We start from the raw sequence: 72,089 nt of genomic DNA, 5'->3' as shown, positions 1-72,089 counted from the left end.
GGAAGATTGTAAAATTGTGTTTCCAGTGATATTGTTGCATTTACTCATAAACCATTAAACCAAAGCTTTTCAAATTTTAATATGATACTACGGATGACAAAATGGAGGTCAAATTTGATATTGACGATTTTCACTTTCACCGTTCAGCAGTTATGGTTCTTGTGATATTGAAAAATGCCAGGACACAAACAAATGTTAATAAATCCGGTTTGCTGTAGCTCTGCCAGCCTCTTGTTTCGATCTAACATAACAACGTTTCTATCAAATTGGCATTTTATTGGTTCTCATACTGGTAATTGTTTTTGACCGTTTGAAATGACAATGTTATTTTTCGCCGTATGAGTTTAAATGGTCTTTTTGAACCAAATCAACAAAACATGTACTAGTACTACTGAACATCAAATTCCAGACGGGTAATTGCAGACGAACTAAAAGTTCTAATGGTACCAAGTCTTCACCCTTATATGACACAACAGTGTCACATCCCAACAAAAAAAGACACACTGTAAAATATCATTTGAAATGGCTTTACTCAATCAAAAGACATTAATATGTAGGTGAACATACACTGATACAATGTAAATACAAATATATATGACAAAAAGAATTTCAGGGAGTATTTGACACTATATATCGTTAGCATGACCGAGTTTTTTTTTCTATTGTCTTGTATGTTATATTATATAAAGTATTAATGAGCTGTGTGATGCATAATGACTACATATAACTTAATGACGTATTGCATAGGAATAACATGACTTGATTTTACCCTTTCGCAATAAAAATTTACAAAATCTCCATCGATATATCTCACGTAAAACAAAATGATAAAGACATATTATATCAATCAATTTAAACGATTTCTTGATCTGGTATGTCAGCAGCTGCTAGTTGAACAGATGTTTTCATAAAAGGGTTTTCTTTCTTGGTCTGCCGTATTTTATAACAAGCTTGTGTATAAATGCCTTTTTTGGCTTTCACACAATCGAACTGCACAATATATTATTTCATATATTTCATTTATTAAGTATTGGAGGTGGGTTTTTTAAGGGCCGACCCCTCATCCCCTCATTACAGATATGACTTGTCAATATTTATAACAATGACGATTAGAAGGGTTAAGAATACCACATGCATATGCCTTTGATATAGACTGATTTGCCCCTTCGTCCTCTAATTACAGAGAAGCCTAATACACAATCAAATGCTTATTTAACTGGGAAATCTGTGTAATTCATTGCAACCAATGTAATAATCTTTTATAATATTGAAAATAATTTGAACGACAATTTTTGTGTCTTTTACTGTGTGACGTAACATTCAGTTACCTTCAGTAACATCAAACACGCGACTCTCTACTCGAGTTGATGTGAACCTCGCCATACAGTCATTTGGGTTGATTTTGATAACATATGTATGTAGCAATGCATGTGGTTGTTAAATTTTATATTTCCTTTTGTGCTTCTTTGTTAAATATTTGTTTGGTTTTGTTCTGATTGAGATTGTGACATGGTGATGATGGCTGTATCCCTATTTTGACAATTTTACCTATTGTAGCGATTTTAGTTTGACTGTATAAATTATTATTATGTAAGATGTCTTTATTTTAAATACGTTTGGGTTAAATTACATTTCTACAGGGCAACGCCCAGTATTTTTATTTATTTGAACGGTTTCTATATCATTTAAATTCACCGCCCGGTATATATAGAACCGCCCGGTAGCCCATCTTTGGAACCGTCGGGGTACTGTCCGGTAACCTCATCTTTGAAAGTGTCAGAGTACCGCCCGGTAGCCAATCTTTAGAACCGTTGAGGTACCGCCCGGTATCTATAGAACCGCCCGGTACCCCATCTTTGGAACCGTCGGGGTACCGCCTGTAAATAGGTATATAAGGGGATGCGAGAGAGATCAGGGAGGAATAGAAAGAGAATAGATAGAATTGAGATTGTTAGTTAGAAGTGGAGGGTAATATTGTTTTAGTGAATTAGGATTATTGTTCAACTGTTTTATTATGTCAAACTGATATACATTTAACAGATTACATAGTTATTTGATTTGGAACTTTGTGTTGTGGTTTGTTTTCATTGTGCCATTTGAGTATGGATTTTACGTAATTTACGCTACCAAAATAACACATCGACAAACACGAATCCATACAAAAAACGATCAACGCTACAAATGGCGGCAGCGGTGGGATAGCCGTACACGAAGTTTTAGATTCATAATGAAAATAATTGTTGGAATATCAGTGAGACTTAAACTATTTGGATACATGTTACAATTTTCAGTTCAAGTTGTGTTTTTTTATTAACGGAGATGGATCGAATTGAACTGACTATAATACTTATCCAATGGATTTTACGAACATTGGAGAAGAACAAACTGTTTCTGGAGAACACAAATTTAGGAACAGAAGTCAGTATTCACCAGGATTATTTTCACCTTCGCAAGAATTCCAAGGGGTACCTGATTCCATTCCAAGGACACCGGGAGATGCCAGAACCGCACACCGGACGGTCCCTGGAACCCCATTGCCGACGGTGCCGACAGCTAACAGGTGGGGTGGTTTCGACGGTAGCAGTAATTGGAAGGATGAATCTTTTATTTCGAGCACACCAATGTCTGATATGAACCAGAGACAACAAAATGCTAATACAGCCGGAATTGATCATAAATGGAAGAAATTTGTTCTAAGATGGATTTGGTTTATCCTAAGTTTGATACTTGTGATCGGATTCTTTTCTGTAACATTTCCATTTCATGACATTGTTTGTTGGCTGAAGCAAAATGTTATATTATTGGTGGTTACTCTACTGATAACATTTCGAGTTTCGGTAATTGTAAAGTTATTCATAAATGAAACCACAAAACGTCTGGAACACTTTGAGAACCAAAATGAGTACAGAAGAAGACCAACAGATTACGTGCGTAAGCAGTATAACTTTGACCAGAACATTCCACATAGTCGAGACAATGCAAGGAATGTACTGATGAACTCATCATCATCTCTGCAAGTTAACCGATCCGAAGTTCAGGTAAAGCGGACATTTAGTGACAGTAACGATGATGTTAGCAGACTTTCTACGTTACTTTGAAAACATTGCGACACTAAATGCGTGGAATGAAGAGAGGAAAAGGTTAGTGTTCTTTACAACCTTGCGAGGACAGGCAAAAACATTTGTGCACGGATTGCCTTTAGATATCCAAATGAGATGGGAGAGTTTGATAGATAAGATGGAGTTACGATTTGGACATTCAAACATGAAAGAAAGCTACCTTGCAGAGGCAAAACTAAGGAGAAGGAAACCTGGGGAAATGTTTAGAGATTTGGGGCAATCTATTGAAGATTTGTACAGGCGTGCATACCCATCTCATCCAGAACTTTTCTTGACGCTTGCGGTGAGTCGGAGGAGTTCCGCATGTTTATAAGGCGAAGTAAGCATAGGACTCTCCAGGAAGCTGTTGCAAGTGCCATGCAAGAAGAATGTATTCGAATGAATGAAGGAAATGTGAACAAGGTTAACAAGAGAAATAATGTTTATACAGGGGAAAAAGAAAGGGATGTTTATGAACCGAGTTCAAAGAAGAACAATTATTCAGAAAGTCCGATAAACAACAGTAGATTTCAAAATAAGATATATAAACAGTGTACCAATTGTGGAAAAAGAGGACACACAAGAGAGTACTGTTGGAGTAAGACACATTCAAACAATCAGAACATTTCAAATCAGACGGTACCAGAGAAAGACACCGCCCAGATTAGCGGTGGTACCGTCCAGCAGTTAAACAACAACCGGTCGGAGCAATAGGCCCTGCTCCGACCGACGGTACCTGGTGGCCTAGCAGAAGTTTAAAGGAGTGTTCCTTGGATAAACATAGGAGGACACGTTCCATTCAAACTGAAAGGGGTGATATGGAGATTGACTTGGATCACTTATTAGACCAAGATTTAACTCCAGAGTATCACATAACACCTAAGCGGTTGAGTGGTGGTGCGTTTGTTTATCTACGAGGGGAACACATAGACAATGAATTGTTGTCAGATAATATTGGGCAAAACAACGTAACTATGTTAACGAAAATACCTGGAAAAGTTGGTATGATGGTGGATGGTCAAATAGAAGGATCATCAATTAGTTGGAAGATTGATACCGGTGCAAGATGTACTTTCATAACAGAATAATGCTACAGCAATATTTTGCCTGATAGTAGACCTATGCTAAGCCCAGTAGATACCAGATTCATCACAGCTAGTGGTGGTGATTTAAAAGTTTTAGGAACTGCTGTGATGACATTATCATTTGATGAGTTTTGTGTTCAATTTCCAATTATTGTTGGAGGAGTCAGAAATAATTTACTTGGTGAAAATTTTCTCCAAACCTTTCGATGTGAATGGGATTGGGATTCCTTATCTCTGGAAATAAGTGGTAGAAATATTCCGTTTCACGAACAAAATGAATGCGTTCGTTCTAGTAGAGTTGTATCACTAGAAACAATGACAGAACCAGCTAAACATGAAATAGTTGTAAGATCGGGATTAACGAGGAAAGTTAGTACAAGTTTTGCAAATATAAATGGTGTCTTATCTCCTGATAGAAATTTCATGACGAAATATGGACTAGCGCTAGCAAGAGTACTAGTGAATGCATCACAAGGCATGGTGTATGCAAGATTGTTTAACCCAACCAGTACAGACATTATATTGTACAAAGGAACACATATTGCTGTGTTTGTACCAGTTGTGAATATCGGCAATTCTGTTGAGGTGGAAGATGAAAATGAAGATGTTTGTGAGATTGTTGAGCATCGTAATTCGTCTAATAGTTTGTTGCCTCAATATATGGAAAAGATGTACCAAAGCGGTATACAGCATCTTTCAATTAAAGAAGCCGATGAATTTAAAAGGGTATTGCTGCAAAATTGTTGTGTGTTTGCTGACCCTGATGGAGAAACTGGACATACATTATTGGGAAAGCATGAGATTAAACTGGAAAAGAGATACCGATCAAGGAACCCCCAAGAAGAGTCCCGTTATTTAAGAGGAATATATTAGAAGAAGAGATTGAAAAGCTGGAAAAGAAAGGAATTATTGAAAAATCGTGCAGTCCTTGGTCAGCACCAATTGTTTTAGTACAGAAAAAGGATTCATCATGGAGACTATGTGTTGACTATCGAAAGTTGAATGATAGAACAATTAAAGATGCATATCCGATTCCGAGAATAGAGGACAATTTAGATGCACTGAACGGCTCGAAGTGGTTTTCGTCTTTAGACTTAGACATGGCGTACCATCAAATTCCAATGAAACTGTGTGATAAAGAAAATACTGCGTTTGCCACACCAATGGGAGGATTGTACCAATATACTGCCATGCCCTTCGGGTTGTGCAATGCTGCTTCAACGTTTCAAAGGATAATAGAATCTGCCTTACATGGGTTACAATGGCATATAGCAGTATTGTACCTGTACGATATAATTGTGATAGGGAAAATATTTAAAGAACATTTGGATAATATATGTAAAATTATAGACAGACTTAAACTGGCTGTGCTGAAGTTGAAACCAAAGAAATGTACGTTCTTCAGGCATGAAATACAGTTTTTGGGCCATATAGTGTCGTCCAATGGGGTTAAAACAGATCCAAAGAAAGTAGAAGCAGTTAGTAAGATGGAGAAACCTGAAAATGTGAAAGAACTTCGTTCATTTCTAGGATTGGTTTCGTACTATAGAAAATTTATCAAGAATTTCTCATTGATAGCGAAGAGTCTATTTGAATTAACAAAGCCTAGTGTGACATGGAACTGGTCTAAAGAATGTGATATGGCGTTCCATACATTGAAGGATAAATAAGTGACATCACCGATTCTGTCTTACCCTGATGTTAACGGCGGGGAATTTATTTTAGACACTGACGCGAGTAACTTTTCTATTGGTTGCGTTTTATCACAAATTCAACAAGGACAAGAACACGTTATAGCGTAAGGAAGTAGAACTTTGAAAAAACCGGAAATAAACTATTGTGTTACTAGAAAGGAATTACTAGCAGTTGTGTATTTTATGAAGTACTTTGAGCATTACCTATTGGGACGTAAATTTACAATCAGGACGGACCATGGATCCTTAACATGGCTTTACCGATTTCGAGAACCAGACGGTCAGATAAGTCGCTGGATACAACAAATAAGCGCATATGACTTTAAGATAGTGCACAGACCTGGCAAGAAACATAGTAACGCTGACGCTCTATCAAGAATCAAGATAAAAGAGCAGGACTTTTGTACTCAGTGTAAATTGCCATGGGACTATGAGTTTGAGGCACCGCCTAAACAAGATGAAACTGAAGAACCAGTGGTTATTGCACCAGTAAATAGAATGAATACAGAAGTTGACAATTCATTTAATGTGCCAATAAAGAGGGGTCGTAAGCCAAATGTTCCTAAACGTGCACAAGCCAAGAAGCAACCAGATATTACTTTGACGCCATCATTGATACACGAAATGCAACGCCAAGATACAGAACTAGGTAATGTACTGAAATTAAAGTTGGACAGTGCAGATAAACCTACATTCGATAATTTTACAAGTAAAAGTACGTTATTTAAAAATTGGATTCAAAAATGGGAACTCTTATCTGTTCAGGATGACATATTATGTTACTTAAAAGCTAAAAGATGGAAAATCTGTACACCTAAAGCTTTACAGGGATATGTGCTTTGGCATCTACATGATTCCCCAACTGGTGGGCACCAAGGTATCGACAGAACTAAAAAGCGAGCTGCCCTATGCCCATTTTTCTGGCCACATATATAAATCGAAATATTCAAGATTACGTTACAACCTGTGATATCTGTGAAGAAAGAAAACAACCTGCACGATCAAAAAGACATAAAATGAAAAGTTATGTTATGGGTACAAGATTTCAGAGACTAGCAAGCGATGTTGCAGGCCCACTTCCCACTACTGAACAAGGGAATCGATACATATTGGTTATTCAAGACTATTTTACAAAGTTTACGGAAGTTTATCCGTTGTGTGACATAAATGCAGAAACCGTAGCTAATGTGTTTCTAAAAGGATGGATTAAAAGATACGGATGTCCAGTGGAGATCCATTCAGATCACGGTACTCAATATGAGAGTCAGTTGTTTCATGGTATTTGCAAACTTTTTGCATATTTCAAAGACGCGGACTACAGCTATGCATCCAAGATATGATGGTATGGTGGAGAGAGGAAATAGAACAATAAAAGAAATGTTATCTAAGTACATTGACCGAAATCAGTCCGATTGGGATAAATACATCGACTATATGGTGATGGCATATAACTCAACACCCCATGACAGTACTGGTATTACGCCGTATATAATGATGTTTGGTGACGAAATGAAAATTCCGTTAGATTTGATTGTAGGATCACCGTCAGATGATGACGAGGAGACTCATTTTAAGAATGAACATAGTTTTGTAGCTAAAATAAGAGAGGAGTTAGAAAAAGCTCACGAGATAGCCCGTGAAAAATTGAAAAGGACTGCAATCCGCCAAAAGGATTATTATGACAGAAATGTGAAAGAAATAAATTATGCTAATGGCGATTTGGTGAGAAGATGGCAGCCTCAAGTAGTGAAAGGAGGAAAGAAAAAGTTGTATAGAAACTGGACTGGCCTATGGGTAATTATCGAAAAATTAACGGATGTCCTGTTTAAAATTAAACATTCAAAGAATTCGCCTAATGTGGTTGTGCATGCAGACAATTTGAAAAAGTATACAGGAGGGAAGTATGTTTCGTGGTTTAAACAAGAGAAGACAATCTTACACGCCCAACCACCATTAATAAATTATTTCGACAGTGACCATGAACTACGGAGTAATGGTGCATCGGAAAATACGCAAAACACCGAGCCGACCCTCATACAATCCGATGAATATCAAACAGATGAAACATTGGAACCGCCGGAAGATTGTGTGTATAAAACATTGGAACCGTCGGACAGTTACCCAAATATAATATTGGAACCCCCAAACGGTTCTTTAAATAAAACATTGGAACCCCCGGAACCCCTCATACACCCGAAACCCCCGGACGGTACCGGGAACCGTTCAAAAACAGTGACACCATCTATAATAACGACAAAGCGCGGGAGAATGGTCAGAAAACCTTTGTGCTATCGATAAGACAATTCTTCAAAATAAAACATTGGAAAGTCTTGGAAATAATTTTCATAAAACATTGAATACAAGGTTAGTCACAGCTAATGTTGGTGATTTGAAAGTGAAGCTATGAACTGCTATCATAACTTTATAATGCATGTTGAAGTGAACATATAACATTGACTTGAGTTGAACTATATTGATTGTGTTTTTGGATATATATATATGTAATTCTACAGTGATTAGACTAGTTTGGTTTAATACGACATCGAAATGGGAATTTCAATTGCTAGTTGGGGGGATTGTAGCGATTTTAGTTTGACTGTATAAATTATTATTATGTAAGATGTCTTTATTTTAAATACGTTTGGTTTAAATTTTTATTTATTTGAACGGTTTCTATATCATTTAAATTCACCGCCCGGTATCTATAGAACCGCCCGGTACACCATCTTTGGAACCGTCGGGGTACCGTCCGGTAACCTCATCTTTGAAAGTGTCAGAGTACCGCCCGGTAGCCAATCTTTAGAACCGTTGAGGTACCGCCCGGTATCTATAGAACCGCCCGGTACCCTATCTTTGGAACCGTCGGGGTACAGCCTGTAAATAGGTATATAAGGTGATGCGAGAGAGATCAGGGAGGAATAGAAAGAGAATAGATAGAATTGAGATTGTTAGTTAGAAGTGGAGAGTAATATTGTTTTAGTGAATTATGATTATTGTTCAACTGTTTTATTATGTCAAACTGATATACATTTAACAGATTACATAGTTATTTGATTTGGAACTTTGTGTTGTGGTTTGTTTTCTTTGTGCCATTTGAGTATGGATTTTACGTAATTTACGCTACCAAAATAACACATCGACAAACACGAATCCATACAAAAAACGACAACGCTACACTATTATGTTTGTTTTGTTCACGCTTCGTTATAAATATTGCTGAATTTGATGCGACTGTAATACAAGTGAGAGGTTTTACGTTATTAAACCAGGTTCAATCCACCATTTTTTACATTTGAGAATGCTTGTACCAAGTCAGGAATTTGACAGTCGTTGTCAATTCGTTTGATTTGTTTTATCATTTGATTTTTCCATATGATTAGGGAATTTCTGTTTCGAATTTTCCTCGGAGTTCAGTGTTTTTGTTATTTTACTTTTTACCATGCTATCGTGCTTATAGCTAACTTCCTAATGCATGTAGAGACAGACTAGGTTAACTTGCTTTTATGATAGATATAAAAAAGATGTGGTGTGAGTGCCTATGAGACAACTATTCATTCAAGACACAAGTTGCTTAGTTTTTTTTAGTGTACAATTATAATTGGGATAACATCCAATCAAATTTAGATAATTTAAACAATATATATTGCTTGAGGATGTCAATTTTAGTTACAAAGCTTAATTAAACGTTTATACAAACAAACTAAGCAAACCTTAGAATTGAGAAAGGAAATGGAGATTGTGTCAAAGCGATAACAACCCGACCATAGAGCAGACAACAGCCGAAGGCCACCAATGGGTCTTTAATGTAGCGAGATCTCCTGCAGCCGGAGGCAGAATTAGGGAAATTTTCATTTCTTTCCAAAGAAGTCAATATTGACAATATACATCACTGAAACTGCATATGTTCATTTTCTTCAAATATCCGTTTAAGACAATGAAATAAACAACTTATTAAATTTTAATATCTTTGATTTTCTCTATTGTTTGGGTGTGATGTTGGTGTATATTAGGTGTATTAACGGAGATGTGTATAGCAAGCCGCTTTTCTATTTATTCGAATTTCAAGATATCTCATATGATACATAAGATATCTCATGTAATATAAATTATATACTTTATAAGAAATCTTCTACATAAGATATCTTATATATTATATAAGATATCATATCTTATAAAGTATATAAGATATCTTATAAATTTATTGTTTATAATATATCTTATTAATTTATTGTATATAATATATCTTATACATTTATTGTATATAATATATCTTATATAATTTATACAATTACAACTATATAAGATATCTGATGAACCATATAAGATATCTTATCATATAAGCCATGCGTCTCTTGGGCTGATGTTGAACCTAGGGCTGATAATGCATACGATATGCAAAATACCATGTAATAATCTGATATTATTAAATATATAAGATATCTTATATAAGTGAACTCATCATAGGTACCAGGACTAAATTTAGTATATACGCCAGACGCGCGTTTCGTCTACAAAAGACTCATCAGTGACGCTCGAATCCCAAAAAGTTAAAAGGGATAAAAAAAAAAGTACGAAGTTAAAGAGCATTGAGGACCAAAATTCCTAAAAGTTTGCCAAATACAGCTAAGGTAATGTATGCCTGAATTAGAAAAGCCTTAGTATTTCAAAATAAATCAAAACTTTGTAAATAGTAAATTTATAAATATAACCATATCAATGACAACTCATGTCAGCACAAAAAGTGCTGACTTCTGGGTTAGTGATACCCTCGGGAAATAAATCTCCACCAGCACTGGCATCGACACAGTGGTTATAAATAAATTCATAATATATATACTAAACAAGTAGGTCCGGTCCGATAAGCTCCGATTTTGGTCTCAAATTTCAGGTTCATCTAACGAAAGATTTTGGACACTTTTTAACATCTTCAGTGTCTATTTCAATTGATTCAAATAGTTTACGTGGAAAATTTTAACTGATTTAGTCATATAAATCGCTCCGATTCCAGCATAAATATAAAAAATCTATCTGATATGCAAAAAAGGTCACTTTTCAGATGGTTTTTGTCAAAAATGAAAGTGGCCGCATCCGTGTTCATCTTCAATCTTAATATATGTTTTGTGTTATCATCAAATACAACTTACATTTCAATATTATGAATAAACACGAATGCGGCCACTCTCATTCAAGACGGGAACCATCTAAAATTTATCTAAAATGCTTCAATTGTGGGGTGTTGGTAAACGGCGGAAACGGAAAACGGAACGGAAACGGATACGAAAAGAAATATTTATATGGACGGAATATAAGGGGAGAAACTACGGAAATGAATAACGACTGAAGTATAAATAAAATCACGCAACAATTATGTCGATAATGAAATAAAAGACATCGATATCTAAAAAAATAAGATGCTGGAAAGAGCACGTACCATTTATCTAGGTCTATGTGCATCTTAAACAATAGGAACTCTAGAACATTATAGACTTGGATAGTTCATGATAAATATCTCTGTCTTCTTCAGTTTTACCCCAAATCCAAGAGAGGATGAAAGTTGTCCGTCATTTATGGTCAATCATTACTTTAAAAAAAAGTCTACTTGATATAACGGAAATATCAACTTGTTTGTAGAATTAGTCTTGTTGATATTTTTTGTTTCATTAGTTTCTAGCTAACATTCATGTTTTCAAGATAGTTGGTAACAACATCAAAGATTGGTAAAATCATTAAGAGCGAAGACTAGATAATAACGAGTCGACTAACGATTTTGCCGGACATTTTTACCACCTTGTAAATCTTGTGTTGCTGGTAACTTTTGCAATTTTTAGTTTTTAACTATTTTTATATTCTTATATATACTATAGGCAAACATGGCAAGTGGTAAAATAATGTGTCATATAAGGGCGATTATTCCTATAAGAAATCATTTTTACGTGAAAGGACATTAGGTAGAGCTCAACATTCTAAACAGGTTTTTTTTTCGCATCAGGTTTTTGCTATTCATAGAGGTTTTCAATAGACAGCACTTGCATTTCATTCCTATTTTAATTTCAGCCATGACGGTTATCTTGGCTGGCAAACAGGGTCATCCAGCCTACGTTTTAAACAAGATACCGGCACCAATGTTGATTGTTGTCAAGATAAACTTAAACTGTCAAACGACTTCCATTAAGACATGTGCTTGGTAACATTTGGCCCAGTAGGTTCAGAGAAGATTTTTCGAAAGGATATCAAAGCCGAGAACGGACGACGGATATATCTGATCATTTTTTTTTTTTCATTTTTTTTTCGTGTTACGGACGAAAATTTCGGCCTTTAAGAATACTTACCCCAAAAATTCTTTACCCTTACGTTGTAGTACTGTCCAATAGCTATCCATTAGAGTAGCTGTTATAATGCCTAGCCATAAAGAATTACCGCGACAGTGGGTCGGAAAGTGGGCGCCCCCAATGCGTATTGTATCGAATTAAGGCTAATTTCCACGTTTCGGACGCAATTTCCGTCCACTAGTAATGCTTACCCCAGAAATTCTTTGCCCCCTCGTTGAAGTACCCCCCAATAGCTATTGATTAGAGCAGAGTCTATAACCCCTAGCCATACAGAATTGCCGGGACATTGATCAAGTGAGGTGACCCCAGTGCATATCTGATCATTTTTTTTTTTTCATTTTTTTTTCGTGTTACGGACGAAAATTTCGGCCTTTAAGAATACTTACCCCAAAAATTCTTTACCCTTACGTTGTAGTACTGTCCAATAGCTATCCATTAGAGTAGCTGTTATAATGCCTAGCCATAAAGAATTACCGCGACAGTGGGTCGGAAAGTGGGCGCCCCCAATGCGTATTGTATCGAATTAAGGCTAATTTCCACGTTTCGGACGCAATTTCCGTCCACTAGTAATGCTTACCCCAGAAATTCTTTGCCCCCTCGTTGAAGTACCCCCCAATAGCTATTCATTAGAGCAGAGTCTATAACCCCTAGCCATACAGAATTGCCGGGACATTGATCAAGTGAGGTGACCCCAGTGCATATCTGATCATTTTTTTTTTTTCATTTTTTTTTCGTGTTACGGACGAAAATTTCGGCCTTTAAGAATACTTACCCCAAAAATTCTTTACCCTTACGTTGTAGTACTGTCCAATAGCTATCCATTAGAGTAGCTGTTATAATGCCTAGCCATAAAGAATTACCGCGACAGTGGGTCGGAAAGTGGGCGCCCCCAATGCGTATTGTATCGAATTAAGGCTAATTTCCACGTTTCGGACGCAATTTCCGTCCACTAGTAATGCTTACCCCAGAAATTCTTTGCCCCCTCGTTGAAGTACCCCCCAATAGCTATTGATTAGAGCAGAGTCTATAACCCCTAGCCATACAGAATTGCCGGGACATTGATCAAGTGAGGTGACCCCAGTGCATATCTGATCATTTTTTTTTTTTCATTTTTTTTTCGTGTTACGGACGAAAATTTCGGCCTTTAAGAATACTTACCCCAAAAATTCTTTACCCTTACGTTGTAGTACTGTCCAATAGCTATCCATTAGAGTAGCTGTTATAATGCCTAGCCATAAAGAATTACCGCGACAGTGGGTCGGAAAGTGGGCGCCCCCAATGCGTATTGTATCGAATTAAGGCTAATTTCCACGTTTCGGACGCAATTTCCGTCCACTAGTAATGCTTACCCCAGAAATTCTTTGCCCCCTCGTTGAAGTACCCACAATAGCTATTCATTAGAGCAGAGTCTATAACCCCTAGCCATACAGAATTGCCGGGACATTGATCAAGTGAGGTGACCCCAGTGCATATCTGATCATTTTTTTTTTTTCATTTTTTTTTCGTGTTACGGACGAAAATTTCGGCCTTTAAGAATACTTACCCCAAAAATTCTTTACCCTTACGTTGTAGTACTGTCCAATAGCTATCCATTAGAGTAGCTGTTATAATGCCTAGCCATAAAGAATTACCGCGACAGTGGGTCGGAAAGTGGGCGCCCCCAATGCGTATTGTATCGAATTAAGGCTAATTTCCACGTTTCGGACGCAATTTCCGTCCACTAGTAATGCTTACCCCAGAAATTCTTTGCCCCCTCGTTGAAGTACCCCCCAATAGCTATTGATTAGAGCAGAGTCTATAACCCCTAGCCATACAGAATTGCCGGGACATTGATCAAGTGAGGTGACCCCAGTGCATATCTGATCATTTTTTTTTTTTCATTTTTTTTTCGTGTTACGGACGAAAATTTCGGCCTTTAAGAATACTTACCCCAAAAATTCTTTACCCTTACGTTGTAGTACTGTCCAATAGCTATCCATTAGAGTAGCTGTTATAATGCCTAGCCATAAAGAATTACCGCGACAGTGGGTCGGAAAGTGGGCGCCCCCAATGCGTATTGTATCGAATTAAGGCTAATTTCCACGTTTCGGACGCAATTTCCGTCCACTAGTAATGCTTACCCCAGAAATTCTTTGCCCCCTCGTTGAAGTACCCCCCAATAGCTATTGATTAGAGCAGAGTCTATAACCCCTAGCCATACAGAATTGCCGGGACATTGATCAAGTGAGGTGACCCCAGTGCATATCTGATCATTTTTTTTTTTTCATTTTTTTTTCGTGTTACGGACGAAAATTTCGGCCTTTAAGAATACTTACCCCAAAAATTCTTTACCCTTACGTTGTAGTACTGTCCAATAGCTATCCATTAGAGTAGCTGTTATAATGCCTAGCCATAAAGAATTACCGCGACAGTGGGTCGGAAAGTGGGCGCCCCCAATGCGTATTGTATCGAATTAAGGCTAATTTCCACGTTTCGGACGCAATTTCCGTCCACTAGTAATGCTTACCCCAGAAATTCTTTGCCCCCTCGTTGAAGTACCCCCCAATAGCTATTGATTAGAGCAGAGTCTATAACCCCTAGCCATACAGAATTGCCGGGACATTGATCAAGTGAGGTGACCCCAGTGCATATCTGATCATTTTTTTTTTTTCATTTTTTTTTCGTGTTACGGACGAAAATTTCGGCCTTTAAGAATACTTACCCCAAAAATTCTTTACCCTTACGTTGTAGTACTGTCCAATAGCTATCCATTAGAGTAGCTGTTATAATGCCTAGCCATAAAGAATTACCGCGACAGTGGGTCGGAAAGTGGGCGCCCCCAATGCGTATTGTATAGAATTAAGGCTAATTTCCACGTTTCGGACGCAATTTCCGTCCACTAGTAATGCTTACCCCAGAAATTCTTTGCCCCCTCGTTGAAGTACCCCCCAATAGCTATTGATTAGAGCAGAGTCTATAACCCCTAGCCATACAGAATTGCCGGGACATTGATCAAGTGAGGTGACCCCAGTGCATATCTGATCATTTTTTTTTTTTCATTTTTTTTTCGTGTTACGGACGAAAATTTCGGCCTTTAAGAATACTTACCCCAAAAATTCTTTACCCTTACGTTGTAGTACTGTCCAATAGCTATCCATTAGAGTAGCTGTTATAATGCCTAGCCATAAAGAATTACCGCGACAGTGGGTCGGAAAGTGGGCGCCCCCAATGCGTATTGTATCGAATTAAGGCTAATTTCCATCTTTCGGACGCAATTTTCGTCCTCTACGAATGCTTACCCCAGAAATTCTTTGCCCTCACGTTGTAGTACTGTTTAATAGCTATTCAAAAGAGTAGCGTCTATAATGCCTAGCCATAAAGAACTACCCAGACAATGGGTCGGAAAGTGGGCTCCCCCAATGCGTATTTTCTCGAATTCGGGCTTATTTCCATCTTTCGGACGCAATTTTCGTCCTCTACGAATGCTTACCCCAGAAATTCTTTGCCCTCACGTTGTAGTACTGTTTAATAGCTATTCAAAAGAGTAGCGTCTATAATGCCTAGCCATAAAGAACTACCCAGACAATGGGTCGGAAAGTGGGCTCCCCCAATGCGTATTTTCTCGAATTCGGGCTTATTTCCATCTTTCGGACGCAATTTTCGTCCTCTACGAATGCTTACCCCAGAAATTCTTTGCCCTCACGTTGTAGTACTGTTCAATAGCTATTCAAAAGAGTAGCGTCTATAATGCCTAGCCATAAAGAACTACCCAGACAATGGGTCGGAAAGTGGGCTCCCCCAATGCGTATTTTCTCGAATTCGGGCTTATTTCCATCTTTCGGACGCAATTTTCGTCCTCTACGAATGCTTACCCCAGAAATTCTTTGCCCTCACGTTGTAGTACTGTTTAATAGCTATTCAAAAGAGTAGCGTCTATAATGCCTAGCCATAAAGAACTACCCAGACAATGGGTCGGAAAGTGGGCTCCCCCAATGCGTATTTTCTCGAATTCGGGCTTATTTCCATCTTTCGGACGCAATTTTCGTCCTCTACGAATGCTTACCCCAGAAATTCTTTGCCCTCACGTTGTAGTACTGTTTAATAGCTATTCAAAAGAGTAGCGTCTATAATGCCTAGCCATAAAGAACTACCCAGACAATGGGTCGGAAAGTGGGCTCCCCCAATGCGTATTTTCTCGAATTCGGGCTTATTTCCATCTTTCGGACGCAATTTTCGTCCTCTACGAATGCTTACCCCAGAAATTCTTTGCCCTCACGTTGTAGTACTGTTTAATAGCTATTCAAAAGAGTAGCGTCTATAATGCCTAGCCATAAAGAACTACCCAGACAATGGGTCGGAAAGTGGGCTCCCCCAATGCGTATTTTCTCGAATTCGGGCTTATTTCCATCTTTCGGACGCAATTTTCGTCCTCTACGAATGCTTACCCCAGAAATTCTTTGCCCTCACGTTGTAGTACTGTTTAATAGCTATTCAAAAGAGTAGCGTCTATAATGCCTAGCCATAAAGAACTACCCAGACAATGGGTCGGAAAGTGGGCTCCCCCAATGCGTATTTTCTCGAATTCGGGCTTATTTCCATCTTTCGGACGCAATTTTCGTCCTCTACGAATGCTTACCCCAGAAATTCTTTGCCCCTTCGTTGTAGAACTACCCAATAGCTATTTATTAGAGCAGAGTCTATAATCCCTAGCCATACAGAATAGCCGGGGCAATGGGTTTGAACAAGTGGGGTAACCCTGTTTGAAAAAAAAGTTTTGTTGTAGGTATATTAATATATTATCATTACAAATTTATTTTACATCAATTTTATTTTTGTTCGTTAATATGAGTTTTGAAAATCGCAATTGTGGATTAAACATGCGTTAATCACATCCTGGACGTTATAGATAATACTTTGTTCGAATCGTCTTCATGATATTGTTGTAAATGCTAATTACAAAACTGTAAATATGAGTTACAAATTTGCAAACTTAATTCAAAATTTTGTTAATGGAATATAAAACATTTTGAATTTCTATGTAAATCTTGTTGTCGAACAAAAGTCAAAAACAAGAATTTCAAAGAAAAATAAAATTGTCGCTCAAGTAGTTTACCAAACGCAATTGCAGGATGACGAATTGCAGGATAGATTTTTATAAACAGAATTGCAGGATGAGAATTGCTGGATAGCTTGACACTAGTACAGGAACATACAGAATGTGTCGAGGTTAAACACGTTTAACCTGGGGCATAAACTTGATCCCTGTTGTGTTCACTTATCGCTTAACTAACGCTGCGAAGCTTAAGATGGAATGGCGGACCAGTTTAACATGGGACAGTGGTGTAATTTTACAACATAAGAATAAGAAATCAGTTAAAAAGGCTTAACTCATCAGATGGATATAAATAGAATACATCTAACAAAAACAGAGTGGACATGGAAAGGTACTTATACATGCACATCCTAACAACCAAAATACTTTAAGTACAGATCTTAGACTACTCGCAGTTACTGACAATTAGTTGAAAGCTAATAACAACTAATACAAAAAGCATGCATCTTAGATGCATGGATTCAGTATACAATCCTGGATATTACGTTAGTTTTTAGTCTTTCTTATCCGTATATAAGAACAAAGCCATCTTTTGAAAAATAAAAAAAAAACTCTTGGTATGGCTCATTTATATTTTAAGGGAAAACATGTCAGACATGGAAAAGCATATTCCTGAAAATTTTCAACATTAAAACTACACAGTGGTCTGATTATTAAGGGATACTATACTGCATTGTGGAACCAACAGCTAGATATACATAAAGATGGTAAACTACGAACTTATGTAACATTCTAGTGCAACTTCGGTTTTGAAAATTATTTGTCAATAATGCGACATTTTGAGCAAAGGAACTTGTATTACTAGATTAAGAATATCTGCTCACAAATTGCAAATTGCATCTGGTAGATACAAGGGTACTCTTCGACAAAACCGAATTTGTCTCAGGTGCACCTCAGGTGAGGTTGAGGATGAAGTTCATTTTTTTATTTAAATGTGACACGCATTTATTAAAAAAAAGAGAAATTGAGGCAAAATATATTTAAATCATGTCCAAACTTTCAAAATTTAAATATTAATAACAAATTAATTTGGATAATGAATAATTAGGATCCCAATGTACTATTTGCACATATAGAAGATACTAAGAATTGAAGGACAACATAATCTGCAATAACTAATCTCAATATAACTCTTTAATCTGAATTTGGATACCCTGTTAAGCCTGCACAGATCATAAGAAGAATTTCAAATTCTCTGGCACCGTCTCTTGATGATCCTTGCTGACTGGACCCAGAATCTATAACCCTAAAAATATGTATTTTAAAATATATTTTAAATGATTTAGGACTTTGACTCATCTGCATTAAGTACAAGTAGGGACTTCCCTTTAAGCACCGACGCTTGGTGCTTTCCGCAGATAAGTCATATTAAATATCCTTTGTGAGATAATACTTGTTATTTGCAGTATACCTCATAGTCAAATGTGCAAGTGCTTAAATTGTGTTTTTTTTTGCATTTTCTTTATATTTTCTCCCCACAAACTACTCATGCCTCTTCTTTGTCTTTTCAAATTGAAAATACACTTACCGGGTGCACTTGAGTCACTGATGTCAACAATAATAATAATAATACATTGCTACTTTTATCATTTTATTAATTTTATAACACTAGTTACATATCTTTTATTGTCAGTGTTCTACATATGTTGTTGTTTATAATATTATTGTCTGTATGATATGCCCTCCTGGGGCCCTAATTTGGTAAATAAAAATATTCTATATTTTATTCTATTCTATATTATAAGTATATGATTGACCAATGTGGACCTTATTTTCGCAATTCCATAGATTGCTTTATATACATGTAGTTTACAACACTAGACTTTGTTAGTCTTGTATTATTTTAATTTTAGTTTCTTGTGTACAATTTGGAAATTAGTATGGCGTTCATTATCACTGAACTAATATATACATGTATTTGTTGAGGGGCCAGCTGAAGGACGCCCCCGGGTGCGGAAATTTCTCGCAACATTGTAGACCTGTTGGTGACCTTCTGCTGTTGGGTTTTCTATGGTCAGGTTGTTGTCTCTTTGACACATTTCCAATTTCCATTCTCAATTTTAAATATATTTTTCATTCCGATGTAACTCGATTAAAAGTAAAAGTGTGTTAATTTATAAATCGGGAGAAATGCCATTCGGTATCGTGTTTCTTGATATTAGTACACACTTTTGCAAAGGTCTGATTCCATTAGGATTTGGCTATACTTTTTGGACCTTTTGGATTATAGCTCTTCATCTTTTATATAAGCTTTGGATTTCAAATATTTTGGCCACGAGCATCACTGAAAAGACATGTATTGTCGAAATGCGCATCTGGTGCAAGAAAATTGGTACCGTTAATTTTATTTGGAATACGAAGAAAAATTGCCCACTTGCAGGGGAACACGAAACTGCATTGAAAATTAAAAAAAAATAAAGAATAGAAAGAGAAAAAGATAGGCTAACAGTTTAAGAATAAAGAATAGTGGGCCTCTAGAATATAAAGAATAGAGAATAACATGCAAAATTTGTATAGAATACAGAAAACTATGGCGTAAATAATATTAAGAATAAAAGAACACTCACCTCCCTCCTTTTCTAGACCCTCTTTTATCATATATATTTTACTTTTGATCCTTCTCGGAACGCTCGGTTATTTTTTAAATTTGATCTACTTGAATCGTCTTTGAATTCTCATAGCATATGATGTGTGTCAACATTTTTTTTTACTGAAAAATTGTAATAGTGATCAGGGGCATCCCAATATTTATCTTAGTTGATGAAAATAGCGACTGCAGTTTTTTCGAGCGCATAACTTATCCTAACAAACTATACCCTAATAAGTTGATGTATCACAGGAAAGCAGTATTTTACAGCCCCCCCCCCCCCAAAAAAAAAAAAAAACGAACAAAAAACAACATCCCCCCCCACACACAGAATTACAATAAAAAAAAACCGCTATTGCTAGTACAAATGTATCTGGACAATGACATGCGATTCCCAATGCTAGTTAATACGGGTCTAGTACTAGTCCATAACTTGTGTGCATTGTTTAGTTGATACAATCGTGAAATGAGTGTGCGTCTCTTGCCAAAAGCAATTTATGTCAACATTTCTTTTTACATTTGATCCCATCATATTTTTGTAGCATTCTTTACAATGATTATTAATTTATGAATTAACACTTTGAATAGTTATTTGAATATACAGGCATTTGCATTGATAGATTCTGCCAGATTTGCAACTTGCATAATTAACGAATTAAAGATTATAGTAATTAAATTCTACAGGTCACGCTTGGTACCGAAAGTACTAAAACTTCCATAGATAAGCCTACCCGGTCACGTCCACTTGTATTTTTTCTATCTGATGAGTTAAGCCTTTTTCAACTGATTTTTATAGTTTGTTCTTATGTTATACTGTTATACCACTGTCCCAGGTTAGGGGAGGGTTGGGATCTCGCTAACATGTTTAACCGCGCCACCTTATGTATGTATGTGCCTGTCCCAAGTCAGGAGCCTGTAACTCAGTGATGGTGGTTTTCTTATGTGTTACATATTTGTTTTTCGTTCATTTTTTTTACATAAATAAGGCCGTTAGTTTTCAACATCGTTAACGGAGAAGTTGTATGTAAAAAAGGATGTAGTATGATAGCCAATGGGACGAATACTTTATATCCACCAGGTACCAAAGCATGATGCGAGTTAAAGATTGAAAAATCAGAAATGTGCCTTGATATATTCATAGACACAGAGGCTTGTCACTTTTTTGTTTATCTTTTTATTGGAAAATATTCTTTAATATTTCAACTTATTTAGAGTTTTAAACGTTTATCAATGCGATTTGAATATAACGATAGTTCATGTATTTTGCCCCTCTTTCCTTTTTCCCGCCTGTATGAAAAGCAAGTACAATGATACATGTTTCCGACTCCACTGTTAAAGTACAAATAATACATGTAGTTATTTTTCGACTTTGCGTAAAATATTTTGAAGAAAGAAGTGCAAGATATTCCATTGTTCAAACACGAATCATATAACTGTCATTTCCGCTAAAACTATAAGTCTAGACTTCGTCTTGTTGTACAGGGTACAATTGCCTTTTATCTTTTAAAGATATGTTTTCCATGGTGTTTTTTTTTATAAGATAGGTCTTTGTACCTTATGTTTGAGTAAGTTACATGTACTTGTATTGTGACTTTCATTTGTTTTTTGTGTTGTGTGTATAGTATATGTTGTGTAGACCCGTAAGTTTTTGAGATGCTGATCCAAGCCTAAAAAATGTTTTGATAACTTTTCTTTTGTTTGAAATTTTGCAAGAGAGAGAGTCAAAAGATTGAAGAGTAATTGTAATATGTATTTGTCGTTTACATATCTTCTTGAATAATGTTAATTTAAAACAAAATGACTTTGTCACATCAATTCTTGTTATTTCAATTAAAAAAGTGTACAAAGTATATGTTAAATGTAATTATTGCCAAAAAAAATAATAAAAAATAAAATAAAACTTATTTGATCATGACAGACAGAATACGATTCCTGTCAAAGTACATATGAAAGCTGTAAAATTTTAGGATAGAATAGGCGATAAATGAGATATCGAATGACTGATAGTTCGATAACTTATTTTAGTTTTGCGTATTTAAAAACAACACAATCAAATTACAACGGGAGCATTGTTTTAGGACAATGTATAATGTTATTAATCATACAGATATGATAATTATTTGTGCCTTATATTGATGGATATTGATACTAGCGGTGGTCTTCTATTGATCTTTTCGGACCAGATATTTCTGTAAAAGGTGATAATTGTCACATTTCACTGCTGATAAACCCCGTTGATCGGAGGAAGGGCGACATCTCGTCGATGGAATGATATTATCTATCGACTTTGTTTGATTTCATTGGTAAATTGTGTGTCAATTATGACACGTGACTCGCTGGTTCTTTGTTAGGAATGTTTAACGTTCATCCTCACACACAATACAGTTTTTGCAGAGAGAGCTTCATGTAGCACACGGAGTTCAACATCTCCTGACTGGACTTAACGGATAAGGAAAACAAATATTACAAAAGTGTAATATTCGTCAATAGATTTAACGTTTAAGTAGTTGTGCAAACTAGCCGATTCTTAAAAGACATTCTCTCAAGATGTGTTTTGTGTCAAATATTATGAAGGAATATTTCTATTTCAGAAACTTGGACTTTTTATAAAAACTTGATAAATCGATCGATAACCTTCCGAATGGTATCGATTTAAATTTGATACTGAGGCCGCATATGTAGTATTGTTAAGGCTTAATATGTATATAGTATATATACTCTGCAGTAACATATATAATACATATTGTAGTATTATATGTCTCTTTAAAAAATATATATGTTTTATAAACAGAGTGAATTATGACTCGTGCAATTCCAGAAGTTTCAAAGCGATACTCGAAGGAAACTATCGTTTTATGCGAATGAACCATCCTAACTTACCGAGTTACAAGATGTTGATGGATGAAGAAATTTACGCAGTACATCAAACATAGCTGCGAAAACGTAGCTCTTAAGGTCCTTTTGATTATTTTTGATATTTGCGGATGGCAAAAAAAAATTCAAAAGGACAATAGAGCTACGTTTTAGCAGCTACATCAAACAGAGCTCGAGAAGAGATCAAGAACCGATCATGAAGATCCGCCTTTTTTTTTTTTTTTTTTTTTTTATTAAAACGAAATTATTAAAATACATGTATAATAAATGATAGTAACAATATGCCAAAACCAATCCCAAATCAGCTATATTTGTCATATCATAGCTTGACCAGTAAAGCTATGGCAATATTTGTCAATATAATCTGCATCTTTCAAATATATCCGCAAATTAAAAGCAAATATATCTATTTACCATACATTTCTAGCTGTCTGAAATATCTTTCTTTATCATTTCTTTGCATATATATTCAAAGTTACATATGCCCAATATATTTACACATACATTTCTAGCTGTCTGAAATATCTTTCTTTATCATTTCTTTGCATATGTATTCAAAGTTACATATGCCCAATATATTTACACATACATTTCTAGCTGTCTGAAATATCTTTCTTTATCATTTCTTTGCATATGTATTCAAAGTTACATATGCCCAATATATTTACACATACATTTCTAGCTGTCTGAAATATCTTTCTTTATCATTTATTTGCATATGTATTCAAAGTTGCATATGCCCAATATATTTACACATGTCATTGATATTATCATTTGACCACATTTCTTAGTTAAACAAATTGTCTGCAAATCTATGTATTTACCATACATTTCGGAATATGTTCAAAGGCTTTTGATATGTTCTGATTTGACATACATTTCAGTCGACAATAAAGACTAACAAAATTAGTTCTTTACAATACATTTGACAGGTCTCTGCAGATTAAAGGAAATGATGCTTTACACTCCTCTATAAAGTTCTCGTTTTGAATTGGTTTACATACCAGGAAAATGTAGATGCACCTTACACTTTATAACCCCTATAAAATCATTTGAATGATGATACTTTGCTACCTGGACAAAGAAACACATTTGCGGATAAATTTACATCATAGAAAAATACATGACAAAGATTTCCATTTGCAGAGGTATACAAATACATAAGTTTGAAAAAGTTTTGCGACGGTCATAAATATATATAAATTCTAAACTTCAAAATGATTTTATTAGGTGTTAATATATTTTATAAACCGCGGTCTCTCATAACCGCCCATAGGAGGGTATAGTACAAGAAATATTGATATTTACAGCATGTAAAGACAAGATAAACTAAATGCAGCGGTTTGTAGATATATGTAAATGTCGGTCTCTAAAAACATTTACATAACATTTGCGTACCTCTTCAAATCCGGGATTTCTTCTAGTGATATAGTTGTCTAAAGGGCAATCGTATGATTCGTATCATATGTTTTTATTAACAAACAATATTGTACAAAACTTAAATTAAAATGAAAAATAAAAGAGCCTTGACGAAGGTGACTATGTTTTTTTTTTATAAACAAAATTAGTATGTTTTTTACTTGCGTCCTGAATCGACAAACATATTTACTTATATCTTTAATAATAGAGAATACAATTTAAACAGCATTTTGCGAACAATATTGTCATTCATTTTCTTCATAAGAGTCAACATTATATAAATAACACATAGCTGAGAAGGGGATATATCAGATTGTTAACCAGGTAAAAAAGTGTCAACCGCGGCGAAGCCAAGGTTGATAATGCCTTTTCGAGAGGTTCAAATCTGCTCTATTACCCTCTTAGCTATGTGTTATTTAATTTATTATACTGATTGTCTTATCAATGATTGTCCTTTACAGGTTAAAGTTAATTAGTATTTTATATGACGTCCCGTACACAACAACGTTACGGGTATTAGAAAAAAAAGTGAGGCAAGATGTTTCATCTTTTTATTTTGACAATCAAATAATAAAATCTGGGCCAAAACGTAGAACTTAAGCATTGGATTTAAGGGCACATCCACAATTTTATTTTTTACGGTGGATTTTTCAAACTCATAAATCGAAAATAAACTGACAACGCCATTGCTAAATACAAAACAGACAAACAGAAAAACAGAGGCACACACGACATAACACAGAAAGAACAAGCAAAACGAACCCCACCAAAAACAACACAGATGATCTGAGGTGCTTCGGAAGGGTAAGCAGTAGATATATAGAATATTTGTTTACCTGCTTAAATTGAATATGTAATAAAAATATATACCCTCATGTGCTTCTTTTTGAGTAAACTCAGGTCAACATTTCAGATACTTGCTCAAATTCGGATTTGTGGACGTATTTGTCCACCCGACAAAAACGCATATTTTTTTTGTTTTAAAAGATAAACACAAGCTGTCTTTTTAAAATTATTTATAAGTTCTCTATTATATAAGTATTATAGGAATTTATAAAACAATTTGTTTAGAAATAACCAAAATTCATCAAATATTCATGAATGGAGAAAAAACGTCATTTTTTGCTGTATATTTATCAAATTTGAAAAAATTGCATCATTGACTTTTTCATCAAATTTGGTACAAATAATCTTCATACGTAATCAAACCGTATATAATTTTAAAAAAGAAGGGTCCATGGACTCGTTTTAAAGTTAAATCAGTTTGAATGATAAAAATAAGTCGAAAAATGCAGCTCTTCCCGATATGTCACAGTTTGACGTCGCGAAAATAACATCTTCATTTGCAGCGTGCTTGAACATATATTTCATGGTTTCAGATTTCTAGTGTGTAGCTTGTAATTGAATTAAAAAGATAGACTGCAAGCTGTATTACGTTTGACCTCCGATTGTATTATGGCGCTTTAGCAAGATAATCGCATAATCATTCTATTTTTCTGGACTTTTTGTATGCTTTAACAGTGCGTGAACCGGTGACAAAATATTACCTCCCCTGTAAACAGTGCGCTCTTATGACTAGAGGTAATCGGTAAAGATCAGCGGAAAATGTTGTACATTGTTTACGAGCTTGAAATGAGCTAACACAGACGAACTAAGACGTGTCAACGTAATGTGAATATGATAATGCACCAGGTAAATTATTAATTGTTAAGTTTATCACATCATCGTATTTTCATATGATAGGTAAATAAGTGAATTTTCGATTTTACATCAGGGCTCAAACCTGCAATCTTGCCATCCTTTCATTATTTTTTTTTAATACTAACCTATAGTCGGAACATCTTGATTTTCTTCCAATTTGGAAAGTTAATTATGCTGCTTGACATATATTTTTTTTTGGGAAAAAAATTGATATGCAGTCAAATGTGGCAGTTTTTAATATTTGTTGCTATGTGAAATAAAGGGAAGTAAATTAAAGTAAAAGAAGGCGGGCTTTTTCAAATAGTAAACAATTTTATTCAGATGCATAGTATTTTGTCAAATGATAAAGAATATCGTAGAAGCTTGCTAGAAATTCATCTGATTTATAAAAATTTCAGTAAAAAAAAGGGGGGGGGGTAAATGCTACGAAATTTAGATTTTATTTATTTGTTGTCGATAGCCAAAAGATGATTTGACATGCAACTAACTACTTTTTCAATTTCATTGTATAGTAAAATTGGCTTTTTTTGGGGGGTCTGTTAATTGTGGTCTAATATTTTCAGGTTCTCTTTGGATTGCCAAATAATATTATAATCATCTAATTAAATGTTCAAATTATTTTGCAGCGATGGTCTGTATGGAAGGAAGACTGTCATAAAACCCAACAGTTCCGGAAGGCCCTTTAAATAATTGCTTAACATCAATAGCGATGCCTTCAAGTGGTTGATTTAGCACAAGTTTAGCCAGGTTTTCCTTGTAATTGTGGCAGAAAAACCACAAGACAGTGTCATGCATTGAAAGGATATCAAACGGATATTTTATAGAATTATTCTCATACATATAAAATCATATGCATAGGAATGTGGAGCTAGTGTCTTTCATGCAGCAATTTTTAATTTCCAAAATAAACTCAGAAAAGACAAGAGCATAGAAATGTATACCAATGAGAAACATTCTTACACTCATTATGAATAAAATCATTCCAAAACTTAAATGTGTCATAAGTGTTGCACTATTTATCAGTAGAGATAATCAGATTCCAGTAAGATTGTCCAACTGATGGTTTTTGTTTGTAATGTTTTGTAAATCTTAGTTGTTTTGACAAGCTGGGCTGTACAGGTTGCCCGGCTGTCCCTTTCAGTGTGAGACAATATTTTGTTTATGACAAACAAAATTAATGATTCAAGACTGGAGCGGACCCTTTTAGGCAGTTAGTGCGAATTCTTTAGGTTTCAACCTTTACATGCAATACGGGGGGGGGGGGGGGGGGGGGGGGGGGGGGGGTGATTTTTGTAACCGAGTCAAACATTTTTCCTAATAATAATACATTAAGATTTAATATATACTTTGCTATATGTAGTGTTTATATTAAAATATTGCCAAACAAAATTCATTTAATTTGGGATAATAATATTGTTTAAGAAAAACCCTTACCCCCTGTTCATACGGGGCGCCGAATGGGACTCTTGTGGTTTTGTACTAAAAATTCAATTTTGTACGGACAAAAGTGACTTTTGTTCAACAAAAATGAGTTCAGTTTAACAAAATTTGTATCATACTACAAATTTGAAATTTTGTCATACAAAATTATCTATCAGCGGACAAAAGTCACTTTTGTCATGACAAAATTCATTTTTGTTACACAGACTTGACTTTTGTTACCTAATTTGAAAATTGAGCGACAAAAGTCAATTTTGTATCCAAATTAGTTTAATTTGGTTTCTGTGAACTAATTTGCATACAAAATCGACTTTTGTTACACAAAATTGACTTTTGTTACACAAAATTGACTTTTGTTACACAAAATTGACTTTTGTTACACAAAATTGACTTTTGTTACACAAAATTGACTTTTGTTACACAAAAATTACTTTTGTTACACAAAATTGACTTTTGTTACACAAAATTGACTTTTGTCTCAACAAAATTGACAAAATTGAATTTTGTCTCAACAAAATTGACAAAATTGAATTTTGTCTCAACAAAATTGACAAAGTTGAATTTTGTCTCAACAAAATTAACAAAATTGAATTTTGTCTCAACCAAATTGAATTTTGTCTTAACAAAATTGATTTTTGTCTCACGAAAGTCAATTTTGTCTCACGAAAGTCAATTTTGTCTCATAAAAATCAATTTTGTTGTTACAAAATTGAATTTTGTCATCACAAAAATGAATTTTGTCGTCACAAAATTGACTTTTGTCTCAACAAAATTGACAAAATTGACTTTTGTCTCAACAAAATTAACAAAATTGACTTTTGTCAACAAAATTTACAAAATTGACTTTTGTCTCAACAAAATTAACAAAATTGACTTTTGTCTCAACAAAAATGACAAAATTGAATTTTGTCTCAACAAAAATGACAAAATTGAATTTTGTCACAACAAAAATGACAAAATTGAATTTTGTCTCACAAAAGTCAATTTTGTCTTACAAAAGTCAATTTTGTCTCACAAAAAGTCAATTTTGTCTCACAAAAGTCAATTTTGTCTCACAAAAGTTAATTTTGATTCACAAAAGTCAATTTTGTCTCACAAAATTGAATCTTACCGTACACAATTGACTTTTGTGATTTAATTTCCATATCAGGTAACAAAAGTCAATTTTGTATGCAAATATGTTTATATTGTCATGTTGTTCAAACATAATGTGTAAGTTGATCAATTATGTTATGATGATTTTGATAAACTTCACATTAGGTAATCGTATATTGATTACATTATATCGAGTTGTCCCAACGATATACTTGTCGGTGTGCTCGATCATACGATATTACCGACATTCATATAGACAAAATGACACAACTTTGAAAAATTCTTGTGACGAAACTACATTTCGGAACACGTTAAAAATTGGATACCCAGAGAGCTACATTATTAAGGTTTGATATATATTTTTTTCAAAAAAAAAGAAAAATATGCAGTCAAATGTGGCAGTTTTTTACACACCCCTATGTTGAACAATAGGTTGTTCAATTAACAGCATGTTTGGCAATTAAAAAATCATATAGTAACAAATTTAGCTTTAACATATACTTTATTTATAGTGGTTGTATAAAAGTTATATAATGGTTTTGTGTTTTAAGAGATATTCATCCCTATGCATATCGGGTTTTATGCGTAAATTGTCTCTCCTGTTTTTAGACCTTTTCTATCTCTTTCATAAGAAGAGTGACTTTTCTATTGTTCTGGTGTCACTGGAAATCCCACTGTTAAGACATTCAACAAATATACATGTACATCACATATTTCTTTGAAAAAGAAAAGGACAAACAACAGTACAAAAAAACTACAAAGAAAGACCAAAGACTGGGCAACACGAACCCAAACAAAAACTGGGGGATCTCAGGTGCTCCGGAAAAGTAAGCAGAACGTTTTCTTTTTCAGGCATGGCGTTTTAAGTTTATTTTCGACTTGTGAGTTTGAATGTCCTTTGTAATCCTTCGCATCTTTTTTTCTTTATTTTTTTTCTATATCACCCCAACAAAACTATTTTACGAAACTTGTCTGTCAGATAAACAATGATGAATATATTTGATGTCTTTCGTATTTTTTATAGTACGGATGTAGTTCAGTCTCATTTTTACATGCACCGAATATCCCATGGAATTAATATTCAACTTGACCTTCCTGTTGGTCTTGTAACATCAACGTATGACCTTGACTAAACTTTAAAGTCGATTGTACAAATGATCTCGGTGTACCTTTGTATATGTCGTGTACAAGTTGCTATTTTGTACAGGTTATAACATGTACAAAAATATTGTACATTATAGTTTGTACAATGCAAAAATACAAGTTATAACATATATATTATTATAAATAAAACACTTATCGCTTCAACTGCTGTTACATATCGAGTCGCGTTCTCTATTCAGCTGTTGCAATATAATGTGCGCTTCTTTTTAACTAGCTATCCATTTAATAGATCCCCCTTAAATCATTCCTCACAAGAATAGATACGTTCACGCACTTTAACGATGACAATTAGCAAATTATAGTGAAAGAGGAAAACATAAGGAACCTCATTCGATTTACAATACAAAATTATATTACAATATAAAAAGACATTAAGTATAAAACAAATTATAGCAGAAAATTATATCATTTGTCATACAGCGATTTACCCGAAGAACTGTTCATTCCGTTGATTTCACTTGTACAGTTAAACTTACAATTTAACACTTTACCCGGCAACATTGCAAAAGGTAGAACTGTGTCACCTCTTTTGAGTTAAGAAAGTCTGGAGATATATAGATATAAGTAGATGTGGTTTGAGTGCCAGCCAATGCGACAACTCTCCATCCAAGTCACAATTTATAAAAGTAAACCTTAATAGGTCAAAGTACGGTATTCAACACGGAGCCTTGGCGCACACCGAACAGCAAGCTATAAAGAACCTCAAATTTACTGATGTAAGACCATTCAAACGAGGAAACCAACGGTCTAATCTAAAAATCGAGAATCGAGAAACAGTTATGAATCACATCAATAAACGACAACTACTGAACATCAGATTCCTGACTTAGGATTGGTGCAAACAATTACAGAGGGATTTTCAATTTAATGGTACCAAACCTCACCCTTATCTAACACAATAGTGAAACATCATACCATATCTTCTTTTTGATAACTCAACCAAAAGATATATTAACACAAGTTAACATACATTGAACGAATACATTTGATTTATGATACATGTACAATGTGAATACAAAACAAATAAAACAATAGGCTTGTTTTGTACCTTGCAACATACGGGTATTAGAGACAAACATATAAAATACAATGAATCCAGCCTTCTCTGGATATTTTTAGGCCATTTTTTTCTATTCTGTCTACTTTTTTGTTGGCTTGGAAGTTGTCTTCAGTAACTGCAAGCACTCTGAGTTTTCATTTTGTGTCTTTTAAATTGATGTTTGTTGCTTGTTTTTTTGTGCTCCAAACAATCTTACGAGACAAGCAATTCCAGTCTGATTGTTACAGTTTGTTCTTTGTTGTTTATTTAAGTGCATAAATAGGGAGGGTTTAGTCACTCACAGGCATGACATATTCAACGTTATCACGTTCAATTTGTGCAGGTCCATAACACAGTCAGAAGCCTGTTATTCAGAAATTGTTACTTTTAAATCACTCTGCAATATGTGATTTCTTTCATCAGCTTGTTATAACTCAGGCTTTTTCGGGTAAACTGTTTTTAATTGTAACGACGAGGCATTTTATAACTATATCTGACTGTGCCTTATGGATTCAATTCGAAATTAAGGCCGTATGGTACCTTAAAGCTGCTTAAACCCACGTCATTCGGACATGCTGTGTCTTTGCAAACAACATCACATCTTCTTTTATTTATATTGAAATAGCTTTAGTTTCTGATATTTTTTCAATAAATCGTTACTAGGGGGACAGCGAGCGAAAGTTAAAAAATAACTTTGTACGACAAAAGGGATCAATTTCTCACTGTTCTTTTCTTTATGTATCCGTACATTCACAACCGAATTAGTTTGACTCATTATTGGTTGCAAGCGAATCTGTGGCAAATGTTTCATGCATGTTCAGGACGAAAACAATAAGTTGGTTCTGTAATAAAAGCCATCCGGATTGCAGGTCGGGGGAAATTTGGACTGCCATTGACAAAATGACGATAATTTGGATACGAACAGAAATGGTCAGTGTTCAACAGGCCAGTCCACATAATAAAGATTTTGTATTAGAAAACCTTTACTTTTAGCAATTAAAAAATCCCAACAGGTCTTCCCTATAAACACAAAAAAGGTCTTTGATTTTTGTTTCATTGCGGAGGCTTTCCTATTTATTTAATTGCAAATCATGACTTCTTTCTGTGATAACTAAAACTAATAATATGACCCCACTCTCCCATGCATCAGCAAACACAACAAAATTAAAAAAAGTAATTGATTGCAAAAAACTAAAACTAACAGGGTATACACAAAACAGTATCATGTTTACTATATATATAGAGACATTTAAATTTTTTATTATCAATATGTTGTTCAAAATTAATAACAAGATTTAATCATCTTTATTAAAACTAAAGGTGAAAGACTAAGTATTACCCGCCAAATTACTGTTAAAGTTCTCGCTATATATAAGAGGTGTGTACACATTCTTTATCTCAGGTTTGGTGTCTTATTAAAATTATACTGATAAAGGATCACACCCATCTATTAGATAGTCGTTTATTTTAACATAATGAAAATATTGGAATTTACGTCAAGCCTTTGTAAATTAGCTTACAAGGGGCACCTGTCAAGACGATAGAGGGACAATTTGATGGATTACTAAGCTAAACATATTACCTTGGCTAAATATATTTAAAACATATAACTTTTAAAGGAAGAAACTGATCATTTAGCTTTCCGATTTGATATTCTAGTAGATTGTCACAAAGATTATTTGAAATAGATATCCAGTCATCCCCCTCCCCCAATTTTTTTAACAAAAAAAAAAAAAAAATAATTTAAAACAGAATTAAAAATGTGAAAAAAACGTACAAAATATCCTTCTGAATTTCGACGACTTACATGTATTTCAATTTCCCATCAAAGCAAACTAGCTGACTGTTTTTTATATTTCAAGGCTTACTCTTGGAAAAGAAGACAGAAAGCAAACATTGAATTTATCTGGATCGATTGCGTATTCTATCTAAATGCTAAATTAACTAGACAAACACGGAACTAGTTGTATATATAGGTCTGGTACAAGTACAAATAGTAGAAATAAAACATTATAATCATTATAGATAAAATTGTAAACGAAATAAATTGTGGGTTCACGGAGGTCGTGTACTAAGTCACTATAGATGTTTACACGTGTGTTAATACGTTTGTGCTCCCATTTTGTTAGCATTTTCCAACCATATGTAATAAGTCACCTTTTTAAAAATTATTTTGTCAAATATCCTAGTTTGGTCCTCAATTGTATACGGATAAAATCTACCCTCATTCAATCCCTCAAAATAGAAATCCTATTTATCATAACTTTATTATCTATTTGATAACGAGGACATCAATTTTGTCTAAAATCAATGACATATTACACAGATCATGTAAGGTAAGGTGTTGTTTTTGTCCAAACTTATATAAATATACATTTTAAAATATGATTGATTGATGGTTGCTGAACGTCCAGTGGCAAATATTTCATGCATGTTCAGGACGAGAACAAGTTCACAAAAATATAATAGGTAGGATTTGTAACAACAGAGGTCATCTGGGATGATGGCAGGGGAAATTTGGAAATGAGCAAAGAGCTAAGCCCCTTCCCCATTCCTAAAACAAAAGATTTTTTTTTTTATCACATGTTTTAAAAAACAACAAATTGTGTCAAATCGTAACCACGGATATTTCACATTGTTACAACTGACGATAGCAACTAGTAGACATTGAATGTTTAACTGTTTAAAAATTGACATTAACATACAACGTATAACTGTTTACACTACATTTTTTTTTAATTTGTTTTCAATATAAACTAAGTATTTGGGACCCTTATCTTTAATATCCGTGATAAATACATTTTACATGGCATATAGTGTTAGCACACTGCTAAGCGACAAATTTTAATATGAGTCGATGATGTAGGTACATTTGCGTAAGCTACGAACGTAAGGCTATGTTTTACACCTTTATATTATAATGTAGCATTTCCATGTAGCGTACATGTCTCAATACAATATTCCAGCAGAGTTCTTGCCTCAATGCAATATTCAAGCAAAATATCTGTCTCAATACAATATATAATATATTGAGTGTCTTTCTCATTACAATATTCAAGCAAGAGTATCTGATTCAAAATAATATTCAAGTTGAATGTGTCTCAATACAATGTTCACGTATAGAGTATCTGTCTCGATACAACATTTAAGAAAAGTGTCTGTCTCGATTGAAAAGTCAAATAATATATGTCTCAATACACTATTCAAATAGAGTATCAGTCTCAATACAATATTCAAGTATAGAGTATCTGCCTCAATACATTATTCAAGATGTTTTAATTACTGATATGATTTCTGTCTTCTCCGTACGGCCTTCTACAATGAGAAAGTTCTTTTCTTTTTTTCATGGAAGTAGGTAGAACGATACAGACCTGCCGTCTATTTTGTGGTACTTAGCTTCTTTTCGAAACAGACTTTACAATTAAATAAAAAAAATCAATAACAGAATGAAACAACTCTTTTGTATATTACATACCATAAATTGTGTTTTAATATCTTTTTACGAGCCTTTAATTGAAACAAATTATATTCCCGTCCCCTCTATATTGATATTTTGTTTAAGAAATTTTATATAATAATAGAAGATAAGCCCTATCACAAAAGATGGATTTATTTCCTTTATAAGCCATGACGTATACGAAAATATTGATAAGTTAAAGGTCTCTAACTTTACGAAATATAAAAGAAAAGGAGCAAAACACCCTTCAACTCACATTTAGGCCAGAAGAACCATTTGAAAAAATAGTCGGAAAGTCGGAGATATTCGAGTTAAAAGAATGATAATAGAAATGGATTTTATTGACGCTGGAACTGCGTGTATTTATTTATCACTCACATTGTCTTAGACCAATAATTGAGCTTTATAATAAAGATCCTTGACATAAAATATGGAGATGTGGTATATAAATGCAGCAACATAACAGATGTAGTTTCAATTGAATACCGAAAACTATTGACATGTGTACAACACAAGAATCGAAAAACATATGACATACAGCAACTAGCAACAACAATCGAATCACATTGCGTTTTGGACAGGTATTCACAGAATTGAACAAGTTTAAGGACACTCATCTGTAATCCAAACAAAAATAAATAACTTCTGACCTATGTCTATGACATACAATTCTACAAATATTGGCCTGTGTACAACACAAGAAACAAAATAAAACATATGACATACAGCAACTAACGACAACCGCCGAAGCACATGCGTCTTAAGACACGTATTCACAGAATTAAACATGTTTGAGGACACTCATCTGTAATTCGAACAAAAAATAATAACTTTTGACCTATGTGTATGTCTTACAATTCTGAAAATATTCAATCTCTAGGTGAATCGGTGCAAGGATTGTAACGAGAATAAGATGATTACTTTATTTTCATGATTTGAACTAAACTGACCGGCTGATACCCAGAAGAAATATCTTGGAGATGTACAAGTGTAACTATTTCGATAAAGAAATCAGTATTTAAATAATGTCTTTCAATATCAAAACTACATATGATTGACAATGATAAAATTCGAACTGAGATAACCAATAAATGACTGTTTGTTTATGGGTGTAAGTCTGTCTAATTCAATGTAAACCGATAATCTTTAAGACCTTTATACAGAGATTGATAATTTATCTTTATTTACATAAACAATTTTGTAAAAAGGAATTTTGAATAAATGATATGCAAGTAATAGTCGTAATTCTTGCTCTTGTGTGATAGAAGTTTCTTATTACATAACTATTTCGACTGGACAAGGATTTCGTAAGTTTTAGTTAATTGTAAGTTAAATTATTGACATTGCTTTGTTATAGAAGCTGTTTTAACATTTTGTGTGTGTTTTGCTTATTTTGAATTTTCAGTTTTGGGAATAAATTTTAAATCTTTCAGTACAACAGGTGAATAAGTGTATCGGATATTTCTAAATCCAATTTATCAGTGGCGGATCCAAGGGGAGGGATTCTAGGGGTTGGAATCGACTTTTTGACTATCAATGTATTTGAAAGGGAACAAATGAATGGATCACCCCCGTTTTATTTTATAATTTATCCTGTTTATCTTCAACAAGATGCTCAAAGATTGGGTAGTTAAATTCAGTCTAAGTGTCATCTTTGTATGGTTGGTCATAGTTGACCTATTTGAAAATTTGATAAAAGATGACCTGAAAATTTGATAATATCGATCGCCACTGGGAGGTAATGGCTTCGTAAATAGGTTACGACAGAAAACACATAACATACAAAACATGCAGATATGTTTGAAATAATGACAATTCGAAAAAAAAATATTATTAGTTACATGTACATAGTGTGTTAGTGATCTAATACGATATATACGGGGTCAGTAAATTATATATGGGATGAGAATGACGCCCGAACCACATATGGAATTTACTGACCCCGTATATATCGTATTAGGTCACTAGCACACTATGTAACGACTTTATCTTACCAACTATCCTTATTTGTTGAATTTAGACTTGAGTTGTCTCATTTGCATTCATACCCCATCTTATTTTTATATTAGTGTTCACGTGTCCAATTTTAAGAACCTACTGCCATTGGTACAAAATAACTAATGTCAACAATAAAATTATTATGAACAACCTTGAAATAACAATGTAAAACAGAACTTTTAATACATGTAAAAAATCAAATAGCCCAAACCAAAGTCGTTACTCCACTACTAACCGTGTATTGAAATAAGCCCCGCCTCCCGTCTAACCTAATATTGAATATACACGGTCTCCACGCGAACGCTTTTAACCAATCATATTGCTAGAAATGTATAGGAGGTAAGGAGATAAGGTAAATATAGATACGTTATCTATTAAAGCGTAAGTCAGAACTATATTCGAATGTAGTTAATAGTATACGAGTGGTAGAAAATTACAGCCTCACTTCTTTAGTTACTGATTTTCAGAAACCATCGGGATAAAATACGCGCATTCATGTTTCTCAAACAAATGTAAACATATGGAGCTTTTCTTGACGTGTTAGTCCAAGTTCAATGTTTCAGGAAAAACAAACATTTGCATTTTAATTCCGTATTCCGATTTTAGATGTCTTAAAGACCAACAGGATAAAAAAAGAATCTTTCAAATATACCAAAGTCTTGTTGGTGATATCAGGTGCTCTGAAATGGTAATTGAGCAGATAAATAGTAATTAGAATTTAAAAACTTTTGCAACGAGAAGTCAATGATTCTATCATCTTTCAAATACTTGTAAAAAGCTTAACGAATGCTAGTGGCTTTAAAGTTAGAGACCCGTTCTTATGACAACTATGAGTTTTTTTTTAATTTTAACCATTCAATCTTACTTTAGAAATACTCGAATCTAGTTTAAATAATAGAATGCACATTTCCTTATAAACTTCTGAACTTTCAATAATCTATATTATGAGTATTGTTAATTTTTCTTTTACATTGTTGTCTGCCCCAACATACTACTACCACTACGCAGTATAGGCTTTGCTCTTTGTTGAAGGCCGTACGGTGACCTATAACTGTTATTTTCTGAGTCATTTGGTTTCTTGTGGAGATAAATCTCATTGCTAATCATACCACATCTTCTATTTTATATTCTCTTGTTCAAGAATTATTGTACAAAATATTTCAAGTTGTAAATTCTTCTTAATATACAAACCGCATCGTTTATTCACTAATGATAGTTTTTTTTCATAATTAAAAAAGAAAGAAAGTGGTGTATCAAGTCATAATACAAATACAGTGGAGATCACTTCTAACTTCTCATTAAATCTGTCAGGAGAACTGTTCTAGAACAGTAAGTAGAACTGTCAGTCTGACACCTTTTAGTCAGTTCAGTGTTTTATATCAAAATTATTCTTATTGCATTATAATTACAGCAATGGTTTCAAGTCTTCTTAATGTGGTAACAGTTTCATTTGTCATTTTGACAATTCAAATAAAAGGTAGGTAGATTACATTTTTGTAATTATAACAATTGTAAGATGTAAATATGATTGACATTGATTGATTTAAAGTTTTCGTTGTCAGCGTCCAGTGGGAAATATTGCATGCAAAATAACGAGAACGCATTAACAATACACTCAAAGAGAATAGATTCTGAAGTTTTGGTAGGTGAATACACGACAGCACAAAATCATTACCTAGGAATGTTATTGACTGTTCCGTACGCGACCGATTGAATGAGTAGCAGATTGTAATTATTAAAGGTCGCAAATTATAATCGCATAGATTAAGAAGAAAATCAGTTATTTGCATCTACAGGTCACAGTAGTTTACAAAGCATTAAACTGTTTCTAAATATATTAGAACAAGTATGAAGTTTTACAAGAGGATGTGGTATATAACTGTCATATTTAAAGCTTCAGACAAAGGGTTTAAAAATTTAAGGGTATTAAAAATTGACTCAAGAAAAGTGTTTCGGACGCACTAACTGTTTAGAGTTTGTTTTATTCACAAAGTTTACTGTTTGGAAGCACTCAACCCTAATAATAGTTCCTTTGATAGCTGATACATGTAACACTACTGTATAATTGTTGTGTCAAACATTATAATTTAATTTATTGCAGGTGACCCAACTTGCGAGAAATTTTGGTCAAGGCCGGGTATTATAACAAAAAAAAACAAAGCTGATTTTACAGGAAATATAACCGGAATTGAAAATAAATTACCAGTAAAAACTGTTGTAAAGCTAGGTTGTGTGAGTGGGTCATACAGGATTAATGGTTCCAGTATATCTAGATGTTTAACAAACGGAACATGGGATAATACACCAACATGTGTTCTAAGTACGTATTATTATCTTCTTTGCATTTTTGTTGTATTCTGAAGTGTTATAGTATAATAAATAGCGAATTCGCTATAATAAAGTTATAGACTATTTTCATATTACCGACTTTAAACACCGCGGAGTATATAATTTTTGAAAAAGTTGCCTATTATGTGATAAATAAATTCGAGTACAATGTCAAAAAAGAGCAACTAAAGAAAGTAAAAATAAACAGAAACGGTAGTTGTTAATTTCAGTGTCATTTGGTCTCTTGATGAGAGTTCATTTGTATGGTGGCAATCTTACCACATATTCTTTTTATACAATATTCAAGCAGAAACCATTCTTCAATCATTTTATAACTGATAATGGCTCTGAAGAACACTTAAATTTTGTAAAATTATAAAAAAAAAGAAGATAACAATAGACATACGACACTCGATTGGAGTGACAAACAATACCTCAGAAAACAAATAAAACAAAAAAAAAAACAAACCACTATTCAGAAACTAGTAATACAGATATTTCGATTTATACTGACTAAAATCTCAGATGTTCTAGAATGGTAAGATGGATAGATGGATATTTGAAATTCTAACATAATTTAAATTATCATTGCCTAATGAGTTGAGATAAAATTTAGCAGTTCTTGCATCACATCTTAATTTTGTTCATTGAGGATTTTTTTTATCATATTCGCATCTTTTTATTTATCTCACCAATAATAATAAAAAAAAATAATTAAAAAAAGTTACGAAACAAGAAATAATTTTAGAATGAATCAAATCCGTATTTTTATTCTATTTTTATTTTCATTGAGGATTTTTTTTATCATATTCGCATCTTTTTATTTATCTCACCAATAATAAAAAAAAAAAAATAATTAAAAAAAGTTACGAAACAAGAAATAATTTTAGAATGAATTAAATCCGTATTTTTATTCTATTTTTATTTTGAAGGTGAATTCCCTAGCAAAAAAGAACCGTTACCATGGTTAATTATTGGTGGATCGGCTGGAGGAGGCGTGATTTTCATTGTCATAGTTACTATCCTGGTTGTTTGTTTATGTAAAAGGAAAAAGAGCACATCCGGGTAATTCATCTATACATTTTGTACTTTCTGTTCAATTGGTTTTCTATTCTTTGGATTAACATTTATACAGGATGAAAAGCTACTTCAACTTTCTACTTTTAATTAAAAAAAATGTTGTCGTAAGTCTTAAATGTTTTAAGCATACAATGCGTTTTAAACCGTATTCTAGGGATATGATAAAATGCCAAAAAAAAAAATTGACATGCATTCAACTATAATATAAACATTTTAATTGAGTCATTTTTTTCCCTATTCTATGTGTTGATTTCTGTTAAATTGAGATTTTGTTTCACTGTTTCACAATAAGGACTGATTAAGATACCGTCAAAAAGGCCTACAATATGCCTAAACATCGCAATTGTAAGCTAATACCAGATGCCGCTTGCTTTCTGATGTCATAGGGCTGCTGTCTGTTGTTTACTGTTGTTACTCTATACTCCTTATTATAATTATTTATCCTATTGTGTTTGTTATTTCAAAAGTCTTCTGTAATTGTTGTAGTAGGAGTAAATCCAAATCATAATTTTTGTGGATTGTTGTCTCATTTTCAATCCTATCGCATCTTCCAATCTTTGGATAGCATCATTTCAACTATATAAAACAGCGTATTTTTTTTTTCTCTCGTTGTAAGATTGTACATTGTATATATATTCATTGAGGGATAACAAACCATATTGTCAGCCAAAAGATTTGTCATAAAAAACATTGTGATATTTTCTCATACCTATCTTTTCTGTAGGGAAGACAGACTCAAGAATTCACATGTGAGAGAAGATGACAGCGTACCATTCAAAGACATAAGAAACTCTGACTTAACCAATAACCATATAGGTAAAAGACGGTCAGACGGATCAATGTATTATAATGAAATGAATTATGGGAAGCATGGTTTTGGTAATCACGTCATTGATTCTCGCTATGCTTCTGCCGGAAGTATAGATATATACAGACACCATGACGGGATAAGCTTAGTAGGCAGCAATGGATCTATTATAGGAGCATCTAATATTCCGTAAGTCAATATTCTTATAGTTTTTGAAATTCATTGAAAAGTAATGGCAATTTTATTTTGTTTGATATGAATGTATTTTGGGTTAAGTAATTGATTTAAACTATAATTCACGTTTTCAATATTACTTTAATTACCGTAATTGATATTGATTTATGAGTTTTGTTTCTAAACTTAATTTGACATCTGTACTTTGTAGAATTTTTAAAGTCTGGACATGCAGACGCACAAGGCGGAAGTTTATCAAAGCTGAAAATCTGGCAGTTCTTCAGAGGAAAGGTAAACAAATAACAACGTTTTGAATTTATAAGAATAAGAAAATGTGAAATCAAATGTGGTATGACTGTCAATTAGACAAATCTCCACATGGCACCAAATGACACAGAAACAACTGTAGGTCAACGTAAGATCTTCAACAATGAGCAAAGCTAATATTGCATAGTTAGCTACATGTATTAACTCCCCGAAATGACATATGTTAAACAATTCAAACAAAAAACTCATAACGGCCTAATTCATGTAGAAACTCATGTGCGAAAATCAAATATGTTAAACAACAGCAAACGACAACCTCTTATTTAAAGATATATAGATCTCATTTTTTAATTATTATTTCATACCTTGTCATGGGTTCAAGTTGCTCAGTCATTCATTATCTGGGCAATGTTTTGTTAATTTTAGCTTGCTTGTTCTTCTTTTATCATTCGGCAATTATCTCGTTAGTCTTTCTTTAGTATTTTTATTTTATTTTGCATTATCTTATCTCGTTTAATTTAAACTTCAATATGTTTTATTTTGTGTTTTGTTTAAAAAAAATCCACTCCTTGATTTTGGTTGTCCAGTGGAACATATTTCAGTAAAAAATGACAATATTTGATTAACTGCTAGACTTTGAGAAGTTGATTAATTTAAATACAGTATTATCATTATATTAAGGTACATTGTATGTTTGGGAGGAGTCGCTATTAAACATGTGTTGATGGATACATTAAATAGCAATATAAAAATAAGGAGTATTATCGCTATTTTACGAAGTTCTCCTTTGATCTTGCTGACTGATAATTTCCTTTCTCAGCGGAGTCGAGTGAAATGAAAAATTATCGCTAGGAACTAAGGGGGCATGTGGCGTTGAAATTTTTTTTCTGAGATACCAAGCTTAAAATTATTTACACCAGAAGGACACATCATTGACTCTCGAATGAAAAAAAAAGTTTTAAGTACGAAGTTGAAATGCATTGACTAAGGTCCAAATGTTAGCAAAATACGATAATCAAATCACGAGTTGAAAAATCTTTTTTTAAAGATGATTTTTTAGAAAGAAAACAATTTTATATAAACAGTTTATTATGAATGGATGTTTTACAGCTGCCACTATATACCAGTACGACAATCCCGTACGTCTTACATTGGAGGAGGACGGAACTGACGTAGATAATGATGAGATCCTAGCGTCTTGTATGGAAAAGACATTGGTTGTTTTGGCTAGGAATGAACATTGGGTAGATCGGACAGGTGTTTCTAATCTTCCAATACAAAAGTGAGTTACGGGTGGGATGTTAAGAGGGGAGACAATGTGTTTTTATATTTTACTTATTTGTAAAAATATTCAATAGATGCATTGTTTATAAACTAAATTGTTATTTGCTACACAAATGTAACCTTATATCAGACTTTCTCTATAGTTTGTATACATCTAGGCAGAAATATGAAGAAAATGAGATAAAAGTTTGTGGAATACACCAATGGGCAAAAATAAAAATGACATATAGTTCACAATTTGAAATGTTGTCATTTGCCCTGTGTCTAGAAAAAAATATGAATACAATATCAATGATCTGTCATTGACACCAAATTCATTAAGATGAAAAACAATAAAAAAAACCAACAAAATTAATGAAAATAACACCTCATATGTGCGTTCAAAGAATTTCCCTATATTCATCTTTATCAGGAATAATCAAATCTAAAAATTGACGAATAAGTACTTGAATACGCGTACGTTTAGAGCCATATGTCAAAATGAATGGAGGGTTGATATCAAAGTTAAATTTGAAAGCAAACAAATCCTGTCCTCATTTTAAAGCCCAATTAAAAATTTAAGGGGTTCAGGCGCCAATATATCAAAATCTGTCAACAAATCAAAGGAATAAGATTTATTTTTCGTGCTTACTTGTCAATTTTAAAACATGTTTTTGAATTCTGGAATTAAGTTTTTTATCATATATTCAGGTACACATTTGATGTTTGCTCCCACAACCGAACATTACGGAAATTGGTGCTAGCAGAAAACCTAAAAGACTTAATTCACCAAGGTATGTGGAAAAAATTATAAATCGTCACTTTGCTTCATGTATTGAACAAAAACTGTCAAGGATTTACCACATGAATTCCTCTGGTCGCAGCTGAACGGAAATACATACTTATTATAATCAGCATGTTAAATTTAGGTATGACAAGTCTTTTCGATTGCAACCATACACTTTAAGATGATTTCCTAAAGTTATGTACCTTTCGTTTACCAGACAAAATTTTTGACAAACGTTGCATACCAAGTGCTAACACAAAGGTTTTTGGTTCGATTCCTGTTCGGGAATGCAAATTTCAGGGACCGAAGTTTTTACTTTCCCTTGACACCATTTGGAAGTATTGTCTAGAGGAAACGATGATAGTCCATCGGAAGGAGACGATACATGACTGACCCGTGTTTAGATAGAGCCACATCTCTTGTACGTAAAACACACTCTTGTAGATATAGAAATAGAGCAGGCTAATGCCGCTACAAGGCAGCACTCGCACTCGCAAAGTGGAAAGGGATTGATATAAATTGCAATAATTTGTTTCCCAATCCACTATAAATACATATGTTTAAACTATTTCATAACACCGTCGAAAAATAAGCTATTTAACGGTTGCAACAATCGACTGCATTGTTTGAAGAATCGTGATTTCTTTAGATTTTGGACTTATCCATATTATGTCTAAACAACTGTTGCAATCTATTGCCAGAGCTTAAATATTTTGATATGAGCGTCACTGACGAAACGCAACTCTGGCGTACTGAATTATAATCCTGGTGGTACCTTTGATAACTACTTAATTAAATTCATACGACGTCGAAGGATATGAGACGTGTATTACAACAATTGTTTTTTTGGTGTTTTAACCTCACTTTTAAGCAACAGCTTTAAGGCTACTTAAAAATAAAACAAATGCCTGTTTTACATTAAATTAATAGCGATGGTGATTGTTCATGATGTAAAGAAGCAGTTTAATTCACAAATCACAAATCAGTTGCATTACATTTCCTGACACCACTTTCATAAGATGGAAAAATCAGGTGTCATTTCCTGTCTTGCAGCACCAGCTTATTTTGGTTACATCGTTCATGAAATTTGCCTTGAAAACGACGGAACAACGATTGGGGACGATGATATCCTGATTTCTATGTCGAGTCAGACAGTTATGGCCCTTGGTAAAGACGAAAGTTGGACGCCAGCTACAGACAAAATCGCTGATATAGAAAATAAAGAATCTACAACATCTTCAGATACACCGACACTGAGGTATTAGTGTACTATTTGAACAAAAGTATTATTACTGCATGATTTAAAAAAAAAAGTTATGCATACGATGACTCAAAAAGAGGCGAAAGAAACCCAGATGCACATCCAAACAGTTACACTCATATTTAGAAAACAAATTTACAACGACATGGTTCAAAGAAAATGACCAACAGACAAAAAGATATAAAAATGATCATTCAAACTCTTAAAGAAAACAAACTGAAAACTTATTGATAAAAAAGACCAACAGAACAAAAACAGGAGATTAACACAACTTAGATAACAAAAGACTGAGCAACATGATTCGGAAGGGTAATACAATACTGCACCATATGTGGCATTATTTGTGTTGATTTGAGCGATACTAACAGTCCCAGTTCATAGTCAGTATTGTAAACCTTTGAGAATCTTTGAACATCAGCATGGCATTTCCAGAACCTTTTTTATATTGGTTATTTGTTTTTCTTTTTTTTTGAATTTTGATTACCCCAATATAGCCTTTTCCTTTCACAAATAGTCAAAACTATGTGTATATGCAGGTGCATTAAGTTGTGTTAAACCAAGTTTTGCGTGTCTGCTTAGTGCAAAGTAAGAATTATATTCACATCATTTATATGTTATCGACGTGAATATTTATTTAGTTTGCCCCTTTATGTTTGACAGTCATCAATCATTGTACTTCCCTCCTTTTTTACATGCAATTGCAACTATAATGTTTTAAGTTAGAGGTAAAATTAGGTATGTTAAAAGTTTAACTTGACATGCTAAAGTAGTGATAACAACAGAATGCTTTGAGTGTGTTTATTAAGGTAAAATCTGTGGTAAGCTTGCTTGTTAGCTGAACCGTGAAGCCATTATAAGTTAAGGAAAAATGTATTCCTTTCGAAATAGTCTAGTCCTACAGACAGATAGGCTGGTTATCTGTCGGACTAGTCTTACCTTTTAACCTACACACTCAATGCATTTTTCAAATTTTGAAAAATAATTGAAAAATTAAGGAGATCCTGCAAGATCTCGTCTGCAGCCCGTTTGCTTTGATCCTCCAAACCGTCATCTTTTAAATTACTATGCATTCGTAAATTAATCACATTTTCCCAAATTATATTTATTAAATATCCAGCGGATCTAATTTACATTGTGTTCTATTTTTAGTAACCTTTCCTTCAAAGTATGGTCAGAAGATCTAAGCAAAAAGAAGATGATTAAAGCTGAAAACTGTATTGATTTACACATTAAAGGTGCGAATATTTATTGTTGATACACTGCCTAATTATATTTAAACATACTTTAAGGTGGTACCTAACACTACAGTTATATAACTCTGTAAAATCAGCTAAACGTTTTAATAACATTGTGTTGTTAAGGGAATATTAAGCTTCTCAATGACAAGGGGTACAATCAAAATCACGTGATGGATATACACACACCGGAAGTAACAGTCGAGCAGACCGCTTGAAAGGTAAGTAGTCGTATTTACTTGTTTATATCAATAAAATGTAATAAATAAGGTAGTGCACCGAATGTCGGATACTATCTAGTTTTGAAATACACAATTATCCTTGCTGTGCAGTTAATGCTAACACTTAGACACAGTTCCAAAATTTCACCAGAAAACACACACACCTCATATGTTTTTATAACAAAATTTCTGAAAAGTCAATGTTATGGGAGTTTTTAGTGGAAAAAGAATGCATTTTTTAATTCATCATCGTTAATTTTGATTTAATCAATCAAATAGTTACGACAAATGGTCGTTTGACAGGAGAATGGCCGATTTTCACAAATGATACCACACACATCCCATTAATTTAACGGATAACACACACACACACACAAACCGAAACTGAAGGTATGTACAAAGTTTCAAGCAAAGTCAATGATGTATTTTACTACATTATACTAAAAACATAAGAACAATTTAATGTAGCCTTAACCTATATAACATTTTAATTGAAAAGCAATCTCTCATCGCTTTAATTTTCTTATATGTCGCGTGGTGTATCTTACAAAACCTGGTTAGAGGTCTTAAAAATTTATACAAGTGAACTCGGAATGGTGTTCTGTTCGACAAATCATTTTGCAGCTTTCACGACCTTGATTGTTTATCGAATGTTAATCGAAGGGACTTAACACATTTGTATAACGAAGGGCGAACAGGTTTGATTAACATACAGAACCGAAATCATCTCATTTGCATATCAATATACATACATAAATTTCAGTTTTCCTACCGTAAAAGGACTTTATAGCCAGTCATAGTCGTTAACATCTCCCGTAGTAGTAACTCACGCATGACACCAACATAGACTATAAACTCATGGAGACAACCGCTTAGTACGAACTGCATGTCATGATGATTGTTTGTTTTTACGTTCTTTGCGATTAGCTTAAATAATGTGTGTGTGTGTTATCCGTTGTTTAAGTTGTGGTATCATTTTTGAAAATTGGATTTTCAACAATAAACCAAGCGTTTATCGTAAAACAAATTATTGTATAAACCAATAGTAGCGGTGTTGAATTGAGACAAATCATAAAGAAAACAACTTTATGAAATTCTAATAAAAATATTCAAAGTGTGTGGTTATCCGTTGAAAAAATATTGGGTGTGTGTGTTATCCGTCGAAAATTTGGAACTGTGTCGAAGTGTTTGCAATAACTGCACTCTTTCTAGCAAAAACAATTGTGTATTTTAAAACTACATACTATCCGACATTCGGTGTGCCAACTTATTTTTCAAAATTTAATTGATATAAACAAGAAAATGCAACTACTAATCTTTCAAGCGGCGAGTTCGACTGTAACTTCCGTTGTGTGTATATCCATCACGTGATTTTGATTGTAACCCTTGAATGACAAAATAAATATGTTTGTCAAACTTCTATATAACCAGTGTAATTTTTCTGATAAAACGGTTGGTTCAAAATTTTTGAAATTTTTATATTTTCCTCAAACGATCAAAGTAAATACCTTTTCAAAATTATATGAAAATTAAACGAGCCAAATTAATTTTAGTTATAGTGTTGGGTACCAGCTTAATATACGTACAACATACATATGAATCTGGTGTGAACACAGCATTTCCGGATTTACATGTAACTTAAAATAAAAACCAGAGTTAGTATCTTCAGTCACAAAACAATTTAACGAACTATAAAACATTATGCGTTGAATGAAAATTCTGCCCTCTACTCAATCTACAGATTGACGACAGAAAGATCGATACTTGAGGGAATAGAACGGAAATCTTTTACGGTTGATTACATCTGTACGTGTAATTGTCATTTATGTGCTGCAGTAATTAAAGAACGTACATTTTCATACAGATTGAGAATATAAATGGGGAATGTGCAAATTCTACACCCGGAGGCGTGCTTCAGCTGGTCCCTAGACAAAAGTATATACTAGTAGAATAGAAATTGACGTTCTATTAAACTCCAATGACAATATTAATGACAACTTGGACAAACTAGGGATAGTGGTACAACGTCAAAACGCAAGGACTAAATGTACAAACCATTAACATTTTTTAAAATAGAAAACCACTTATTACAAGCTTCTTACTTGGGAGGGGCACACATAACATGAATATTTGTTGAACATATTTGCTGACCTTAGATACCCCAATACCTTAGAAATATTGTAACAGCTACACACTATATGTAAAAATTGGCGTAACTCATCAAATGAATACAATGCACATACACAACTTACACAATGGCACAAATTAAAATACAGATCTGAGAGTACTCACAATTACATGAGCTACTTTATAAAAGTTCAAAGTAAATAAAAGCTTGTGTATCTAAGACTGACGGACTATTTGTTACAAGTATATTTTAAGTTTAAGTTTATCAAATCAATTCATTGTACATCCGTATCCAATATTTCTTTTTCCAGCTTCAAGAGAATTAGGACTTGAAATGCCAATCCAGATCCGTGTCAAGGATGAAGACATTGTTATAAGTACTGACATAGTGTTACAGACAAACGTAGGAAAGGTCTTGATCGCGTCACAAAGGAACGCTCCTAAATGGATGGAAACAAATAAATCACCTTATACACTTTCAGACAGCCAGAACGATTATAATTCTGCTGATTTGAATGGATATTCGAGTGTTGAACAACTACAAAGAACTGATGTTCCTAGTGTGTCTAGGTCTCATGATTATGGACCAAAGAGGCAACCATACATTTCAAATCAGCGTGCGGTTAAAACAACAGACCTGGAAAGGAAAGCATTCTTTGACGCCAACTTTGACAGTGTACAAGTTACACAAAATGTTCCTGATATTGTTAAGTCTACTAAGCTACCCTTTTCTATGCCATCTAGATATGTATCCGAAAACTCTGTTTATCCGAATAGAAATAATTCCGAGCGACACAATCATCCATTGGAGGAAAATCGTCCTTTGGGTCAAACCCAACCACGAAAAAATCAACAGGATAACATTTCTAAACCTAGTATGGATTCATATGATGACCGAACAAGCAGAGAAAATGTAAGGAAATATAAAGATTTTGACAATACTAGTGATTTACCTTATTCAGATTTAACCCCATCCTATCAAATGAATTTTGGAAAGCCAGATAATTCAAAGCAAACGATACCTGATGAGAACATGGGTAACGAACTGCCATATTCTGACCTTGAGCCTTCACATAAGAAGAACGGTCGAAAGGGTAATAATTTTGATGTGTTGAGAAAACAAAATAAAAAGAAAGGAAGTCACTATGACGACGATTCAGAGTCAGAATACCGCCCTAAGCAATCTTCGTTGTCGCGTCAGCCATCTTTTCTTGTTACAGGCGGTGCTAAACAGACTAATGCTAGTGACGTCTTGTTCTAATTTGTAAAAATGATTTATTCGTTGCAACGCTTACAATAATTAGTGCAATCATTTTATATTACTTTGGACGGCCTGTTTAAGTTACAGCCATATTTTACAATCGTTATAATAATTCCCACTCCTGGTTTCAACGACGGGAAAGACATGTAAGTTTCCCGTCGTCTAAATTTGGAGAAGCTGACAATGCTGCTTTGTTGGTGCATTATGTTACAAACATTGTCATATTTTATAGATTTTTATGTCGAACATATATTGATTGTTTACATTATATTCTTGAAATATTAAGCCGTTCAAAGTATAGCATTACAAGCCAAACATTGCACTTTGATTTAATAGTACATTCTATAAGATTATAATAAACACGATAAAACATAACTGTACAATAATGAGTAAAGTCATGAATTACATGAGTAGACAGTGGTTAAAGAAATATTAATTTAGAAACATTAAACATGCTGTGCATTGATTAAAACGTAATTACTCTTTGAACTTTTCAATTACAAATTATTTTCTTTGGTATCTTTTGATCGTATCGTTGTAGTGTGGCAAGGTAAATGCTAAGACTTTCTAAGTGGTATTTGTTGCCTCTGTGCATGGCATTAATAATTACATTACATAACGAAGACTGGTTGGATCGGAGGTAGAATTAAGTGTACCAACAGAATGGAATTTCTCCTTAAGCTTGTAACCATGTAAAATGGCACGTCGAACCATGAGACTCAGCAGGTCTATCAGGTACAAACCAAAGTTCATATTTCTATCACAGCAACGTTAACGTGATCACGTCCTGGATATGCATTTAAATTACAGCTGAACATTAACAAAAATCAACAAAAAACAGTCCTTCTTGGTCTGTTTTTTGATCACTCATAATATAGTAAACAGTCATTTAAATATGCAGTACTGAGGAGTTATAACTTGTTTATAAAATGCACAAATGCATTTAAACACTTTGATACTGTTCGAGGCTGTATCGAGATAAAAAACCTTACATAAATTGTGCTTAGTAGAAACGCATTTATAAATTATCAACAATAATGGTTCATTGACGTAAACACATCTCTGTTGTTTGAAAGACACCAAAGTAGTTAAAGTATTTGATACAACGGTGGAAGATTCAGGTTTGCATCTTTGGTTTATGATTTACAATTTTTGCAGAATTGCAACATTTGTTACACTATTGATTGACCGAGCGTGCAAGAGCCTCAATGATAATATAGTTAAACTCCCTAGTTTATATGCATTCTCTTGTTGTGTTTATCCCATGTTAGAAACATGGTTTACCCTGTTTAGATCATACTAAACTCCCATCAATTTATCATGTTTTTAAAAAATATTCCCAGAATATATAAGTTTGATTATAAATAGATGTGAAAAAATGTGAATATCAGTGACAGTACACCTACATAATTAAATTGAAGTAATTCCAATTACATCTATGGCCACAGTACCCATTCTATAATAGAAGACCTTTACATCGTCCATGACCAAAATGAAATATTTCCTTAGTAAAGGACATAAATATCATACGCTTGAAATGAGTGATGTGATACCTTTCACGACTAACTTGTACGAACTGCATAAAATAGATAAAATGTGAGGAAAAAAACAGACCTGGAAAGGAAAACATTCTTTGACGCCAACTTTGATAGTGTACAAGTTACACAAAATGTTCATGATATTGTCAAGTCCACTAAACTATCTTGTTCTATGTCATCTAGATATGTATCCGAAAATACTCTTTATCCGAATAGGAATAAATCCGCGGGACAAAATCATCCATTGGAGAAAAATCGTCCTTTAGATCAAACCCAACCACGAAAAATTCAGCAGGATAACATTCTTAAACCTAGTACGGATTCACAAGATGACCGAACAAGCAAAGAAAAAATCAGGAACTATAAAGATTTTGACTTATACTTATACTTATATTCACTACACCTGTTTTAAAGCAAGGGGAAGACATGTAAGTTTTTGATTTTCTTTAGTTGTCGAAATTGACATTGCAGCTTTGTTGGTCCTTTGTATTCCAAACATTTTTTAGTCTATATGCCTTGAACATGTTTATTGATAATATTATATTTTTGCAATATTAAGCAGTTGTATTTGTTATATTAAACACTTTAAATAATAAGTAAACCGATAATCTGTGGTCTTCTTTAAAAGGTGTCAACATGTGTTAAATGTAAAACAATTGAAAATATTATGTACGACAAGATGATTAACGAAGGACACTTAAACAGACAGAAAATAACAACAACATTTGAACAACTACTGATTGTATGTTTATCGCTTGTAACTATTGATGGTTTCTTTGTTGTATTTGTCAAATGATTAAAGTTTGATTACAAAACAAACTAAAGTAAATCTAAAAAATATACGATACAAAATATACCTTTATAAAATCCTTGACAAAACAATATGATAAGAAAAATACATTCTTGTCAATTGTAAAGAAAATGGAAAACAAGGGGACACTACAATTCATAGTAAGTACATTTATAAAGCAGACTACATCATTACCCAAAACGAGACATTTCGAAAACTAATTATTAATATACAGAAAATTAATGTAAAGTAGGATAAACAACAACCCTACCATGACGGGTTTGGGTGATGGGATGGAGAAAGAGGGTAAATGTCCATATATATACGACGCATATTGGTAATCACACCTCACATAGAGCCTTGTACATGACATGACATAAATGCCAATGAGACAACTCTCCATTCAAATCACAAATTGTAAGGTAAACTATTGTCTGCTCTATGGTCGGGTTGTTGTCGCTTTGACACATTCCCCATTTCCTTTCTTAATTCTAGTGTAAGTCAAAGTACACGGAGCATGTGATCACATCGACCAGCAAGCTGTAAGTGTTCCTTTTTGTCTTTCTTTCCTACATATCTATTTGTTTTTGTATTTATTAATATCATATTTTTGACATTTTTACGTTTCATGTCTGTTTACTTTGCTCACACATCATTGTCATATCATAGAATTTGATGCGAATTTCATACAAGTGAGAGGTTAAGCTAGCTATAAAACGGTTAAGTCTATCATTTTCTGCATAATCAAATGCCTGTGCCAAATCAGAAATATGAAATGTTATACTTCCGTTTGATGTGTTTGAGATTTTTATTTTGCCATTTAATTAGGGATTTCCCTTTTTGAATTTTCATCAGAGTTCGGCATTTTCTGTTTTTTTTATATGCATACCACGAAATTACCAGTCAATTAAAGTTTTGAGAAATTCTCTATTGTATTGGTGGTTTGATTAAGACGTTTGTGCTTTTTGTTTCGAATAATAACTTTGGACGATATATGGTAGTTGACCAATCAGATATTGTCACATTTATAGTAATTAGGAGTAAAAATCTTATTTGAATAGTATATAGAAAATAATCAGTCAAATCTTCTTTGGCAAGTACCAATTGCAAAATAAATAAATATTAGATAAGATTAATGTGTACACTGCGAATATTTACGTTTGATTACTATACACATGTAAGAGACAATAATTTAAGATTGAGCTATTTGTAATATTTAGTTTCTGAAATCGCGGAAAAGGAGATATACGTACGTAAGCTATAGCACTTTGTTTTTAACTTCAGTTCCCTTTATTCCATTTGACGTACTTTTGCTATTACACAACTGCTACTATTACAGTGATTCAACACGGGTAAAATGTAGATTTTATTATATGAATTCATAGTTTGAAAGAGATTGAGAAGGTCATTTCAAGAGTTGAACTCTACTTCCCTTTCTCAAAGAGTTAATAAACCATTCATTAATATAAGTTCATCAGAACTTCAAAAACAAATTTGTGCGCTTAACTTATTATGCAGTGTTACTTCTTTGTTGCTTTTTGCTGAATGAAACAAATTACAAAATTGAACAGATGGGTACAAGACCAGTTAGAAACCTTTCAATACCTAATCTTACAACAGGAACGATTCCTCCAACACCATGTCATTGCTCCGACACCAGCACCTACCGATTCCGACACCAGCACCTACCGATTCCGACACCAGCACCTATCGCTCCGACACCAGCACCAGTCCCTATGACAAGTGGGGCGATTCCCATAGTAGAAAATAGAGCTCGAACATACCATTAATACTAATTTGAGCCAACAACTTTATGTATGCATGTCCTCCTTCTTCAATTTCCCTTCGAACATCCTGCGCCTGTCTAACATCACCCATTCTTTCACAAAAAACCTTTTGTGCACATTCAAGCATATCATTTGAGTAATAAGCTTTTTCATGCCTCATATTCTGTATCATACTTAGCAAATTATCCACTACCAAGGATTTATGAAGATCGGTTGTCTATAGCAAACATACGATTATTACATTTACTTAAAAGGTCTTGAAATGGTGCCGGAGCATTTTTGATATATTCAGTAAGCGATTTGCCGTGGAAGTCGCCCCCTCTCGTGAAAACCACAATAACATAATTAAAAATATGCTCGCCAAACATGTTCGTAAACTTTTGTGTGCTAGTCTTTTCATCATTCGTAAGTTTATCGCCTATTCGCATAACGTATATTACTGCATATGGACCAGGTAGAGATATGCTAACACTTTTGATTATTTCCGCTTTAATATCACATTCTGCACGATGTGTATCTAAAATGCCGGGTGTATCGACTACAATCAATCGTGTGTTGTTCAGTGTTCTTGTTCCAAATGACGATTTTTCCGTAACGGCCAGGACGTTGAGATCGGATGCAAATTTTTGTTGATTTAAAATAGTGGTTCCAGTAGAACTTTTTCCTGTGCCTGTCTTCCCTACTAAGACAATCCTCAACTCATTGTTAAAACTTTGCATGTTTACGTACACAATTTAATCTAAAATAAAAAATCTCAATCAGTTCAAAAATCGTTTGAATATCACAACATGAAAAAACATGAAAATTGTTTTGCACCGTTGCTATTTGAGATGTATTTTTTTGAAAAAAATGAAATATACAAACAGAGGCAACTTTGGAAAGACAAACCTTTTCGTGTGTAAAGCATTATCATGATCATTATTGTAACTTTATACAAAACATTTAAGGAATGACTGTAATATTTTTTCTGCAGAAATAACATAAAAAAAATTGGTGCACAATGAATAACGCGAGTAGCGGGTTATTTAACAGTGTGCACCACATTTTTTATGTTATTTCGAATAGACAGAAAAAATATTACAGTCATTTTTAAATTCCATTTTAAACCGTACAAAACCATGAAAATACGTTGATGACGTCACGGTCACATGACTGAATTATGTCTATGGGCTCATAACAAAACAGTGTCAGCCAATGAGTAGACGCGTTACAGCCAAAAGTAAATTATATACCAATAAAATACTTTTTGTTTCAAATTCAATGTTATTTTATTACCTTTTTACAAGGCATTGTATAAAAACTGTGAACAACATGAACAACAGAGAAAAACACCAATTAAACATCATACAAACCATCATTTTTTATTTCAATATATAGTTGTAAGGCATTTAATAAAACACTGTCAACATTGTACCTAATATCTACACTTTTAAGCAGAGGCATGATTGTTTCAACACTCAATTTTATCAATCTAATTAGAATTAAATCATTTAATTGCTCAAGTTCTGATATGTCGCGCATCAAGGTTTGATGCGCGACAAATCAAAACGGGAGCAATTAAATGGTGTAATTGTCATTAAATTTCTATTTTATTTATTTGTTTTTGTTTGTGTGTAATGCTATCGCATTTTGTTGACGGGAAGTCTTCAATGTACATCAATTATTCAATTAATCTAAACACCTCATGCTTAACCGAATAGATCGAGCTCACCCTGAATGAAAACAAAAACATATAACTGATTAAAAAAAAACCCACATCAAATCACTACAAAAACACGCGATACGAATTGTTATTTTGCACTAAGAAAACTTCGTGTATTTAAACGATCGGTCACTAGTCAAAAACAAAAGTCAAATCTCTATATAAGCAATTCATCGGAATGCCATCACGGTCTTTGCAATGTCAAAAGGCGTCAACGCGGTGAGCTGATTATTTTCATAGAGATATCGATTTACCAACGGGATAAGTCTTTGATATCCAAAAAGATCTGTTTTCCTTCTCAATATGTTTTTTTCTATGTTAATAATTATACATTTTCTGTTTGACAAGATTTTTTTGATTTTCGTTGTATCTGAAATTGTCTAATTTATAGTCTGAGGCTACTCAGTTGGTATCTTCTAAGTTCGGGACATCCGCATTTGTACATTTTAATTTGGAGCTGTATTGGATTGGATTGTTTAAAAGAATGTATCTTTTAAGTAATGATATTTTTGTCTATTTTGATAATATCAAGGTGGAAAGATTATAGCAGTGTGACTAATATATTATAATCTAATAGGTCGTTAGACGTATTTGCAACCGCATTTAAATGCCGCCATTGCAACTTCACTTCAAATAAAATTACAAAACACAAGATGTGGTATGATTGCCAACAAGACAAAAAAATGTCCACAAGAGACCAAAATAACACAGAAATTAACAACTATAGGTCACAATACGGCCTTCAATAATGAGCAAAGCCCATACCACATAGTCAGCTATAAAGGGCCCGGTAAGACAATGTAAAACAATTCCAAAGAGAAAACTAACGACCTTATTTAAATAAAAAAAATGAACGAAAAACAAATATGTAACACATAAACAAACGACAACCACTGAATTACTGGCTCCTGACTTGGGACAGGCACATACATAAATAATGTGGCGGGGTTAAACATGTTAGTTAGTCGGTTAACCCACGTGATTTAAAACAATAGACTGAACAGGTTGTGAACACTTGTAACTATCAATAGGGTCAAGCAACATTTTCGAAATGATAAGTTCATGTAAGTGTTAATTTAGTTACAGCTACGAAATTTTAGTGATGTTGATCCTTAAACATTAAATCGGTCATGATCTAAGTTTGTATATTATATTTGCAGTTTTCTTGACATGTATTGTGACGTGTCATCGTAGTCATTTTATATTAGAAAACTATAGCAGTTATATTTAAGATAGAAAAGTATCGCATTCATATTTTTTTTATAAACTCATCGCTATGATATAAGACAAATATAGCATTGATATTATACAATATAACAGTATCTTTGACTTATAGGGGATTTTGGCTTAGCAAACAATTGAATTCATCTTAATTGCATTCCATTGAATTTCTACGTGATATTTATATAACGTGTAAATCTACAAATGATAAATCGTGGGTTTATGTTTCATATATTTGACAATTTAATTTTCTCATTTAAATACACCTTGCTTGTTATTACATAAAATAATTCATGGAAATTATAAACCAGACCAATGTCGTGTTAAATGTCACCCTGTTTTAAGAAAAGAGTCATTACTTTATACCGAGAAATCTGACTTTCGTGAAACTAATGCTTACATTCGTCTGAAATGTCCCACAATGCAACTCGTTGATTTAAAAATAATATTGTCCGTTGATATAAGAAAAGTTTTTATCGAATCGCTTCTTCCATAGACTGAGTACATTCACATATAAAGGATAAATATTATACTGCAATATTTACATGATACATGATATAGACATATAATTTTTTATTAAGTTTATCAGATCTCATTCCATGGTAACAACTGATACAGGTGAACACTATCGTGGTAATATTGTAAAAAAAACCACTGCAATTTTCATTCGAAACATGATAGACTCTTTGGAGGAGAAAGACAATACCAAGCCCCTTAGTGTAAAGGTCTTCTTAGATTTATTCTAAACGTTTGTAGTGGCATGTTATTATTTAAATAGATATATTTGCTTTTATTTGGAATTTTCATTAACAAAGTAAATGTTTTAATTACTAGTATCCTTAATACCCTTCACTTCTACAATAATTTTTTTCCATATGCAACCTTCTTATACTGTAAACCAACTTATTTTCGAGGATACTTTACTTCGCGTTTTACCCTTTCTTGACCACTTCGCGGCTATTTAATTTCGCGATTATCTGATTTCCTTGATAAAGTTTATTAAGAAAAGATCCAAGATTGACGTATTCGCGACGATTTATATTCGCGTTATTTTTCTACTCGCGAAAGTCGCGAAAATAAATCGCTCGCGAAAATAAGTTGGTTTACAGTATATCCCAAGCTTATATAAAAAAGAGGTGAGACAACTCCAGATAAATGAAAAACTAGATGTAAATATATGGCCAATTCCCATGAACAAAGCCCGTACCACAAAGTCACATATAAAAGACCCCGAAATGACAAATATAAAACAAATCATACGAAAACTAACACCCTAACTTATGTACCAAAAAAATATGTATAAAAATGATCGACGAAACGCGCGTCTGGCGTATCAAATTAAAATTCCGGATACCTTTGATAACTATTCACACCACTGGGGCGATGCTACTGCTGGTGGACGTTTCGTCCTCGGTGGTATCAACAACCCAGTAGTTAGCACTTCGGTGTTTATATGAATATCAATAATATTGTCAGTTTTATAAATTTCCTGTTTAATAGGGCTCGCGGGTCTACATAATGTTTATTTATTTAATATAGGACATCGCTATATTTTTCTATAAATGAACTTGGTCTTCTCTTGAAGTGAATTTTGATGTGCGTATTGTTTTGCGCTTAATTTTTTATATTGGCTAGAGGTATAAGGGGAGGGTTGAGATCTCATAAACATGTTTAACCCCGCTGCATTTTTGCGCCTGTTCCAAGTCAGGAGCCTGAGCCTTTCTTAGTCTTGTATTATTTTAATTTTAGTTTCTTGTGTACAATTTATAAATTAGTATGGCGTTCATTATCACTGAACTAGTATATATTTGTTAAGGGGCCAGCTGAAGGACTGCTCCGGGAATTTCTACATTGAAGACCTGTTGGTGACTATCTGCAGTTGTGTTTTCTATGGTCGGGTTGTTATCTCTTTGACACATTTCCCATTTCCATTCTCAATTTTATTTATCTTATACTTAATAGAAAAATGAAATAAAAAAATGGGGTCACCGTTTATTTACGCTCACAATCTGCCTTCGAAAGGAGCATACATTTTTGTTAATGACCCTTTTTTCTGTTGAACTAGTAGGTGAAAAAGCGGTAATATTGAAATAAAAAAAATAAAAAACAGAAATCGCTAAAATTTCACAAATATATATCTGTAGTTAATGTACAGCTTATTCGAAAACAACAATACAAAAAAGAGGTCACCGATGAGTTAAAAAAGATATTTCAATTTAAATGCCAAAAAAATAGCATTTTGCACCTAAGAGAAAATAATTTGGAGATTTTTCAATGATATCGACATTTTAAAATTTATCTGGGGCCAACACGAATTAATTTGTTTTAATTATTTTTGTACCATATGTTAATGTAACAACTACTAATTTAAAAGTTAATCAATAGAATTTGTTATGAAAAACAAATGTTTAATCTTTTCTGAAAACTAGAATTTTTCGTTCAAGTAAGAATTTTCGTTACCAAGAAATAAATTACCTTAACTGTATTTGGCACAACCTTTGGGAATAGTGGGTCCTTAATGCCCTACAATGTTGTACTTGGTTGGCGTTACTACTAGTACGGCGGTTTTGTAAAAAAAAATGTGCACATCCTGCGACAAGCATGAAATTTGGCATAGACCTTTCTCAACCATTACTCTTTTATTTCAGATAGGGAGGCATGTGAAAAAAATATCTCACTTCCGGTAAAATCTAAAATTGCGGACGTCATACTTAAATAAGCCAAATATCGAAGGCTTGTGTGTAAAAATGTATTATTATCATGCTACTATCTTAATATTTGGTACACACCTTTAATTTTACTATTTTGATCTGAGGTCACCGATGATGAAGACAACACGCAGCTCTGGCGTATTAAATTATGATCCTGGTACCTTTGATAACTATTTACAAATATTACCTCAGTGACAATCAAATAAAACAAAGTGAAAAGGCCGATATAAGTTAGTAGTTGAAGAGCATTTCAGACAAAAAATTCAAAAGGTTTGCCACATACAGTTACGGTGTTCTAATACTTTTGTAGTTAATTCTAAGTTTTACAAAACAGATTTTTTTTTAAAAGAATTAATTTATAGTATGACTTTAGATGTATATCAACGTTACATAGGGATTTAAACATGTCAAACATGGCCTTTTCCATATCGGCCCGGGTATCATCCAGACCCACATATCAGCCCGCAACGTATGGAAATGGCCATGTATTAATCTCTATTTATCACATACTTAGCATTGATATGATAGCCTTTGCATACGTGTAATGAGCGGTAGTACACAAGCAATAATTTCCCACGCGGCTGATAACCTAAACAGTTACTACTCAGGACTAAATAGAAACATCAGACTTAAAAAAGTGAACCCCTAAGAGAACACACATTCGCCCATAAAGGAATATATCAAAATGAAAGGTTAAACAAATAGTTAAATCCTACATGCATGTATAAGTACAATGTAAGTGTTAGCAGTGGTTGTTTGTCGTTACCTGATATAATAGGTGTAATTTTTGTTTGATATTATACTCATGACATATTTATATAAAAAAAACAGCATTCCAAATTAGAATATAGTGAGCAGGTGAATCACATGAAACTTATGAACCCCAAAATAGCATCACAATGCTGAATAACCGTACTTATACCATAGAAAAAATACATAATTATTTTTGATAAGTTCTTGAATTTTTTTTAAGTATCTTGTTATATTGATGAAAGAAAATCTAACAATTCCAGCAAATCAGAAGCGACAAGTTTTGATGAAAACAATCATGTCAATATAGAAAATGAAAGGAACTATATCAAAATCATGTTTCTATGCATTCACCAGTTGTTGTGATCAGACGTTATTGACGTGTTGACAACTTGAACGCCTATTGTTATAGGACGACAGAGGAGTGAAATAACCACATTTATTTCACATTTGAAATTATCAGTATTTTTTTTACTGCACGAATGCAACTCGCAACCAAACACAAATGTTAATTAGCTCATACGCTACTTTTATCGTGAATTAATGTGTTGTTCACTCGTTAAATATTTTTCTCTATTTAAGGAGGTAGGCCTAGGTTAAGGGAAATAACTCTTAAAATCATCAGTACGTTTGTTTCAACCATTTTCAAAAATATATTCTAAGCATTTATGTTACATAGATTATTTTCAATCTTAAATGCTTAAAATATGTTGATGAAACTTGACTTTTACAAACACATAACTGATTTAAAGAGTTATCTCCCTGAACCAAGGTCTTACACCTTAAATTCTTCAATTAACTATTCTCTGAATATCAAAGAAAGATAAAAAATCATAAGTGAGTTGTGATCAGACATTGTCTATAAAAACTATTAACAAATTACATTTATAAGCTCTGATTTTGACATGTCTGGTCATTACCATGTACCTACATATTGTCTTATTATTTCAATTTGCATTAACGTACCATTTATAAAACAAAATTATCTGTGTAAAATCTCAAATAACGTACCTTTTTCAGAAGTTATATAATGTTTAAAACGTATGTTCTCATCCAGAAATTGATTAAAGCTGAGATAAGTAACGATAGCTTTTGTATTTATATGTCTATTACATAATCACACCGGATGATTTATGGGTTTTAGTATATTGAGAGCGAAGTTAAACATCTGATAAGAAGCATAATTTACAAAGTCTGTACTTGTACATGTATATTTACACATAATATATTGATATACTCCAGGCAGTTAAATCAAACAGATTCCCGATGCCAAAAACCTACTTCTCCGTTTGATTGAAACTAAAATAGAAACAAAAATCAGGAAAACAGAATAACAGGATATGAATAGGTAAAAACATATAACAACGTAATTGATACTTGTATAAAATCAAGTAACTTTCGATATTTTACAATTTTACTAAATTCCTTCTAATTGAAGTTATATTGAATCATTTATTAAGAACGATGTGCTTGTATGCAATCGTGGTACAATTGGAACTCCATCCTTGATTATGAATTCTGCTCCCAAACATCTGAACAATAGTCGAGTAGGTGAGGTAGGTAACCAATCATGGAGCAAACAAATAGCGTTTATAATTTTCCATTTACACACCGTTAGGTTCTCCTAGAATGATTAAACGAATAGTTTATCTGTTTACTTGAAGTACGTCATAATGCTTTCTCATTAAAATGTATGCTATAGGCCACTGTACAGCCTTCAACCTTGAACATAGTCAATACAATGTATTATTGATTAACTACTCTGTTTTTGGACTTAATATGATGAAAACTGCCTATGCAATAGAAAAGAGTCAACTCGGCAAATACAGAATAAGTCCAGTTCTGATCCGGCCAATTCGAAACGTCTCGTATTTTTTTAATCAAAAGTCATGATAAACACAAACGTGAAGTAAACTGTTGTTTGAAAGACGCAGTTTTTATTTACTCACCATAAACATGCAGAAACGTTTAGTACGGCATACATTTGAAGCTAAAGGCGATTACGTTCATTTTCACAACATTTTGTAAGCAGTCAGTTGAATTTTAAGAATGAGTAAACAACTAGTTTGTGAGTACTAAGCCCTTCGTTAACCGGGACAGAGGTTCAAAAAACAACATTACACAAAGTGGAAATAGGACTCATCAGAACGACACAAAGCACAATAAGCAACTAACAATAAACCTAAGACACCAAATACCTATCTGAGAGTAGTCAAAATTATTGAATATTTTAACAACTAGTCAATAAATCAAGTTGTCAAGCACAACATTATTAAAACTGAGATGCAGTTAAGACCACCAATAACTTGATGACTCTTGAATTAAGCTAATGGAATATTTACAGCTTTTAACCTTGTATTTTGTACCCTGATTTACGTCAAATGTTTGAAAAACAGATCCAAGTTATATATGATTGTTTTGATTCAATAACTTCCTATTAAGTACTTATTTGTGTTTTTCTTTTTTTGTACTTTTTTGTCTTTTTTCTATTTTATTGCATATAAAAGACATTGATTTCGACAACAAACTCCAACCAATTTATGACTGCTTACAAAAAAGAATATTCTCTAATATCTTGCGTTTATATTCTTATTTAGAAGACCTTTCATTTTATGTTTTTCTACATTGGCTAGAGGCATATGAAGAGTTGAGATATAAAAAAAACATGTTTAACCCCGCCGCAATTGTGCACCTGTCCCAAGTAAGAAACCTCAAGTCTTTGTTAGACTTGTTTGCTTTATAATTTTAGTTTCTTGTGTATAATTAGGAATTTATTACGTTCATTATCACTGAACTAATATACATATTTGTTTAAGGGCCAGCAGACGGAAGCCTCTCATTGCGGGAGTTTCGCGCTGCATTGAATACCTATTGGTGGCCTTCGGCTGTTGTCTGCTCTATGGTTGGGTTATAGTCCCATTGACACATTCCTCATTTACATTCTATTTTTATTTTTATATAACATGTATAAGGCTCACCTGACACATAAAAATAAACAGGTTTCATCCTTCGATTTCATTGTTCGTTATATATAGATAATTTTCCCTAAACAAATAATGTCAAATATGGTAAGTTCACTGTTTATTAACAACATATATCCAAATGCATTTGAAATAGAGGATAACAAAGATACACTGGCAGGTACTTATCTGTAATTTGTACATTCCCTATGACATCACTTCGATATTAAATTAGGATGATGGAGTGAACTTAATTCTTAAAAAAAATAGACATTTGTATTTTTCACACTGATTTCATCAGCTCGAATTGGTGTGATTGCTATTCTTTCTGATAAAGTCAGTATCAAAATCAGAAATGCTTTTTTTTGTATAAAATTCCCTCAGACCAAGTTGGTTATAGAAGGATTTTACTATTATTCAAATATTTGGTTATGAGCGCTCCAAATAAAGGTCAATCCATATTTCCGGCGCATTAAATGCATACTGTGTTTTTTTTTATTTTTCGTTAAAATAATTAACGTATTACACATGTTACAGGTCGCTCAAATTTTACGTTACTTATTCCTCCAGATATTCGGAATAAAAGTATGTCCCAATGGCGGTAATAAGTAAATCTATATAAAGCATTATCAAATTATCAATATAGTATTAGTATTGAATTACATTTTTACTAGCACATAACTGCCGTCCCAGGCATTCAAATGGGTACATTTGTACTATTTGTACATCTTTTCTGGCTGGGTATTATCTTTTTACTCAGAAGCAGAATTGATTCAGAACTTTCTGAAAGATAAAAAGAAAACGCACCTTCCAACAATCCTTAATTCTACTTTCAGATATATTGATTATGTCCTTTCACTGAATAACATATATTTAATTCAGTACTTTCATCTCATTTATACAAGTAAAATTGAAATTAAGGAAACTACTGATACAAGTTGGACTTCTGCATATCATGACATTTTTTCAGTATTGCCACTTTAAACTAAAACCTGTTACAAACGTTATGGTTCAAACTTCCCAATTACCAATTTCACATGTCTCAGCAGTAACGTACTCTATGGTGTTTACATTTAATTATACGGTTTAACGTGACATACTGTAAATTTTATTAACACCATCAGGAATTGGTTGACCGATACGATTTGTCTGTATATAAACTAACTAATTGCAAGTGTTATGGTTTGTTGTCAAAATAATTTTAAATAGCCTTTCAATACCGTTATTGTCATGATAATTGTTTGGACTTTAAATTTGTGCGTTTCTCTGTGATGAGTGTTCTTGTGTGAGTTTTTGTTGTATATCTGTCATGAAGTGTTGTCATTTTAGCGAGATTTGTTTTTAAAATTGTCACATAAGTGGGAGGTTTTGCTAGCCTTTAAACAAGGTTGAACTAACCATGTTTTCTTAAAACTACATGAAACAGTTCAAGAATATAGCAGCTGATATCAAATAGTTTGTTTCTACGTATGCTGGCGTTTGATTTTGTTGCTCTTATGTGTTCCTGTTAGTCAATAGTTTACCTCTTATAGTTATTGTGTCGGTTTTATAAAAAAAAGAAATGGGGAATGAATGCCAACGAGAAAACTCTCCACAAGAGACCAAAATGACACAGAAACTAACAACTAGAGGCCACCGTCCGGCCATCAACAATGATCAAAACTCATACCGCATAGTAAGCTATAAAAGGCCCCGTCATGACAATGTAAAACAATTCAAACATGAAAACTAACAACCTAATTCATGAACAGAAAATGAACCAAAAACAAATATGTAACACATAAACAATAGACAACCACTGAAGTCTGTTACTCGTTTGGTTTTTTTTTCTCAATCGATTTTTGACTTTTTAACAGCGGCATACTTCTGATACTTTTATAACGGAAGCTCCAAAAATGGTTTAAGATAGGATAAAGCATTAAAACCGCCTTTTGTGGAAGTTTGAAAAGTTAAGAGTTAAGAACGTATCCGGATTTTGGTTAAAAAATTGATAGTAAGAGTGTTTATTTTCATTAATGATTTCATGTATTAAGAAAAAATTACGGACAAATTTAGAAAAAAAGCAGTCTGTGGTTTGCATGGAGGTAGAGTTTGTCAAAGACAAGCTCCTAATCTAATTCCTGTTTGTCAAAATTAAACTTTCATATCTTATCCCGAGAAATATATAAGCACAGAATTATCCACGGTCATTGAGCCTTAATAATCAAAATAGTATGAAGTTTAAGAACATTGTAATGTGGGATGTTGCTATTCATATAGTTGTGTTTACTCCAAGTTTACAATGTCATCAAATTTGGTGATATTCTCCGCTTTTTCCTCCTGTGGTACCGCTCTAAGGAAATTATATAACAATGTACTACATCCGCCCAAAATAATAAACACCAAAAGTATAAGATATTCTGTTTTCTTCTGTTTAAACCAATATAATATACAGTTTGCTGGATCAATTAACATTCTTTTCATTTTGCTGTTAGCCTCTAAAAACATTTCCTTTGAATAATACGAAGATTCCTGTTGCGCTATTTTCTGTAGATATCTTCTTATTTGTGCAAACGTAGTTTCGCTTTGTTCGGCAACTTTGCAACCTATTATTAGTCTTCCGCTGCATTTGTTTATTAATTCTCTATAGAAGTTTGGTAATGTATCGACTAACTCCTCAGTATTTCTATCCGTTACAGGCTTGTCAGTTACGAAAAGTAAAATACAATACTTGCAGAAAAATCGTCCAAAAATGTCTTCCAGCTCAACTAACGTTTGCTCTTCTTCTTTCGAATGTCTTGAAATGCGGAAAATATAAATAAATGCATGCGGTCCCTCAGAGAGTAAAGCTATACATTTAGATATTTCTTTTTTTACCTTATCATGATTCAACTTATTATTAAACAGTCCAGGAGTGTCAACAACGATGACCTTTGTACCATTCCTAATAGATTCCCCGCTTTTACATTCCTCCGTAAACGATACCGAAAGAACACTTCTTTCGAAAAAGTCTTTATTCAAAATTGCATTACCCGTTGAGCTTATACCTGTTCCAGTTCTTCCTACGAGCACGAGACGAACTTCATTAGATGTTTCCATTGTATTGTCCTACAAAAAGAGTTTGTATAAACAGTATATCTTACAAGTAATAGATATGAAAATAAAACTACAAAATGATTTAGAGATTGATAGCATAAAGAGAGACGAAATATCCATTAGGAACTATATATATATATATATATCAATTTCATGTGACGCAACCGGAAAATGATCGTCGTTTTCAATATTGATATTAAAAGAAATAATAGATTTTCTTCTAATTTTTACATTTTAAAACTATAAGAGCAATGCTTGCATAGATGCTACTATTAAACCTCATCATGTATGCAAGTTTAATTTACTTGTATGACGAATCTAATAAAGACAACAGTACTATACATGCGGTTAATAATTTGATTACTTGTACAAATCCGGGTATCGTGTTTATATCGATAGAAACTTAAAACCATAAAAGGAAAACAATGGAACAACAGAAACAAAACTACAACATGAGCAAACACCAACATACATAGAAACGGATTGTAAAGATCAACAGCCACATTTAGGAAATGGCGATAAAATGGGGGATTGAACCCGATTATATGGCTAGCGATACCTCCCACTTATCTGACAAACGAATGTGAAATATACCGCTGACATGACAACACTGGTATGAATACAGTACAAACAAACCGAAGAACCCTCTACACAGAGAAATACATAAGTGTAGATATAAAATACATATATGAAGGAAAAATAATTAAATAACGAATTCAAAATCAACTCAAACTTACCTGTGTTATTGATCTTTTCTACACCTACAATCCGTATTGTTAAAACTATTGACACTGACAAAGGCTATTGTTAAGCCTAACTATTTGTGAACACGATCTAATGACAATTATTCGTAGAGTAACACCTTATATTAGTACCGTTATGCAAATATTAAGACTTATAAAGTTTTTTCCTTATCTATTCTAGACGATCCTGTACATAGTAAGTTTTATGGTTGGTCCTTTTTATAGACTTCTCTCTCTCTATATATATATGTATATAAATAACTCGTCTAAATATTAACCCAACAATGTTAGATCTGTAAATTTGCTTTCGCACATTGTTTTTCTTCCCTCACCGGGATTCGAACCCATGCTAAATAAATATATATTACTTCTTCAGAGCAAAATGGAATGAATAATATGAAGAGCATTTAGAAATTAATTTATATATATTTCTATTGATGAAGACGAATAATTCCAATCACATCATAGTCATAGAAATTATATATGATACCTTCATAACCTGTTACTGGAACTCAAGTTTAAGCGGTTAAAACGCTAAAATACATCGAAATCGAGATAGACAAAACCAAAACAAAAAATAAATTAACATAACAGTCACAATGATCACTTTATTTCAGGTTATAAGTTATACATATGCCATAAACAAAGCATCAAATATATTAGAGAAGGGAAATGGAGAATGTGACGACGAGGCAACAACCCGACCAGTATGACATTTGATACTAGATTGTAGTAGGAGTCGTATAGTGTAGATTCAAATTCCCTGATTTTGAATGGATCTTACTTTTTAGGCATTTAATGTCAACAGAATAAGTGTGGTTTTTAGCAAGAAGAATTCTTTCAATGTTCATCTTTCACTTTGTAATAACCACTCATGGAAGTTATAAGTGTCGCTGATACTTGCCTTATTGAATATATGGGGAGAAATGCTTAGACTGACTGTTTTACAAGTGGAATATTCATAATATATGCACGTTCATTAGATTGGAAAACTCTTAAAGAATAAAGATACGTTTTCAAAAAGATGCATTATAAGTGGATATTAAAAAACAATATTTATGTCGATTATCCATCATCAAACTGAAAATATTTTCACCAAAAAATATATCCATTATAAAATTGAACACATCGAAAACACTGCAGCCATTAAAGCGGACGGTCCAACAATTGCCGCACCAGTAAATAACGATCCAACAATACTACCTATTCCAGCACTAATCAAGTATTGCATCACTTTAGTCCCCTCTCTCTGTATTTCCTCTCGCACATCCGCAGCCTGTCCTATTTCTTTCATTCTTTTCAAAAAAGCCTCTTCAGCACATTTAATCATATCATTTGTGTAAAATGAATGATCACAAATCATGGTGTCTATCATTTCAAGCAAATCATTTACTGTTTGTAATTTTTGCTCATCAGTGCCTTCGTTGTCTATAGCAAGCATACGATACTCGCATTTTTTCAAAAGGTCTTGCAATGGTCCAGGAACTTTCGACACATATTCAGATAATTGTTTACCATTCAAGTCATTTTTTCTCGTAAATACCACTATAACAAAGTTAAAAATGTTCTCTCCAAACACCTTTGTGAACATTTCTATGCAAGTTTTTTCATTCCGTGTAAACCTATCGCCTACCATCATGATATAGAGAACTACATGTGGACCAGGTACAGAAATGCCTATACTTTTAATGATTTCTGTTTTTATTTCTATCTCATCGCGATGCGTATCCAGAAGTCCTGGTGTGTCGACAACAGTCAGTTGTTTATTGTTAAGTGTTCTTGTCCCAAATGATGATTTACCTGTCACCGACAGGAAACTTGCTTCAGCTCTGAATATTTTTTTATTAAGAATGGTGTTCCCGGTAGAACTCTTTCCTGTCCCTGTCTTGCCTACCAACAAAATCCGTCTTTCACCTTTAAATATTGACATACTGCCCTGAAACATAAATCCTCACATTCAAGGATACTGAATTCATGTTATGGGGGATATAATTCCTCAAATTAAAATTCCAAAAGAATTTCCAACAATTTAATACAAAAATATGGTTCTTCATAGTCTTCAACTTATTTATGATAATTTACCCTTTGAAATAATTTGTCGAAAAAAACTTTGCAGTACCATTTCTTTAAGTAACATTCGTCGATAATAATTAAATATTTACCTGATGTTTAGGTCTTCCTACTTTTCTGTGGAAAGACATTGATTTTGTTCAAATTATTATTTTTTTTCCTTTTCCATTAAACCCAATATCTAACGGTCTAAAGTTGTTTCGCAAAATGCGCTTATATATTTAAGATAGTATATCGAACTGTTTTTTAGTGTTTTAAAATTTTATCTTGCTAAGCCAAATAATTTTTATTGTAGAAAATGTCTTCAGTTACACTGTTGTAAATGTTAATTGCTCCATAGCCAAACAAGATAAAGACAAAATTTTGCTTTATATTACATATATTTGTTAATCAACTCCTGGAGAATTTTAGGCTAATTTTGATCGAAATATTTTAGGAGATATCTACCTTCACCCAAATAAATTTGTAGTTATGTTTTTATAGCTCATCAATCAATTATAAGCCATACAAACCTGTAAGCTTGTTAATAAAGGTACTTTGGTCCTAACTTACAAAATAAGGCTAAGGTCATGTCATCAAATTTTGTTTGTTTTTTCATTTTATTTTACACTAATTCTTATACAAATTGATTATTCCTTCAGAATGGTACATCAGGTCTTTTCGGAATTTGGAGTGACATATGACCTTGAAAAATGTCAAATAGAGATGATCTTAAGTATACCGGAAGTAGTTTTTTTCACTTATTTAATTTGAAAGTACAAAGAAACCATTTTTTTTTTTTAAATGGGCATATGTAAATCTATCATCTGAAACATGTGGTATAAATGCCAATAGCAAACCTCTCAGAGTGTGAAAAAAACTTGTGAAAAATATGTTCCGGCCAAATGTAAACAATTGGACTGGGTTCAAACGTTTAAACAGACGCCGACGGTCACCTTCATACATACATGAAATACCAGTGTAATATAACAACATACTTAAAAGTATAATTTGCAATGGCGTAACTAAATCAAAAAGACATATAAACAATAAAGAAAAGTAATTAAAAACTTAATATATATATATGATATATCACAAAGTATAAATTATTAAAAAAAAAAGGTAGATGTAAAACATGAGCTTAACCTAGGACAAAATGGCGCCATAAAATAACGTACGGAGGAAAATTTCAATATAAATTATGTGATTGCACAATTGCACAACGAGTTCACCAAGAAAACTATTGTCACACTAAATTCTTATCAAAGTAAGACGTGATACGACATAAAATATTTAACACTGAATTACAGAAAATCAATACGAATGGTGTAAACAGTTAACTAGCACGAAAGTACGAATTAAAAGTATTTTCAGTTCTAAGATCTATTAAAAAGCTCAATGTCAAAGTTTAAAATAATGTCAAACACATCACAGGGAGCAAGTGTTTCAACTCCATGGATATACCAAAGAAGACATACCTTTTACTATGTGTTTTCCCCATCCATTTTACAATTTGCAAGATGTCGCACCGCATCCAGTTAAAACATATAATACGGGTTTCCTTGTTTCCGAGAACAAATTTTATGCATGAAAAATTGATCTAGCAGAACACATGGTAGTGATGCGAATTACAAAGCAGTAATTCAAATCACGATTGAATAATATCGTTGCTTTGTTCTAAAATATATGTTTAATGATATTATCGAAAGACATCAATTTTAATCTGTCTCATATAGATATAGGAAGATGTTGTATGAGTGTCAATAAGACAACTCTCCATCCAAATTACGAAATTACTAGTGTAAAACCATTCAAACGGGAAAACCAACGGTCTTATCTACTTAAAACAAGAAACGAAAAACACGTATTAACTACATTAACATACGACAACTACTGTACATCAGATTCCTGACAGGTGCAAACATTTGCAGCGGGATTAAAAGTTTAAATGGTACCAAACGTTCTCCCTTTTCTGAAAACAATCTCAAGTGTAAATAATTATATCAAAGTAAACCAGCTCTTTTAATTTTTTAACAATTCAATTTAAAAAGGGAATGCTTTGAAAGTACGGTTAAAGTTAATTTAGTACATGTATCATCATAGGCAGAAGGAGCGATCGCCAAGAGGTAATCATTGCCTTTTGAAAACAATATGACGTGTTCTCAAAATAATCTTTAAAAGTAACGAAGAAACTATCGTTGTCTGTTAAAAACAAATCGAATAAGAATACAAATTACGATAGCACACACACTTTCAAACGAAATAGAGCGATTTGGGAGGTTATCTTACCTGCCTGGCATGCTTTATATAAAACTGCCATTTTTGAATCATTCGAAAACCGTGAATGAAGATGTTTACATTTGAGGTTTATTTTCGTTCTATTTGTTCATGTTGTCGGAACCATTTTCCGTATTTTTTTCCTCGTTCATTTATTACCGGAATTGTACTTAAATGAGCAACACATGCAGAAAATGGAACACGATTTGCGTACTTATCATGAGCATCTCAGATCACTTTATATTTTCGGCGGGCTTTGTTTTTTAGTTTAATATGCATACTTGATGAAAAATTGCTACAATATCGTTTTTAAAATTCGAGGGAAAATTGGACAGTGCTCAAAGGATAGATCGAAGGCTATGCTTTGAATATTTCTTTACATCTATAACGTAAGTTTATATTAGGACAATTATGATCAAATAGGACTAGAATTTCAACAAATCATATCATATGAAACAAAGTCATTTTAAAATTGTGGAAGTCGAATGAGTCTACGGTAATCATTCTCACATACGACAAAAATGTTAAGTGTTCTGCCGAATAAGTTAAATAAGAACATTCGAAAACGGGCAAAAAAAACATGTAAAGCTATGCCAAAAGTATACTTCTTTACATCCTATACATGGCCCTGTTAAACAAACTTCAGATATCATACAGTAGCATGACACAAACTTTGAAGTATAATTCTGTAATAACATTAAACTTGAAAAGATACAAGAAGGTTTAAAGATTTTTCCAAAAATTGTAGATACAAACATAAGAACTTTAATTAAACGATCATAAACTCCATAATTCTAAAAGGAGGGTACTTTTAGGCAAACCGAATCGTGTTATTAATTTCTAAATGAAGAGAAAAGTGTGCTGTTCTAAAATAAATAATTTCAAAATCAGATATCTATATCGTGTACATCATAATCGAATTCCGTGTGTGTAGTCAATCATTTCCAATAAAATATCTCTTTATTTCTTGGCGTTAATCTGTAAAAAGTGTAATATCTTGAAGAACTTACCTTTTATTAGTTAACACAGCGACTAAATCGGCAGACTAAACGGTTGACGACGACTATCGTATTAAGTATCCTAAATTCGTCCACACGTCAACCCGTTTATCTTTTTTGATTAATCAAGGACAAAATAAGGAGACATGGTGTAATTGCCACGTTCAATTTGTGATAAGAAAACAGTTCAACATTAATACACAGATAACCGACTAAGAATCAAAAGAAATTGATATCAACTATAATGTTTAGAATAGTGCTATTTATGTCCTGCCCAGAGATTATAAAATATACTTTTACAACCAGTATCAATTCAATCTTTTTGGATATGGGCGGTAATAAATAGAATATTTTTAGTGAATAAACTTGTCATGTGTATAGAAGTAAATATATATAAATGCATGCTGTGAAAAGAGAAAGTATAAAGAAATTCTTAAAACGTACAAATACAGCTTAATCGCAGTTATTTCAAATTATATACTATATAAAAACACAACCAAGAATATTAAGATAATTCAAAATGTTCACTTCATAATAAATTAGTTTCTTTTCTTATGTTCTTCAATACGATGATTTGTTTGCCTCGCAAAAATACTCTGTTATT

The 72,089-nt window shown here is 33.1% G+C and overlaps 2 protein-coding genes across 2 annotated transcripts; both read left to right on the top strand.

Annotated features, from left to right (window-relative positions):
- Positions 1–3,422: 3,422 nt before the first annotated feature.
- On the top strand, positions 3,423–3,812 carry LOC134717729 (putative uncharacterized protein DDB_G0271526). Its single transcript, XM_063580222.1, has one exon. The coding sequence runs from the start codon at positions 3,423–3,425 to the stop codon at positions 3,810–3,812; it is 390 nt and encodes a 129-aa protein (XP_063436292.1).
- A 29,088-nt stretch (positions 3,813–32,900) lies between these two features.
- LOC134717728 (uncharacterized) lies at positions 32,901–49,367 on the top strand. The gene is made up of 11 exons (XM_063580220.1): positions 32,901–32,953; positions 37,484–37,549; positions 38,174–38,392; positions 39,333–39,465; positions 40,205–40,477; positions 40,674–40,753; positions 41,840–42,011; positions 42,704–42,786; positions 43,833–44,037; positions 45,190–45,275; positions 47,935–49,367. The coding sequence occupies exons 2-11, from the start codon at positions 37,486–37,488 to the stop codon at positions 48,882–48,884; spliced, it is 2,265 nt and encodes a 754-aa protein (XP_063436290.1). The 5' UTR covers positions 32,901–32,953; positions 37,484–37,485; the 3' UTR covers positions 48,885–49,367.
- Positions 49,368–72,089: the final 22,722 nt, after the last annotated feature.

Source organism: Mytilus trossulus, chromosome 5 (assembly GCF_036588685.1).
Source record: "Mytilus trossulus isolate FHL-02 chromosome 5, PNRI_Mtr1.1.1.hap1, whole genome shotgun sequence".
Taxonomy (NCBI): domain Eukaryota; kingdom Metazoa; phylum Mollusca; class Bivalvia; order Mytilida; family Mytilidae; genus Mytilus; species Mytilus trossulus.
The sequence above is the reverse complement of the archived record's forward strand: the minus strand, read 5'-3'. Positions and strand labels throughout refer to the sequence as shown.

Bases quoted from the DNA above. Each gene is read 5' to 3' on its own strand.
- LOC134717729 (XM_063580222.1), top strand. From the start codon at position 3,423: ATGTTTATAAGGCGAAGTAAGCATAGGACTCTCCAGGAAGCTGTTGCA.
- LOC134717728 (XM_063580220.1), top strand. From the start codon at position 37,486: ATGGTTTCAAGTCTTCTTAATGTGGTAACAGTTTCATTTGTCATTTTG. The intron at 42,012-42,703 runs GTGAGTTACGGG...TCATATATTCAG, and splicing joins TCTAATCTTCCAATACAAAA to GTACACATTTGATGTTTGCT. The intron at 44,038-45,189 runs GTATTAGTGTAC...TTCTATTTTTAG, and splicing joins TCAGATACACCGACACTGAG to TAACCTTTCCTTCAAAGTAT.